Here is a 72,089-nt window from a genome sequence, read left to right on the forward strand (position 1 = left end):
CTCATCTCATTGATGATACTAAGTATTGTCATCTTAAAGTTAACTTCTGCTCCCTGCATTTTTTCTAATTCTTTTTTCTCCCAGTTTGCTGTTTTGCATATAGAAAATTTTCCCTAAAAGCCTACTGATCCTTGACCATCTGTTCTGATTTAAGGACAAGACATTGAAAAACAGATTGGAAGTTCTGTGAGCATGGATGAAGCTTTTCAACAGATTGACTTTACTATTGAGTGGCCAGCTGATACTTTTGTTGGAAAAGTCCCCAACCCCCATCTTGGTATTTGTATATCTTTTCTCTAAGGAAATTCAATTTCTCTGGTGAAAGAGCCTCTCTTCTGCTATTTAGGGGTTACATGCCTGACTGCTAGCATCCTGCAGATTGTTGAGAGATAATGATTGGATTTATTTAGAGAGGTTTACTTAATTCTCCAGATGTCCTCCTCTGTAACAGATGCTTCCAATCCTGCAGCGTCTATAGTTCAGTTTCTCCAAACAATATGGTTCTCCTGTCCTGTGGGTGTGGGTGGCATGATTCAGCACACTGGATGGGGCTCATCAGGGACCTGTGACTTCAAATGCCAAGTCTCTGTGGGGTTCATCAGGAAGAACTGGCTTTCTTTCTTTTTTTTGTTTTTTGGACACACTGCGCGGCATGCGGGATCTTAGTTCCCTGACCAGGAATCAAACCTGCATCCCCTGCACTGAGAGAGCAGAGTCTGAACCACTGGACCACCAGGAAAGTCCCTGGCTTGCTTTCATAGGTCTCGCATCTCCATCCTCACAGTTGTTCCCTTCTTCGAGAACATGCTGCTCATCACCCTTCCACCCTCTGCTTTTACATCTTTATATATTGTGATCAGAGAACCATGTATCTTTATGCCCTCTCTAGCATGTTTCCCATCCATACACACAACTAATTGTGTAGAGACAAACTATTTAAGTATTTGGCTAAGAGATTAGTTAAATTGATTAACCAAGACTATGAGATTTGAGATGAGAAAAGGACTTTGAGTTTGGAGATGTTTTGCAAAGATGCATGCCCATACACTTTAACAGGTTTGGGAACACTAATCATTAATCATTAAACCCTATCTGAAATACTGAGAAAATAAATCTAAGTTTGGAATTTCTCCCAATATTTGTGCCATTTTTTTTCTATTAGAGCAAAATTAAAAGGAGAGGTGGCTTGCTATTAAACCTATAAGTATTGTGAAGACAAAAGACATCCACTGAATGTATGAAAAGGTTAGATGGTTTATGCAGTCCACTGGGTCTGGGTTTTTTTTGCCTTTAAGACAATGCCTGGACCATCTTTAAGGGTGTATTCATCAGTGGACTATGTCTGCAGAACCAGATAGAAAAGGGCTATGGTCAGTTGATGGATCAACAGAATGGAAACCTCTCAATCAACAAGCTAATAATCAATTTGTCTGAATTCAGTCAGTGGTTTTGCAGATAGCAGGCAGGTTGACAGTTAAATTACCTCGCCCTCAGCTCTCTCTCCAAAGACTCAGGCAGGAAATGGCACGTCTGTGTTTTATAGGGAAAAAAATTAAGAAGAAAGAGTTAACGGAAGCCTCAATGTTTAAACACTCATTTTAGCTAAAATGTCTAATTAAGATTGTGGTGTCTTGATGATTTAACAGATCCAAAAGCAATGTTTTCTTACTGCAACTGATCATAGGTCAAGGCCTGCTAGCCAAGCATGAAGTTTTGTTAATGAGAAATATAAGCGTAGAGTCAGGCCTCTGGATCCTGCTATTAAAATGTACCTAATCATGTTCTTTAAGCAGAAATGGATAATCACAACAAACTGACTTTTTCATTCAGATGATGAACTTTTCCATTTGGTAGATTGGTTCGTAAGTAATTTAACTCAGAGTTAATTGATACAAAACATCATTGTCACCAAACTTTTTACAACAACAACAAAAAAATAAATTCTAAGCATTAAATATTTTTCTTTGGAATTGACTCTGCATGAATCGAAGGGTTTTCCCATTTTGTAGCAGACTTTTATGGCCTCTGAAGCATTACGTGTATAATCTTCCTGTGAAATGCGGCTGAGGCTGCTCTAGCTTACGGAGTTGACCTGGTTGTTGGGTACCTTATTCCTCCTTCCAGTCTGCCCTGGTTTCGATGGGAGAGGTCATCAGCTCCTACTTTATAGCCATGGACTCCCAACCCTTCAGCAGGATAAGAGCCTACAGGAATCTGAAGGATTGAACCTACCTACAATATAAAGGTCAGGATATGGAGCTGCAGGAGAGTGGGGAGGGCAGTCATTTTGGTTTTGCTTTCAGAATCACTAGCTGGGGTTCCATTTATTTATTTATTTATTTATTTTTAAAATTTTTATTGGAGTATAGTTACTTTACAATGTTGTGTTAGTTTCTGCTGTACAGCAAAGTGAATCAGTTATATGTATACATATATCCACTCTTTTTTAGATTTCCTTCCAATTTAGGTTAAATGTTCTGTAATTTACAGGGTGTTTATTGATGCCTAGTAGGCAAAGTGGGATTATATGTAAAACAAGATAGATGCTAGAAATATAGGTATGAGCAATATTGATTATCGATCAGAATTGTATCATGATTAGGGGGTCGCAGATAAATATATAAGATTTTCTTAGAGAGTGTATTTTACTTTTGGGAAAAAAGTGAACTTTTGTTTAAGGCCCTTTTTCTAAACAATCTGTGGTTTCATTGACCCATTTCACAAATATTTATTGAAAAATCTATCCTATGCCAGTCACTCTGCACAGACTGGAAATGCAAAGATACAGAAGATATAGTCTCTGCCTTAAAGAAATGATAGTCTGGGCTGATCAGAGAGGCATCTGAGCAAATCAGGGCCTATAGGACATCGTGTCAAGCATGATAATATTAGCAAATATTTGCTATAGTGCTTACTTTTATCAGGTACATGTTCTAAACACTTTAAATACACACCTCACTGAATCCTCACCATAGTTCTAGAAGGAAGGCATTTTTATTTTTATTTTTTATTTTTTTGAGGGTCAATCTGTCCTGTTTTATTGAACTATCAGTTTAAGATTTACAGCTTTATAATATAGAGGCCCAAGCCATATGTCTCCAGAGGTAACATTTTCTTTCATTAGAATGCCTCTTGGGGACTTTCCTGGTGGTGCAGTGGTTAAGAATCCACTTGCCAATGCAGGGGACACTGGTTCGAGCCCTGGTCCAGGAAGATCCTACATGCCACAAAGCGACTAAGCCTGTGCACCACAACTACTGAAGCCTGCCTGCACTCTAGAGCCCACAGGCCACAACTACTGAGCGTTTGAGCCACAACTACTGAAGCCCATGTGCCTAGAGCCCATGTTCCGCAACAAAGAGAAGCCACTGCAATGAGAAGGCCATGCACCGCAACAGAGAGTAGCCCCCGCTCACCACAGCTAGAGAAAGCCCGCACGCAGCAACAAAGACACAATGCAGCCAAACATAATTAATTAATTAATTAATTAATTAATTAATTAATTAAAAAGAAAAGTGGATTAGTCCACAGCATGGCATATTTAAAAAAAGAAAAAAAGAATGCCTCTTGGACTGTACTACACAAACATCATTGAACATACTTATTTTGGGTACAATATTCTTTTCACCACTGATTACATAGGAAAATTTGATGTTTTTCCATAAACTCAATACCACATTTTAAGCAAAACTATGGATAGAATAAGTCTTGAGTTAATAAGTAATAATAAAAATACATAATAAATCTTGAGTGAAATAAAATTAGTAGAATAGAGTCATATTGATATAATAATGTGTAGAACATTTTGAAAAGCACACTAAGTGACAGCAACAGGGATTACATCTGGGATATTGCATACAAAGCAAAAGTTTGTTAATAACCATACAGTTTGGTGAGAAAGTGATGTTTTAAACATATTCTATACTAACCTAATGTATCTGATATACAGGTATTTTACTTTGTTTTGGTTTTACGTTAGGGAAATTAGTTGGGTATTTTATGCTAATGTACTAACCATATAATTTTTCCCATTAAAATAGCAGGAAATAGGCTCTCAGTCAGCACTTTCTGGGCAGTAAGTCTGATTATCAAGAACAAATTATTGACTTAACTGGGAGGTCCCTGTTCTTTATTATCTTGCAGGACCAGAACTTCCCTACCATTATTTCTCTTTTCTATATTTTTTTTTTCTTTTCTTTCTTAACTTTTTTTTTTTTTTTTTTTTGCAGTACACGGGCCTCTCACTGTTGTGGCCTCTCCCGTTGTGGAGCACAGGCTTCGGATGCGCAGGCTCGGAGGCCATGGCTCACGAGCCTAGCCGCTCCGCGGCATGTGGGATCTTCCCAGACCGGGGCGCGAACCCGTGTCCCCTGCATTGGCAGGCGGACTCTCAACCACTGCGCCACCAGGGAAGCCCCCTCTTTCTTAACTTTTTAAAAACTGAACCATTGAGAGTAAGTTGTCTACATGGTGCCCCCAAACCTCCAAATACTTTAGTACAGAATTCCTATAAACAAAGACATTTCCCACTTAAACCCCCCCCAAAAAGATCAAAATTGGTAAATTAACACTGATGCTCTGCTACCATCTAAGCCATAAGACTCCACCCAAATTTTGTCCCTTGTCCCCAAATTGCTATTTATAGTAAAAGGATCCAGTCCAGCATCATGTTGTATTTTTTTTTGTCAAAGGCATTTTTATTATCTCCATTTTACAGATGAAAGTACTGAGGCCAAAAAAAAGGGAGGTGGAGTACCTTGCTCAAAGTTGCACAGCTTGGGCAGAATTTGAACCCAAACCAACTGGCTCCAGACGTCATTCTCTTAATCACCACACGCAGCTGTTAGGAACATGGTATGCTGAGGAGCTGCAGGAGCTCAGAAGTGGGGCATCTAAACTAGAGATGGGATGTCAAAATGAGTGTGACAGGGGAAAACCAGCAAGCGTTAACTGGAGTGAAGAACTATGTCTAATTATAACTCAATACTTCTCTGTAGAGTCTAGAAGACAGAGTAAAGACGCACATTGAGGGGAAAAAAAAAAAATATATATATATATGTATATATGTATGCCTCATCAGGAGAGGGCTAAGGATCAATAAGCCTACAGGATAGAATGGGGCAGTGAGTGGAGACTAACCCCTGGGCACCTTTGGGAAGCCTCCATAAGTGACCCACACTCAAATTAAGGTGTAAATGTTGAAGCTGGATTCCCACCTATGGTGTCTACATCATATAGCTTCTCAGAGGCCATTGTTACCCGTTCTCAGGACCCACAGACCCTGAGAATTACTGCAATGCCCAGAGCTGTGGTTTACCAGGGGTTAAATATGCACAATCCTGGAGGGAACTGTGAGTTTTCCAGGGGGCAGGCTGCCCTGGGGTGTTCCTGATGGACATGGAGAAGGAGGAAAGGATTAAGGCAGAGCAGTGGATTACCAAGGGGTGCCGCCTAGTTCTGCAGTTTGAATGTGTATGAGCACGTAAGGTTATGTGGGGGAGCATCTGCTTTATTCACTTACACTGTGAACCCCTTGCCTGGGAGCCAGAAAAGGACTGGGGTCCGCACACCCTAGCCTCACATCCTTAACAGCTGAATCAAATGTTCCTGCTTCCGCTCTTGGCTTGGACCTTGTCCTGGACCTTGTCCTGGAGAGGCTTTTCTATTCATCCAGCAAGGACATAAGTCTCTTAAAGTCTTAAAATACTTAACTTCAGTAACAAAATAAAATGAAAGAAGGGGATCTCTTTCTACCTATGAAAGACGATTAAACTCCGGTTTCAAATTATCTTGTTGCTAAATAAAGTGTTTTAATTTTCAGCCAGAGTGCACGGGGTATGAGTCTTGAATTATCTTCTTGGGCCCCTGGGGCCTGACTTCTCTCCACTTTTAGTGTCACTATCTAGTCACCAGTCCTCAGAGGAGAAGGCACTTTGCTATCTAGCCTCAGAGGTTTCTGGCGTTGGGTTTTAGGTCACTCTGTATAATTTTTGACTCTTTCAGGTAAATCTAAAGGCTCAGGAGCTGGAAATCCTATACTCACCTGGACCTATTTCTTCTCTCCCTATTTATTTCTTCTGATTCATATTCACTCGAGTGCCATTAAAATGAATTCTACCCCTTTGTAAATTTACTACATTTATTTGCTGTTCTAGCCCAGGGGCCTCTAAGGTGGGTGCATATTCCTCACAACAGGGCATACAAGATGTTCCATTGGGGTCTGCTAATAAAATATTAAATTTTGTATTTATTTTATTTTGGGACCACTCTTTCTTAATCTATATGTTTGTTTTAAAATGTAGGTAAGGGACTTCCCTTGTGGAGCAGTGGTTAAGAATCCACTTGCCAGAACTTCCCTGGTGGTACAGTGGTTAAGAATCTGCCTGCCAATGCAGGGGACACAGGTTTGAGCCCTGGTCCGGGAAGATCCCACATGTCATGGAGCAACGAAGCCCATGTGCCACAACTACTGAAGCCCACGCGCCTAGAGCCCATGCTCCGCAACAAGAGAAGCCACCGCAATGAGAAGCCCACTCACTGCAACAAAGAGTAGCCCCCGCTCACCACAACTAGAGGAAGCCCACGTGCAGCAACAAAGACCCAACGCAGCCAAAAATAAAAATAAATAAATAAATTTATTAAAAAAAAAAAAAAAAAAGAATCCACCTGCCAGTGCAGGGGACACAGGTTCAAGCCCTGGTCCAGGAAGATCCCACATGCCACGGAGCAGCTAAGCCCGTGCGCCACAACTACTGAGCCTGTGCTCTAGAGCCCGTGAGCCACAACTACTGAGCCCGTGCACCACAACTACTGAAGCCCGTGGGCCTAGAGCTTGTGCTCCGCAACAAGAGAAGCCACTGTAATGAGAAGCCCGTGCACTGCAAGGAAGAGTAGCTCCCGATTGCTACAACTAGAGAAAGCCTGCATAAAGCAACAAAGACCCAACACAGCCATAAATAAATAAATAAAATGTATGTAAGATATTAATATAACATGTGTATATGTGTGTACATATATCATATATATGTATATACTTGCTCAACTGTTTAAGAAGGTGTATATAATCCAAAGCATTTATAGATTACCATCACAGCCCAAAAGCTGTGGCCTCACATTTTTGCTTATTCTTTCACTCATATATCCAATCATTCTTTCCCTTATTCATTTGCTTTACAAATATTTAGTAAGTACCTTGTATGTGACAAGCCCTTGCTGAGTGCTAAGTATATGTAGATAGACAGAGCACCATATCCACCCTTGGATAGCTTATCATCTGGTGTAAGAGGTAGAAATTCAAACACATAAGTACAGTGCAAAATGATAAGTGCTAAAAACAAGAGTCTGTACATGGTGCTCTCTGAGCAAAGAGGAAGGAACAACTAATGCTGAATTGAACAAGATCAGGAAAGTAAGTTATCGCAGTGACATCTTGAGGATGAGGTTCTTTCAAGCAGAAGGAGCCAGGATGAAGGCACAGATGCATGAGAGCACGTGACATGACGGGATAACAGCACACGAGCACAAGCCATTTGAAGTGTGGATGAATTACAATACACCGGGGCCGGTGGGTGGCTTGGAATGAGGGCAGGAATGGCAGGCAGGAAGTGGTAGGAGCTGGAAGGTGACTGGGATCACCTGGATCCATGTGTACAAATATGATCTGGTTTGGATTTCATCTTCCAGGTTCCTTCTACAAGTAATTGTGATCCACAGGCCAGCACTGTCAACATCATGCAGAAGTTTGTTAGAAATTCAGAATCTCAGCAAGCACACACACACACACACACACACACACACACAGGTCTACATTTTAACAAACAACAAAATCAAAATCGTGACTTTAACAAGATCCCCAGGTAATTCTCCATCATACTAAGTTTGAGAAGCAAAGTACAGTTATAGTGAATGACAGGCATAGGCTCAAGAGTCTAAGTATCTGGGTTCACACCTGGCACCACCAGCTGTGTGATCACAAGCAAGTTTCTAACCTCTTTGTTAATAAAATCATTCACTTATAAAATCACTTTCTTTCATTTATAAAATCACTCTAATAGAATTTTCTACTTCCTAGCATTGGAGTAAAGATTAAATGAGTAATCCATTTAAAAACAAACAAAAGACCCTGGTACAGTAAATGATCAGTGAGTATTAAATACATATTATTATTATTTTCATCGCTCAAATATTCAGAGCTCTTCTCTCTGCTTTGTGCTTGAGGGATTCCTACAGTGCTATTTGCCTATTCAAAGAGCAAAGATGAATGAAAGATTCTGAGCTTAATAAATAATCAGGCTGATGCTGATTTCTGCCCAGTCCACTTTCAGAGAATGTATTACTTATTGCTAAAAGCAATTTGCAAATTTTGAGCACCTGTGATGAGAAGCGGTGTTAGGGAATTTACAAACATTTTGATCTTCACAATGGAAAGAATACTATCCCCATTTTCCTGATGAGGAAATTGAGTCTCTAGAGATTAAACTGCCTGTGGTCATGCAGTTAGTAAATAGCAGACCTAGGATTCTACCAGATGTGTCTCACCCCAAAGCCCATAATCTTTTCAACAAGCTGATCTGTCTTAGAACAGAAAATACTCCCCCTTAATAAATCTAGTGGCAAATGACTTATAGTATCATCACAGGACATATGTTTTGAATTAAAAAAAATAATTTCAAGCTTGCAGAAAAGTTGTAAGAGTAGTAGAATGAATACCTGCAATACCTTTTACCTGGATTCACCAACTGTTAACACTTTGCCACATTTGCTTTACTTCTCTCTCTCCCTCTCTCTCTCTCTCATTTGAAATAAACTGTACGACATCATGTGTTTTTACTCCTAAAAACAACAGTGTGTGTATTTCCTAAGAACAGGGACATTTGCTTACATAACCACAGTGCAGTAATCGAAATCAGGAAGTTTAACATTGATGAAATACTATTACACAATCTACAGATACTATTCAGATGTTGCCTATTGTCCCATTAATATCTTTTATAACAATTATTTTCAGCATTCACAACTGCATTGACTGTCATAGACGATACTTACCTCACTGTAGAAATTATACACACCTTTTGTAGAATTCTTGGAAATCACAAAAAATAATTAAAAAATAAAATAGCAATTGCAATCATGTAATTTCTTCTAGAATTGTATATGTGTATGCACGGGCGTATGCATTTGCAAACCTGAAATCATACTGTGTACAATTTTATCTTTCTCAATTAACATTATATCCCAAATATTGGGGTCCCAAGTATTCCAAATATTTTCCTAAGGCTAAAATCTCTTTGTAAATAAATGTTTAATATATGCATAGTATTCCATCATATTTACCCCATCTTTCCTCTGTTGTTTGACATTGAGTTTCTATTCAATTTTTTTCTTATACGTAGCACTGTAATGAACACTTGTACACATTATATACTAACAATTAGCATAAATTTAATGTCTCAGTGACTTTTATAAGAAAGCCACTCTTTTATTTTAGATCCTTTAAGTCAAAATTTTTTTCATGTCTTAAAGCTTAGGCTTTACACAAAACCAAAAATAAATTAAATATACAAACAACCACTTAAGATTTAAATTAAAATGTATATGAGAGCTACATAGCTAATTTGACTATTTTCCCTCTCCTCCAACCATCTGATCCAGGAGTTCAGGAATAAAACCACTAAAGAGTGACTGGGGTTCCAAATCTAACCCAATGTGTAATCTTCCATTACCTAACTTACCTGTCACAACCAATGAGAAGAAGCCACCTGACTCATATCAATAAAACTAGTTCTATTTCCTCCTGACTTTATGCCTGGTGGAGCCTTAATGACACAGACTTGGAACTGCCTAATTCTTTACCAGGTTCTTGGTTATAAACAGCAGAAACCAACTGGATAACTTCAGCAGGAAAGGATATGATGGGATATCAAGCTCAGAAAACAGGAGGTGAGAACATGTATTGTCAAGGTCACAGCACAACCCAGCAGTTCAATTAGAGTGATGCTGGTGTCTCCACTGCTGGACACTTAAACCTACAGCTTTACTCTGGCCTGCCACTGGCACCAGGAAAATCCTCTTTTATTCCTAGGTATGTATTCACAGCAGTCCTTCAAAATTTAAAGAACTGGGCTACATCACCTGATTTGTTCTAGCATAGGGCATATACTATGCCCTAGTTTCTGGTAAGTGGGGAGAGGAAATATCTACCTCCTTTAATTTTCAGAGTGAGGCAATAGAACCTCAAAAGAAGAAAATTTGGAACTGAATAGCCAGAAATACTACTGGAGGCCACTGCCTTGATTATATAACACTTATATAGCATTTATCATTATTCTGATTATCATAAATTTAAAAATTGTTCTATTTAATAATTGTAAGTATCTGTCATGCATTCAGAATACATCTATATTTGCTCTGTAACCTCACAAATGAAGAGGAACCAGAGTCTCATCAGTTTATATCATCCAGCTTTGTTATGGAAGATCTGAAGTCAAATTTCCCTTTATAGGCAAAAGCATCACTGTCAGTCACTGTGACACTCAGAATTAATCACTTCTGGAAAACAAATGAAATTTGGAAAATTATAATTTTCTTTTCTTTGGGTGGATCTAAAACCTTGCTCCTTGGTGTGATCTCACCCAGATGGAGATGCAGTAGACATAAAGGTGTGAGAAGCCTGCAAGGTTTAATCCGTATTCTTCCCTGTCCCCAGCAACAATCCTATTTCTCCTGGATAATTAGGTTCAATCACCTTACTATTGCAAGGAGTTGTCTCCCAGAGAGTGTGATAAGTGAATCTTTGGAAGGCCATTCCACTGTTCCACATGGCTTGCTACTTCAGAGTATAAGACCGATGAATACCATGGGTATCAGACCATTACCTTGCTTGTTTCACTGTAAAGGGAGTTACTTGTTCAGGAGTGAACATTGACAGAGCAGCTGTGTCAGCATATAAGACATTGAGGAAGCCCACAGATGCTATTAGTGGCAACAGCATAATGGACAAGGAGGAAAATTCTAAATCTAAAATAAGTGTCTATTTAGTGAAGAGAGATTGTACTCCACTCCAGGATGAAAAGAAGTAATAAAATCAGCGAACCAGCATGTTATCAGCTGCTGTCCATCACTAGGTATGTTGCTGTACTGGACTCAGTGCTGGTCACTGATTAACTTGGCAGTGGCAGAAGCCAAATCAAACTTGAGGAGGAGAAGTCCAAGTTCTTAAGTAATGCATACACTATATTGCTGCCTCTGTAAACATTTTGCTCTTGAGCTTATTAAGCAAGAACTGAGGAAGGAGATGACTGACATATTCCTAATTATTGAGAGCTTTGCAGTAAAGGCCTTTTGTGGGCTTTGACATGGAACACAATTATTCTCTACATTCTGGGTCCTTTCTGGGAAACCCATTCATATGACTTCCCCTAAACTCCTTGACATCAATATTCTAAACTTGTTTTCATCCAGTCCTAAATCACCTTCACAAATCATTTTCCAAATTGGATAGTAAGAAATGCTGCTTGATGTTGTACCCTTTAGGGGAGATCTCCCTTCTCCACCAAAAGTGGAGGGAGGACCCATAGACTCAGGCATTGTTTCAGGTCATGGGATCTTGTGAGCCCTACTGAAGTTGGTCACTGCGGTGGCAAAGAAAATAGCTAAAGCCATATAATATTTAGAGACTTAAGAAAAAAAATATATATATATACACACACACACACAACTTTTAAAGGCTGCTTTCCATTTCCAGTTATTACAAATACTGGCTGTATTCCCCGTGTTGTACAATACATCCTTGAGCCTACCTTACAACCAATAGTTTGTATCTGCCACTCCCCCACCCCTATATCGCCCCTCTCCCCCATCTCAAGAGGTAGCTCAGATGAAGGTGGTTCCCTGCTCTGAAAGTCATGGTTTTCTTCTAGAATTCTAAGGGTCTGAGCTGACACTTTTGGGTCTTTCCAAAGGCTCCTTCCAGGATCCTTAATCATCCCAGGTATCTCCAACACCACTGGATCCATTGGATCAAAATATCCAAGTAGTATGTCAGTTTGGACGGCAATCCTGAACTTCTCCTGTGTCCCACTCAAAACAGATGGTGTTTTAGGTCACATGATATGTGGGTTAGAACATTATTCACAAGTATATGAATAATGGTATATGCTGCCTCCGAAATCCCGAGGCCCAGCATGCACCGTGCCTCTTTCTTAATGATAGGATGGAGAAGCTACAGCAGCTTGCCTTTTATCTTAGAAATAATCTCTGCTCTAAATTACTGAACATCTACAGCTGCATCAATGTTACAGACACCTTCATCTTTATGGAGATTATTTCTGCACTCTGGCATGCATATGTCTTGTCAGAATATCCTAGTACTTGACACTAACTGCTAACTGGGTTAACAGTATGATGTCAAAAATATCTCAGGCCAGTGTAATATCTTATGGAATATCAAGATAATCCAAATTTCTACAGGTTGTAGTATGACAGAAAACAGAAAGGCTTTTATAGGCCTGAGATACACAGGAGAAAGTGTACTGCTGTCCTTGCTATGTAAATGCAGATTACATTTAATCTTCTTAATAATGCATATCAAGAAGAAAGCATCCACTAAATTGACAGCCACATACCAAGTCCAGAGGCTGTGTTGATCTGTTCAGTAAACATACCACATCTGGCACAGCTGCTGTATTGGGGGTTATCTTCTTGTTAACTTTAAAGAGTCTGTTATCATCTGTCAACATCTTCCTTGTTTTCAGAGGCAAGAAAGGCTTGTTGAAATGGGATATAATAAGGACTACCACCCCTGCACCATTCACATATGTGATGTTGGCACTGATTTCTGAAATTCCCCCAGGAATTATTTGTTCTGAACATGTCACTGGGGCTCCATCTGGCCCTTCGTAACATAAGGACCCTTAATGTACACATAAGAAAATAAAATTGAGACTTCTACCAGTTGCTAAATGTATCAATCGCATTACACGTTAAAGAACTAGTGAAATAACAATGTGTAGATCTGAGGGCCTAATGAACCAAATTTGATTTGTGCCAAAACTCCATTTATCACTTGACCTCCATAAGCTCCCACTCTACCTCTGGGACTCGGATGGCTTATCAGATCCCCTCATATCAATTTTACTTTTTGTTTAACAGAACCCCACCCCCCAAATCTAGGCATTATTCATTTTTTAGTGTACAGTTACCTTGGCAAAGATATAAAGATTCATTGCAGGAAGGATTTGAGGACATATCCACATATATATTTATATGTATATGTATGTATATCTATCTATCTATCTATCTATATTTTTTTTAATTTAGTTATTTAGGGCTGTGTTGGTCTTCATTTCTGTGCGAGGGCTTTCTCTAGTTGTGGCAAGTGGGGGCCACTCTTCATCGTGGTGCGCGGGCCTCTCACTATCGCGGCCTCTCCTGTTGCGGAGCACAGGCTCCAGACGCGCAGGCTCAGTAGTTGTGGCTCACGGGCCTAATTGCTCCGCGGCATGTGAGATCTTCCCAGACCAGGGCTCGAACCCGTGTCCCCTGCATTAGCAGGCAGATTCTCAACCACTGCGCCACCAGGGAAGCCCTATGTATCTATATTTATCTATTAATTATCTATCTATCTATCTATCTATCTAGTGATGTTGTAGGTCCTTTTTTTGTTTCTTTGTTTTTGTTTTCTTAAAGGCACCCAGATTTCCCTTCAGTCAATGGGCTCTGGTTCTATAAATTGACTTAGATCTGGAAATTATTTTGAGTCTTCTATTCACCAAATATAGTTTTCCCTGATTATACAAATCATGCAACAGCTTAGCCAGCTGCCCATCTGTTTCAACCTTAGCAACTCCATGACTAACCATCATAATAGAAGTCTGCAGATCAAGGGACCTTAATTTCTAGTTTAGCCTTCCTGCCCAAACAGCAATCATATAAACCTTGCCTCTGATGGTTAAGTGCAGCCATTCTTTCTGCTTTCCCATAATCCCATCATCCCCTTTCATGTTGGGGAGTCAAGTTCCCCTACCATCAACCCTGGTCTACAGCAGACAGTCCCTATCAAGCCTCTCACGGACACTAGAACCCCCTACCAATGAACTTTGTGCTGCTTTCATGAATAAAATGTTCTTGTCCTCAGTTTTTATCAACCTTAACTCATCAAAGTCATGAAACAATGGGTAAGATAATTAATATCTCTGAAGAATAAATTGTGTAGCACAGACTCAGATAGATGACCTAAACTTGGGGGAAGATTATGAAGATGTACTGATAACCCTAGCAGAAGGAAGAACAATACTTCTGATGTTCTTAATGAGATCGAGATAAAACATTTGCCAGACACATAACGAGTCCATTAAGAAAACTACATCAGGACCAGCAACTGCAATTGGAATGCCCATCTGGTGCAGTTTACAATAATCTATTGCCATTCTTTGAAACCCATCCATCTCTGGCATGTGCCAAACCTCTGCTGTTTTATGTATTGATAGTGGCACTATTCTTTTTGATTTTTCAGAAATGGTTTGCTTTTTGGTTTAAATAAAAGGAACTTCAGGGCTTCCCTGGTGGCGCAGTGGTTGGGGATCCGCCTGCTGATGCGGGGGACGCGGGTTCGTGCCCCGGTCCAGGAGGATCCCACATGCCGTGGGGTGGCTGGGCCCGTGGGCCATGGCCGCTGGGCCTGCGCGTCGGGAGCCTGTGCTCCGCAACGGGAGAGGCCACAGCAGTGAGAGGCCCGCATACCGCAAAAAAAACAAAAGGAACTTCAGGGACATCTGTCCAGCCCATTCTTCTAATTGCCAAATATAATTATTTCAACACATATGGACAATTATTTTAACACAAAATAACTTCAGTAAGGTTTTAAGAGCCCAGGGAGCATTTGTGAGATGGACTTGCATTAAAACTCTACTCTAACTGCTGGAAGGCAATGACATTCTATGTCCCCAGGATTAGTACTAACTCAGAGCCCCTGTTTAATAATACCCAGACAGCCAGAACATTTATCCTGGTAAATGGTTACAGGTTCCTTTGTGGAAGGCGAGGGGTAAGATTTCTCTTGTGTGTGATATCGTTAGGGAATTAGTTGGAAGCTATATGATAAATTCACTGCAAAATTCCTATGCCTTGAAGTCCTCTACATTATATCAAGCAGTTTCCCACATCTAAACCTCACCCAGAGTGGGCAAATATTGAGTCGATATTTCAATCAACCCACAACAACAAGAACAAAAAATTAGAACTAGGACTAGTTTCTGAAGTAACAAATTGAATCCAGGATCTCTGATAAGTTTACTCATGTCAGTGAATTCAAATTGATCTAATCTTGTGGGATTCCTTCCTAGGTCAAGCTCACTTAGAATCCATTTGCACATATTTTCCTCAATTTTATTTATTTTTTATAAAGCAACAAATTTCTGTCATTCTTTTGTTATATCACCGTTCTCCTCACAGTTCTGACATTGTAATTGGTACCTTGGGGCATGGTGGGATCTGACTCCACAGCTCTGGAAACTCTGATAGTTGAAGGAATTACAGGGTCATCAATAAAAGGATAAACAGCCTCTTCAAACAGAGGGGAAGGGACCTCTCTGGCTGGCAGAGGATAGGAAGCATGGGTTTGGAGTTTGCATATTCTCAGAATACTCTGAATCCTCTCCTAAATCCACATTCTTGTTTTTGGCGGGTCCATTTGAGCCATGCCTCCACTTTCATGTAAGAAGCCTAATGAGACTATTAATTCAAATGTCACCAACATTCAGCAACCAAAGAATTAATTTCTTTATCTAGTTTTTGACTATCTCAGATCTGCAGCTGCAGGAGTTAAGAGGTTTTGTTTTGTTTTTTAGTTAACCCAGCCATCATGGAATCTTTGTTTAGTCTGTCCTTGAACCAAGAATTTAGGGACTTGGGCTTGTCATCCTCTTTTAGGAACAAGTTTTTGTTACAAGCAGCCATCCTCCTCAAAGACATTGAATTTCTAAGGTTCTTCATACTGATCCATTGTAGCAGTCTCTTAGTCATCCAAAGATCCTAGGTTAGATGACCAGAAGTGATCATTGTGTCTTGCCACTGCATGCCACAAAGAGCCAAATTCTTATTCTTGAAAATCAGTATCATCTCAGTCAGGATTCTTGACTGCAGGGGACAGAAACCGACTCTGGATAACCCAAGAAGAAAGAGAAAAATTGTAAACAGGAGTTGGATAGCTTGGAAAATTATGAGAAGGCTGGAGAGCTAGGCTTGGGGAAATTAACAAAGATAAAGGAAGGCCAGCAGTCTTGAGTTTGATCAAGGTCTACCAAGATCCTGTTGGAAAGAATACAGCTGTCTACACTGTTATCTGTGTCAGTGGACACTCACTACCACCACTACTGGTATCACCACCTCCAGGTAAGCGCCACAACCAACAGAACGCTCTCAATTCTGCTCCCTCATCCTCTGTAAACAATAACCAGTCTCTGTGTCTTTGTGTGACTTTCCCAGGACTCACAGTTCCAGGCTGGGCAAAATCTCTATCTTCCTCCCTAATTGTTTGAGATACTCGTACAGGCAAGGATTTTGCCTTATATATACATAAACTCACAATCCCTGAATCAATTCAATCAACACACCTTAGGTGGCATTATGCTAGCAAGAACGTGAAACCATGTCTTGCTTTCCAGCCTTAAGAGTGATGATCCAACCACTGAAGTTGTCCAGCCAGGCTCAATCACTTTAAAATTTGCCCCCAGCTCAGCAAAGTGCCCTGAGCCAAGCATAAAAGGAACATGTGTAAGTATTTCTCCCAGTTCTACCTCTTTGAGTGGAGTTCTTCACTCCGTGAAGTGGAACTTCTTTCTGTGGTCCTAAGCTTTCCACACTGAAATTTCAAAGACATGTCCCTTGAGCCTGTATTATCTTTCTTTTCTTTTTTTAAAAAAATGTATCCATTTATTTATTTTGGGCTGCAGTGCATCTTCGTTGCTGCACGCGGGCTTTCTCTAGTTGCGGCAAGTGGGTGTTACTCATCGTTGTGGTGCATGGACTTTCCACTGCGGTGGCTTCTCTTGTTGTGGAGCATGGGCTCTAGGTGCGCGGGCTTCAGTAGTTGTGGCTCACAGGCTTCAGTGGTTGTGGCTCACAGGCTCTAGAGTGCAGGCTCAGCAGTTGTGGCGCACAGGCTTAGCTGCTCTGCGCCATGTGGGATCTTCCCGGACCAGGGCTCGAACGCGTGTCCCCTGCATTGGCAGGCGGATTCCTAACCACTGTGCCACCAGGGAAGCCCTCATCTGTATTTTCTGAGTCCTGTTTGTGGAGCTGTGCCAAGCTCACTGAAGATTGCAGTGTAGGACTGACCCAGAGGCCAGACTAAATGATGTGACATTCTTCAAAGGGCTGTGCAAGGGACTGGGACTTGGTAAAGCCCTTTTTCACCCAATCCTCTCCATGGGACATAGGTTGAAATTACATTTCTTCTCAACTTTTATTCTCTTCCCAACTTCTCTCTTTGTTCACCATAAATTACCAAAAAGTCACTAAGGAAATGGCCTATGGGCTGTCTAGTGCTAGTGAAAACTTTTTGTAAAAAGTCATCCTTGCTCCTCTCTTCCTGAAGGAACCCACTGAACTGGAAAGAAGAGTTTCCGTAGGAACTTCGAAACTCTAAAGGGCCACGTCATTCCCAAACAAAAATTGGAAAATTAGGGAACTCTGACATGTTTTTCCCTCACAAGAGATTGAGTCTTACTCAGCTGCAAAGAGGATATGGACCTGATTAGAAAATTAGCTGGAAAAGAGGTCCTTTACTAAAAATTGAGTCTTTATAGAAATCATTTCTACATTCAAAATTTAGTTGGCATACTGATTTGATATGAAACATTACACTTTGGCTATTTCAAATACAAATATAAAAGTGCCAATAAAACAAGAGAAGGAAAGGATTTTACTCTAAGTTATAGACTCAGGAAGTCAGGAATACCTTGGCCTCATTCATAATCTCTATATTGATTCACCTTCTACAAAAGAGAAACTGCTATTATCTGGGAATGCAGCATTTATTCCCTTCAACACCTTGAGCAAAAGAATTCCAAGCAGATGTTTCTCATATAAAGTGTTGGTTGGGGAAGATTTGTGTTAACATTTTAATCATTCAACATTTTCCACAATGTTTTACATTTCCACAATATTAAATGCATTGAGTTTCCCTCCATGGAAGAGAGGACATTGAGTCACATGTCTGGAATCACATCAAGGATAGAATGGGATGTGCTCCATTCCAAGAGCCAAGTCACCGACTTTGCTGGTGAACACCCTCCTCAGCTACCTTTCCAAGTCGGCATAGCAGGGTAGAGCAGACAGAAAAATATTAGGTATGCTTCATATGAGCTGAAGTGCAGCCAAATAGCATATTTCCAGGGTACACTCTCGCAGGCTGGCACTCTGAAAGACGCAATTTCCCCATTTCCAAAACTCAAAAAATGTTTCAGTGGCACAGCATCATTCCAATAAAACACTGGTATTTTATTCATCTCTTTCTGAAATACCATACTCTTATTTTGCAGGCATCTCTAAATCACATCAATTCACAAAAGATCAATTTCTTGCTGCTATAGTCAAATCAGATGTTACATGCACATACACACACACACCATGGGTTTTTTTCTTTCTTGTGCCAGTTAGTCATAGATTAGAAATTTGTAGTCTGAATCACAAAGCTCCCTAAGGCAGGGAACAGCACTAATAAATACAGGGTATGTATCCAGTAGCCCTTGTCCTATCCAGGCTTAGGTTGCTTCCCTCCACCCTACCTCCCAGCTCACAGCTCAAATTGTCTCTTCTCCAGGGAATTTTGCCTTTGTTACAGGAAACCTTGTGTATCTCATCTTTGGAATTATTATTTGTCATAGTTTACACAACTGTGAGGGTTCTGTTATCATCAAAACATATTTTAAAACATATTTTAAATATAACTATCTTATTTTTAGCAATTTTTATTTTTTAATTTTTATTTATTTTTTATTTCTTGGCCATGAGGCACGTGGGATCTTAGTTCCCTGACCAGGGATCAAACCCTTGTCCCCGGCATTGGAATCATGGAGTCTTAACCACTGGACTGCCAGGGAAGTCTTTTATATTTCCTGTAAAATCTTAGAACAGAAGGGAACTCAGGGATGTTGCAGTTCAACCAGCTCATTTTACATGTGGGGTAACTTAGACTACAATAAACATAAGTCAGTATACATAGATCCAAGGTCTCGTGCTATGGGTTGTGTGCTCTTTCCTCTGCTTCAGGGGTAAGCAACTTTCTTTAAAGGACCAGATGGCAAATGGTTTAGACTTTGTGAGCCATATACAATACCTGTCCACCTTTTAAAATAACATTTAAAATTATGAAAACTATTCTTAGTCTTAGGGTCTTACAAAACCAGACAGCAGACTGGATTTGGTTCAGGGGCTATAGTTTGCCAAGTCTTATTCTATTTCATAAGATACACATCAGTCATCAAAAATTAAGGGAGTGTTTTCATGCTCACAGGCCTGTGGAGTGGTTGGGGTCCTTTGATCCACATGACTCATTTTGGGGTCCCAAGCAGAGGGGCAGTGACTACTTGGGACAAGTTCTAATGGGTCATAAGATCCCAAAGGGGTGACAAAAAACATGCAATGCCTGTTAAACTGCCTTAACTGCAAGCTTAGACTCAGAATTGCCAAACTGTGGCCTTACTCACATTGCACATGGCCAAGCCCTACATCAACAGAGCAGGAAAGAATACTTATCCTTTGGAGTTGGTGAGACAGGGAGTGACTCTCTGTGGAATGTTAATGGATGGGATTCTCAGAAGATGGTGGTGGTGATGACATAGTTTTTAATCTCCCTGAATCCCCCCCATAAAAACAGACACATCAACTAAGATGGCAAATCAAAGACCCGCAGATAAGGTACCCCCTATATCCCCAAATGCAAGCATAATTTAAGCATCTTTGTGGAATGAAGCAGAAGTAGGGCAATAAAGCTTCTGATGGCTTCAAGAAAAGGAGAAACTCAAAATATCAAACAGCTACTCGTTGAAAGGTACTACAGACTAATGCCAGAGCTTCACCATAACTGGGAAGAGTTTTGTAAGATCCAATTCATGGATGCATGAAAGAAGCCTAAGATGAGGGCTTCCCTGGTGGCGCAGTGGTTGAGAGTACGCCTGCCGATGCAGGGGACACGGGTTCGTGCCCCGGTCCGGGAAGATCCCACATGCCGCGGAGTGGCTGGGCCCGTGAGCCATGGCTGCTGAGCCTGCATGTCTGGAGCCTGTGCTCCGCAACGGGAGAGGCCACAGCAGTGAGAGGCCCGCGTACCACCAAAAAAAAAGAAGCCTAAGATGAGGTCTACAGCTTCTGGAGCAACCTGGGCCCCATAAACTCTTAAAACTAGTCCCTTCCCTGGGAAAAACTCCTTACTAATGAAAATTTCTGGGAGTAGAACCCAATTTGGGGCAGGACAGGGATAACTGGGGCTAGGAAAAAGAAGGTCCAGATAAAATTGGGTAACAGAAGAGAGAGGGATCCCATAAAGAACAAGATCTCTTTTTTAAAAAAAAATTCATCTATAAATAATAGAAGCAGTTATAATTTCAACTCTAGTGCTGCTTTCTGGGAGGAAACACCTTGTATTCACTTCCTTGGGCTGCCATAATAAATTAGCACAAACTTAGTGGCTTAAACCATTAGAAATTTACCCTCTCATTGTTCTGGAAGCTAGAAGCCTGAAATCAAGGGTCAGCAGTGCTGGGCTCCCTCTGCAGGCTCGAGGGAAGCATCCTTCCTCACCCTTCCCTAGTTCCTGGTGGTTCCCAGTACTCCTTAGCAGTCCTTAGCTGTAGGAACATAACTTCAATAGCTGTAGCAGCATAACCTCAATCTCTCCTCATTCATCTTCACATGGCTTTCTTCTCTCTTACTGTCTCCTCTGTGTCTGTGTCTCTGTGTGTCCTGTCTTCTTATAAGGATACCAGTCACTGGATTTAGGGTCCAATCACCTCATCTTAACTCAGCTACATCTGCAAAGACCTATTTCCACATAAGGTCACATTCAGGTACCGGTGGTTATAACTTGGATGTATATTTTGGGGAGACATGAGTCAGCCCCCTATACACTTGATTGTGTTTCCCCTTGTTTTTCTCTCTGGATCTTCTTTATCTCTTACCTTCTGAGGCTTCAGTGGAACTGGGTACAGAGAGTATTTATTGTTGAATGAGGCCTTAGACAGTGAAGAAAATTCCCTTAGGAGACTACTCCCAAGGCAACTCCTTTTATAAAATGGTTTGTGCACACACTTCATGGACCAGAGCCTGGAATGCTGCTGCCCGCTTAGTAGGAGAAAATGTTTATGATTCTAGCTAGGCAAAACTTTCTTAGATTATAAAAAACACAACGATAGAAAAACTTGATAAATTACAGTTCATCAGAATAAAAAATTTAAGCTCATCAAAAGACAGTAAGAGGGCTTCCCTGGTGGCGCAGTGGTTGAGAGTCCGCCTGCCGATGCAGGGGACACGGGTTCGTGCCCCAGTCCGGGAAGATCCCACATGCCGCAGAGCGGCTGGACCCGTGAGCCGTGGCCGCTGAGCCTGCGCGTCCGGAGACTGTGCTCAGCAACAGGAGAGGCCATAGCAGTGAGAGGCCCGCGTACCACAAAAAAAAAAAAAAAAAAAAAAAAAGACAGTAAGAAAATGAAGAAAAAAGCCACAGGCTAGAAGAAAATATTTGTGGTACGTATATCTGACAAATTACTCCTATCCAGAATACAAATCAACAACACTGGAATACCATCCAATTAAAGATGGGCAAAAGACTTGAATAGGTACTTTAAAAAGGAAGATATATGAATGACCAAGTCTATCAGGAAAACTAAAAACACAAAGAGTTACCTCAAATGTGCTAGAGTGGCTAAAATTTAAAAAGGATGGACCATATCAGTGTTGGTGAGGAAATCAAGCAACTAGAAATGTTAATTGGAACTGTCATAAAATAGTAGAATCACTCTGAGAAACTGTATGCCTGTTTCTTATACAAAAGTTAGACATTCAGTTGCTATGACTCAGCAGTTCTACTCCTAGGTATCTACCCAAGAGAAATGAAACATATGAGCACGAAAAGGACTTATACCAGAATGTTCTTAGCAGATTTATTCATTATTCATAATAGCTCCAAACTGCAAAAAACAAAAACCAAGTCTCCACTTGGTTGCTAAGCTGCTTAGCAATAAGCAATGAACAACTGATACAAGCAATGACCAGGATGAACCTCAACATCACGTTGAGTATAAGATGGCACAGAAGAGCATATTGTATGATTCTGTTTCTGTGAAGTCCAGCAACAGGGAAACGAAATCTGCTGATGGGGGTCAGCAGATGGGGAAGGGTATAGTGGGTGGTAAGCAACAGACTAGAATGGGGTTCAAGGGAACTTTCTGCCATGATGAATATGTTAAGCATCTTGTTTTGGGTGGCATACAATCGTCAGAACTTATCACACTGAACTTTTAAGACCTGTGCATTGTATTTTCGGTACATTTTACCTTAATTTAAACAGAAAGCTCAAGTTTCTTCAAGTAGCTTGGACTGCTTGCTACCACCTAACTTTTATTTATCTCTCTGACTTCATCTTTTGTTTAAACTCTGGGCACAGATTCAGGTCTAATTCCAGACACTGAGATGTTTGTGCTACAAATGTTCATAGTTTGATCCTCAGAATAAATCCAAATTCTATTCTGCTCTCTCACTTCCTTCCTTCCTTTTTTCTTTCATTGATTCATTCAATCAGTGCTATTCTAGGCATTGGATATACAGTGATGACAAACAAGCTAGAAAAGATCCTTACTTTCCAGAAACACATAGTCTAGGTGGGGAAACAGATTAGAAACAAGTATAATACTTGGAGACTGATGAGGGATATGAAATAAGCAAAGCAGTCTTATAGGATAATGAGTAACTAGTTGTCAAGGAAGTATTAGTTAAGGCAGGGGTCCCCAAGCCCCAGGCTGCTAGTGGTTCACAGCCTGTTAGGAACCAGGCCGCACAGCAGGAGGTGGGCAGTGGGTGAGCTAACGAAGCTTTCTCTGCCGCTCCCCACCGCTCCCCACCACTCCCCATCACTCCCATTACTGCCTGAACCATCCCCCCAACCCTTCCGGTCTGTGGAAAAATTGTCTTCCACGAAACCGGTCCCTGGTGCCGAAAAGGTTGGGGACCACTGAGTTAAGGAGTTCAGGGAGTACATTCGGAGGAGGAGAATTTAGAGCCGACGTTGATCAGGGGTTGCCAATGCAGGAACCTAGGGGAAGAGTATTTCTAGAAGAGGAAATAGGAAGGGTGCAGGTCCCAGGAAAGGAATCATCTTTGAGTGTGTGAGGAAAGGACGTGGGAAGTAGGAAGCCAAAGGCCTGCAGCAGAGGGAACCAAGGGAGCCAACCAGGTAAGTGAACATTGGGAGAGGGAGGTGGAGGCCAAATTATGCGCGAGTTTGGATCTCATCCATTCATTATAGGTTTTAAGCAGAGAAGTACCATGATCTGCTTTCTGTTTTAAATGATTATTTTGGCAGTTGTGTGGCAAGCACATTTTGAGGAAGCAATTAGTTTCGTAAGAGGCTCTTGTGGAAATCCAGGGGAGAGATGATGAAGGTTTGAACCAGGAAATGGAATAGAGATGGGAGCTTGTGCACAGAGTAACCAGACTGAGAGAATCTTGGTCACATCTACACTAAGGCTATTCACAATCCTTGGACACTCTAATTCCAGACCTACTCTGACCACTTCCTTCCTCTGAAATTCCCCATTGTATCAGTTAACTAGGGTATGTCTTACTCCACTGGGGCTGCTATAACAAAATACCATAGAGTGGGTGGCTTATAAACAACAAACATTTATTTCTCACAGTTCTGGAGCCTGGGAAATCTAAGATCAAGGCCACAACAGATCTGGTGTCTGGTGAAAGTCTGCTTTCTAGTTCACAGATGGCTGTCTTCTCACTGTGTGCTCACGTGGTGGAAAAGTCAAGGGAACTCTCTGAGGTCTCTCTTATAACCTTTACCCCCTTTATAAGGATTCTACCCTCATGACCTAATCACCTCCCAAAGGCCCCCCTTCCAAATACCATCACAATGGGGACTAGGATTTAACATATGAATTTCGGGGAGACACAGCAGTCTATAGCAGGTCACCATGGTACTATGTAACCAACTATGCAAAAACACAGTGACTTAAAACAGCAGTCACCTATTCTCACTAATCTGTGAGGCATCTGGGGATTGGCTCATACAGGCTGAGCCTTCTGGGCATCTGTGGCTCGGGATGGGGAGGGCTGGCTAATCCAGCTGAGCTCAGATGGAGTGGCTTGCCTCTGCTCCCAGGACTCTCACTTTCCTCCTGGGGCCAGCAGGCTAGACCAGGAACGTCCTTCTCATGGCTATGGCAGAAGTGTCCTAGTCCAAGTACAATCATGCAGACACTTTAATCAAGCTTCGTCTTGTGTCATGTATGTTAACATCCTATCGGCCAAAGTAAGGCCTGAAAGCCTAAACCAGGAATCAAGGAGCCAAGAATATCTTCTGCCACTTTATGGGAGGAACTAGAGAGTCACATGGCAAAGGGCATGCATATCGGGCAGAGTGAAGGTGTCCCCCGAATGCAATCTGCCACACTTATTATCAGGTTCCTGCCTTTGGCCACAAGAGTGATTGGTCAAATACAGTGGCTCTTTCAGTATAGGTGGCCCCTCCTTGTTTCTATGGGGACAGCTCAAGGCATGAGTATTATTAAGGATGGGTTTGAAGCAACCATTGCTACTCAGTTAGGAAGTTGTTGCTGCTGCTGCTGCAGCTGCCTCTCTGTCCCCAAGGAAATGTTCTAAATGTTCTAAATGTGGTAGTTTATTAATAATAAAGAATATGGTCCCTGTGACAAGAAAAAAGAATGTAGCATTCAGTAGTGAAAATAAGTGGACTTCCTCGAGAATGTTGCACTGCACACAAATACAAACTAGGAATATGAATGGGGCTTCCTGAAACAACTCTATAAAGTTAATATTTTAAACAACGTTTCAACTTCAGATCTTGAACACTGATGAACCACCGTGTCTATGAGCTAAATGACAACTTCAGCTCATCTGTCCCCAAGTAGGCGAGACTAAAGCTTCAGACTGAGGTTCCATCAATTGCCCAATAGTGACAAAGAGCCTCAGCCTTTTCACCTGGCAGATAATCTCCATCAAGGGAAAGAGAAGCCAACTCCACGTGAGTCTGAGACTGACAAGGAGAGGATATTTTGGACCCTGCCTGGATAAGTAGGAAGAAGTGAAGAAAGTTGGTTCTCTGAGGAATGAGCTGTTCCAGCTCTTTGTTTTGATAGCAAAGTTATGCATAAAATAATGTGTAAAATGGGTGCAACATAAACAAATCTTCATAGTGACACTGAGCTCACCAAGCGTGAGCACTTGGCTGAAGCAGCCAAATAGCAGATGCATCTTCTGTAGGACTGAACAAATTGGAGGAAGAATCCTTGCAACTGTGGTCTTTGTGTGTGCGTGAGTATGTTTATGTGCATGTTTAACACGCATTCCACAGACATTTGTTATGTACTTGTTCTTTAGAGAACATTATGCACGAGCTGGAACAGGAAAGAAAGAACAAAAGGACTGATTCTGCTCTCATGGGCTCCTTTTCCTCCAAGTGAGGAAGAAAAATGTGTAAACAGATCATTTAGATGCTAGGTACTATCCTGTGCTATGTTTGTTCACCTGTGAGCACCTCTGTATTCACCTGAGCAGGATCCTGCCTTATAAACATGCCTGTGACTCCTCGTATTTCCAAAGCCACCCTGGAAACCCAATAAGTAAACTTTAATGGGTGTCCCAGGGGTCATCCGTGGAAAAGCCACGATTCTTGTTCTGGCTTGAAAGTTCATGAGAGGTTAAGGTGGGGAAGATTCTCCAGGCTCCCCCTACTTATCTTGCCTTCCTTCTGGAGGACGGACGGAACTCTAGATGATGAGGAGGGCAAAGGGAATGGAGAAAAGACCAAGAATTTAAAGGAATAAAGGAGCTTCATGCTCTCCCAGCAAATAGGCCCCTTAAATTCATCTGGCCATACAGAAGCATATTAGGTCAATGTTTGGAGTGGAGAACCTGTAAGGATCCAGATGTAGACTGTGACCTAACAGCTCTGGGCAAAGTTTCAACTTTCCTAGTCACTGCAACGTAGTGCTAAGAACAGCCTTCTTCTCAGTAAAGAGTGAAGACTCTACTTGTGCTAAGGTATTCATGCCTTTCTCCCAGGGACATTTTTTCATTTTTCTGTTCCCTGCCCCCAGCGACAATGGGTTGCCATCAGTGCTCTTTACCAGTGCCTTGAAGAAGTTTTTCTTGTTATACTCTGATGCAGGTTAAGACGTTTGTTCCTTAGAGAAGGTGAGGTAGACAGGTCTGGGTGGAGTTTCAACAGTGGCTGCTGTTCCCTCCCTCAGCCAAAACCATGCGGGAGGAATCCTCAGGATCCCACACCTCACATTTCCCCTATGAGTGCCTGGTGGAATTCTTGGAGAAAATCCTGCAACCTGGGGTAAACTTTCCTATATCTGCAGTTCCCAAGGATATCTCATTAGCAGTCTAGCCTACACTCACACATTTTAGTAATTTGTAAGCAATTTCTAACTGAATTTTCTTACCCATTTTATGTGACATCAAGTGACATCTGTGTAGGTAAGCAAATGCTCAGATCTTATTTCTTCCTACAGACACCCATCTCTCTCCAGATTTCGGTGAGTTCTTTTCCCTGCTACGTTGTTTTTTGTTTTGTTTTGTTTTGTTTGATGGGTTTAAGAAAAGCAATTAATTTTCAATGTGTCTGGACTTTTTTCTTTTGTAAGGGTGGGAGCAATGCTCTTTCCAGCTCTCTACATCTCCAAGCTTAGTTGGTGGTATATTTGATCAGAGTTTTCCTTCAATTTTTCCCTATCTGTCCCCAGGGATTTGGTTCAGTAACAAGTGATCCTCTGTCCACACTTCTCTTTGGCCAAAACTTCTCCTGGAATTTCCACCTGCCTCCCTCAAATAGCTCACCCCATGTGATGGCAGAGTTTTGCAGGATGCTATATGCTGTGACTATATCATAGACCTGGCTGGGTCAGAAAAGTAATGCATTACCAGATTTCTCTGAGTATCTAAAATCAGCTCTTAAAATGTCAAGCATCCCTGTGATGCCCTGCTGTTCCCATGTGGAACATTATAATTTTTCTCTGAGGGAAGTGGAGGGCATAGAATTGGTGCTATTCTTTAGCCATGTAAGTCAATGAGGTACTTATTAAACACCTACTATGTGCCTAGGGTGGTTTTAAGCTCTGTGGAGGGCTATGGAACATGACCCTTGTTCTTAAACTTTTGGACAAGAAGGAGCAATGATCCAGACCTCTAGTTACATGAGTTCAAGTGCTCATAATTTTCAGGTGCTGAGGGTCCCTAAAATTGTCAAGCTTATGATTAGGAAAACTCTCAGTCCCATAAATATAGTCCAAGCCAGAGCCTCAATATTCACCAGCAGTAGATAGGCTGCCCCTCATTTGCCTCTGATCTATCTCCTGATTTCCCAGTTACTGATCCTATTTTACAGCAATGACTATGTGGCTTTTAGACATAGCTTTGCCCCTTAATTCTGTCTCTTTCTTCCAAGACAGAAACTAATACCTGCACTTTTCCAATGATGATCTCTATAATCCAGTTTCATTTTTGCTCTAATCTCTGTGTCTCTTTTTCATGTTTTTTCTAGTCACATCATCCCAGTGTAGCTGGCTGTCACAATGTAGCCTTCTATCATCTCTCAGTGATACATGGTTGGTTGGCACCACTAAAGCCCAATCACTCCTTTTCTTGCATCCCTTTCTCCAAGGTCAGTCATAGAGTAGCATTTGAAGGCCTGGGAAGAAAAGCAAGTGGAAGTGGTGGGATGATCCACAGGCATTGGTGACACAGAAGTGAAATACTACTGTTGAGGGATAGGAAAGACAGTCTCGGGACATGGGCTCTTAGGCTGATACTCTAGTATATGAAAACAAAGCCAGAAAAGGAAGAGAAATAGGCAGTTAGAGGCATGAGATTTGGAGTCCTACCAATCCAGGCTCCATAGGTGAGTCTATTGAGTGACCTGGATGGAGCACAAGTCTCAACACCTCCGCATCTCAGCCTCATAGACTCACATGAGGATTACATACGTTTTATACAAAGCACCTGGCACATCATCTGGACCATGAAACATACTCAGTAAATTCAAACAGCTGTTGTAATTACAGCTGATACTGTAAGTGGAGCTTGGCCACAAAGGACCAGGAAGGAGCCCAGTTTCCCAACACAGTGAAGCTACAGTTGGAAAAATAAGGAAAACACGATTAGATTCCTGCCCAGCTGAGTGTTAAATTGAGACTCTGGCTGCAACTAGATGTAGCCAAGATGAGGCATTTCAATAACCTGGCTGTGTCTGTTTCTCATCCATTTCCCTCTGTCAAGGCAGAAGGAAGGGGAGATACTACCATTTCCTGAAACTTCCTATACACCAGCCACCATGCTAGTTACCTTTAATTTTCATTCCTCTTAGTTTATCAACTGCCTTTCACTCTACACGTCCCAACCTCCACAGTAGCCAATGGAGGGATAGGAGCACTGGTATCATAAACTCCCTTCAAATACTCAGTCATACAAGCAGTCAGCATTACTCCCTGAGCATATATTAATGTGGGAACCCTGCTGTGTGCATGTAGACATTTCCCCTCCAGGGGTTCCTGTAAGTCAGCTTCCAGAACATTCTGCCTTAGGGCATTGCTATTGTGGTCACACACCAGCATGATAAATAATCTGAACAAGCTTTCTCAGGTGCAATATTTATGGTTCAGTTTGAAGCAAAGAACAGTCAGAGGCAATGGGTAAAAACTAATTTACTGTAATGTCACCGTGGATATATAGCAAATAGCTATAAACAAGTATGTACAATATAATTAAAAACATGATAACATTATAAAATAAGATGATGGCTAGTTAGAGAGGAAGATCTATCAAGTAGGAATATGTGTATATCACTTGAAATATTGCCTCAATTACTTGAAGTCATCAGCTCAGGCTCCTCATCTCAAAAAACAATCCTTACTAATGCCGACTTCAAATGACAAACGCTGTTTATTTCTACACTTGGTTTCCTTTCATTCCATCTGTCCACAGAAATTTCCCTTCAGTGTCTGTTGAACAAATTGCTGCAAGACAAGGATAATACTCAAGTTCTTGAACTCTACCCTGTCTCATTCCTGACTCCTCAATGGATCTTAGCATGAGAGTTGAGTTAGAGAAAGCATCCTTAAATCTCTCAGTGTAAGACACCCAAGGATGCTCATGCACCAAAGCAAGGGGGAAAAAATAAAAGCAAATGGAATGGTTCATTAATAAACACAATTAACTTACCTATACCATTCCAAACAGGTGAACCAATTCTCTGGTTGCAAATGAGCTCAGACACCAGGTAGTGTGAAAACCTGTAGCTTCCTAGGGATCCCACAAGAGAGATAAAGTGGATCCCTGCTGGCTGTGCTGTGTATTTCCAGCCCTGTCACCCTTTTCAGTAAGGCTGTGTCAACCTTTACAAAACAGACCCTAAGTTATTTTAAAAAAAGAAACTGAAAATTTATCTCTAGTTCTGCATCATTCTCCTCAAGCTACTTCTCATGCTTGACTTCTGGTTCCATCCAGCTACAAAACTTTCTCTTTTCCCATTTCCATCCTGGCCTCAATACTTAGCACTTAGCTCACTTTTCCTTGCTATGATCAGGATTCTTATCACTCATTATCTGAAGCAGCTTGAGGAACAACTCCTACCTGATTCATTCAACATCTAGAACTTTCTATTATTCATTTCTTTCATGTGCAACTTCCCAAAAGGTTTGCCTTGTCCTGGTCCACAAGTAAAGACCAAGTTTCCACTGCCTACTTGGTTTGTGTAGTTTCTGAGGTTTTCTGTATTATGCCCTGGTCCACCTAGAGCCAACCCAATGTCCTGTTAGTGTCCTTACTATATGCAGATTCTGAATTAATACAATAAGTATTTTCACTCTCCTCACCATGACTTACCTGGAAATTTTTTTCTCTTTCCTTTTACTCAAATGTTACCCACACCACATGTTCTGATTCAAATTTACCACTTCTGTGAAGCTCCCCTCACTTTTCTCTCCTTAACTGAGCTCTTGTTTTAATTGTCTTAAGTAGCAACAAAATCTAAAATAATAATTGATAATTGCTTTATATCTTCACACAAGATTTGGAATTCCTTGAGCAGAGGGATTACACCTTATTAACATTTATCCCTCTTAGTGATGCTAAAAAACAAGACAACAGACCCCAAATGGAGTCACTTATGGTAAGCCCCACATCACCAAACTGAGACTTATAGTTTCAGATCTCCCAGACCAGTCAGTCAGGAATTGCCTAATCAGCATTAGTTAAGTCATCTGCCTGATGGACCCCTGCATCCCCTAAAGGAAAGTAACTTTGCAATAACCAACCTGCTTCTTTGCCCAGTATAACTTCCTTGTTTCTGCTCCCTTCTGGCTCTTAAAGTCTCTTTTTGTACAGCTCCTTGGAATTCCTTGCTACCTACTAGGCTGGATGCTGCCTGATTCAAGTCAATTTTTCCTCAAATAAATTCTTAAAGTTTTTAATATGCCTTAGTTTATCTTTTCACAGTTCTGGTGTCAGAAGAGGGAAATGAAGGAATGGCTCCCAGGAGCAACAAGTAATCAGGCAGAAACACCTGTCTGAACCCCTGAGCTTGCTGCTTTCTCGCTGCCTCTGGAGGTCATGAGTAAGTCCCTCTCAGATTCTACCTCCACAGCTTTTGTGTTATGAACTTTCAGACTTTATTTGAGCATTTCTTTTTCTGGACTGGGTCCAGAAATCAACCTGAGTTGGAATAAGTCTAACTTTGAAACTGGACAGGGACCAGGGTCAGACTGGGTCTGATTTAAGCTGGACTGGGTCTGAGTGAGGCCTCGGGTAAATAAAATTTTGTGTTAAGGCTGAACAAAGACTTTCCTGTGGCGCAGTAGTTAAGAATCCACCTGCCAATGCAGGGGACACAGGTTCGAGCCCTGGTCCTGGAAGATCCCACATGCCCTGGAGCAACTAAGCCCATGTGCCACAACTACTGAGCCTGCACTCTAGAGCCCATGAGCCACAACTACTGAGCCCGTGTGCCATAACTCCTGAAGCCCGCGTGCCTAGAGCCCGTGCTCCGCAACAAGAGAAGCCACCGCAATGAGAAGCCCACGCACCACAACGAAGAGTAGCCCCCGCTTGCCGCAACTATAGAAAGCCCGCGCGCAGCAACAAAGACCCAACGCAGCCAAAAATAAATAAATTTAAAAAAAGGCTGAACAAGCATGCTAACCTTACCAAAGGTAATTCTGAATTACAGTGGCCACAGTGGAGACTTTTTAAGCTTAATAAACTTATCCATTTATGAGATGTCCTAGAGAGAAAAGGGTCTCAGCTAAGCACTCATCATAAAGGGTAGAGGGAAATGTATTTTTCCTCCCGTACGGTTTCTGGTGACAAGGATGGGACACCCCACTCGCTCCAGAGCCTGTAGAGGGAATTCTGTGAAAACTCGCAGAAGCCAGCAAAGGGTGAGAATTCTTACCAAAGTCAGCTCTCTTAAATCTCTAGCTGTAGTGCCTGGTTGAGAGAGGAAGGTAAAATTTCACGTTGTCCCTTCCTTTCTAATTTCAGATTAGCAGGTCAAAAAAAGATCTTTTTTCTTAAGAATTAGATCTTTGAATTATGACTTATGAATCTGCTTTTGGGTAGTCATTGGTTACTGATCCTTTCCCTCCCAGGGACAGATATCGCCTTCTTGTTTGTCTTATTTTGTGTCTTAGAAACTTGGCTTGGCAAATGTCAAGTTGGGGGCCCTCCAAAATATGGCTGGACAGAAAAGTGGGTTGTACTCCATTTGTGGCTAGGGTCTTACCACTGTTACCGGCTGCCAGAGAATTGTCTAAGTCTTTCTTTCTTTTGGTTATCTTTTGTGGGGGCTCTGGACTTTGGGAGGGTAATATCTTTGGCACCCACTTTGGGGACGCCTCTTGCATCCAAGGGATTTGTTCAGTACTGCCAGGAACATTTACCATTTGCCCCAGCTGAAATCTCACAAGATATTTGACTTTTTTAATAGTTCTATGGTCAGAAGTTGGCCAGATTGGAAGCTGATATTGGAGCCTGATAGAAACTTTTTTTAAAGCCTTCTTCCCTAAGCTAAAATGAAACTATGTACCCAGAAAGAAAGAAAAATATTTTGAAAGAAAAGCATTCCAAGACACATAGCTCTAAATCTAGAACACAGGAATCTTTTGATTTTCATCTTAGATGAAGATATTCTCCCTATATAAAGAAGCAAGCTGAAGATAATATAGTCGGACGGGTATGCCACTCTGTATCATTCAGGTTACAATCCAATTCTTTGAGGAAGTAAAAACAACTATACTTGTCCTACAAATTTAGTCTTTACAAGAACAGAAATGAGGATCTAGGAACAATTTAAATCCCACTTACTCTTTTTGCTAATCCCAAAACCTCCCCTAGTCTTCTCAAAAGGCTTGTAGATATTGTAAAAGATCTGGACTTTGGGAACAAAATTTCTTCTTCATGGAACTTGCATTCTTTCTGAAAATTAGGCCTGCAAAAAATCTGAAAAGTCTCTTCCACAAATATTAGTGAAAAGCTTGAGCCATCTGCCATCTGAGCAGATAAACTTATTCCATCTGCCAGAAACACAATTTGGAACCCACTGTTCTTTTATAAACTAGTGAGTCTTACATTATCATACTTATCTCATGGCTAAAATTTGAAAATGAAAGCTATAATATCTCTGTTTGCATCTGTCTGTATGTTTATGTATATTTTTGTATGTATATTATAAATGTGTGACATTTTTCTATGTCCAGATGGTATTGCCAAAATTAATTTGTAAAAAAGCTCTATTTAATTGGCTTAAAGAAAAATAAGTGCTTATCGAAGTAATTGTTCTCTCAGAAAATAGAAATTAACCCAAATGTTTTTCAAATTTACATGATCAAGGATAATCTTCAGTAAATAAAAGCTAGTGTAAGTTTGTTGGTTTAATTAAAATAGGCATGTCTTCAAGGCTTTCAGCATTAAATTTAGTGCAGACATGCAACTTTTATTCTACTGGAATTTACTAGTCAAATAACTTATCTCTGTTACAAAATTTGTCAGCAAGAAAAATAACTTTGAAAACAATGGTTAGATGTTTAATGTCTTGTGAAATATTCGTGGGTAATCTAAACATGATTGCTTTTAACAAGTAAATTAAACAGATGTAAGAAGAATAAAAGTTTATAAATAAACTTTTGAACAGTGATGAGGTTTTATAAAATACAGTTTTTAGGATCCTTTGGTAACTTGAAACCTTAGAGTTTTGCTGACTTAAGTTAAATGGTGGAAATTAATTGACTATCTAGGTCATTTCCAATTAAAGTAAAATACTGAAACATTAACTAATCAACATATGGCTCCCTATACAGAATAAACTAAAGACTGGGTCTCTCAGTAAATATATTTTGTGCCACATTGAAAATTTTACTATAAGGAAGAATGTACTTCTAGAAATTATAAATAAATCTATAAATTTGTCAGTCCACAGATGCTAGTGTAATAGTTCTTAGTTTTCACTAGGAATTAAGCATTCTAAGGGTTAAGAATACTAATCATTATATGTAATTTAAAACTACTTAGAAATAATAAGGGTGAAAAGAAACAACTGTACGAAAAGTAGGCAAGAAAAGTAAGATGATTGATTATTCCAGAATGAGAAAGAGGAAAAAAAATAGAACAAAACCTGCATGAATGTTAAAACGTTGTAGAAGGTTTGTGAAAAAGGAATCGTGGGAAAGAAATTTTATGTGTGGTCAAACTGGCTAAGATTGGAATGGATTTATTTAAATTTTTTTTAAAGTGAGTTTTAATATCAAAGGTACACTGATGCAAAACTAGAATTTTTTTTTTCTGTTAAAAGGATGAAAGTTTTTTAAGGTATTGTTCTGTTCCTATTAAGAGATTTTGAAAGGTTTTTCTTTAACTTTTAAGTAATCTGTTTAGAAAGCAAAGATTTTGTGTTTTACTTTGCTTCATGTTGTCTTTATCAAGTCTTTGATTACTTAAGAAAACTGAATCTTCTCAATAATAAAAGAGCTAAGTTTTGCTCACAACTATGTAACCTTCTGTATTTGTCTTTAAAATCTTTTATTGTCACTTTGGTTAAACAGCTAATTAAGTATTGTTTCATGATGATCTGTGATCCTTTTTAATCAAGTGTCCAAAGCCTTTTGATATTTTTGACAAACGTCCCAAAATAAAATTCTAAATTAAGTCTTTTTGACCTCAAACTAATTTGGGGATTTTACAGAGGGCCCATGGAACATCTCAAAAAAATTGTTTTCTCTCCTTATAAAAAGAGAGATGTTAAACTAACTAGGCTTATTTGGTATGTTAAATTACATGGGAAGCATTTTCAAATAAGAAGTAATAATTATGCTATCTTTGTATGGATACATGGTATTAATATATGTTCCAGAAACTGTATAAAGTTCTGATTGTCCTGGTTTAGCATTTTCAGTTATAATTCTAGTTATTATCTTGAAATGCTGTATGTCACAGGAATAAGCAAATTTCCTTGTCAATTGCATTATAATGAATTATCGTCAGATCTTTAACCATGGCCATTTTTATGTGTTTTGTTTTAGAGATATTGTTTCACTCTGCTTTTGTATCCTCAAGGAGACTCATGAAAAGAACTCTGGGGCTTCCCTGGTGGTGCAGTGGTTGGGAGCCCGCCTGCCTATGCAGGGGACATGGGTTCGTGCCCCGGTCCGGGAGGATCCCACATGCCGTGGAGCGACTGGGCCCGTGAGCCATGGCCGCTGAGCCTGCACGTCTGGAGCCTGTGCCCCGCAATGGGAGAGGGCACAACAGTGAGAGGCCCGCGTACCGCAAAAAAAAAAAAAAAAAGAAAAAGAAAAGAACTCTGACAAGTACAGGTTTCTGATGGCTTTCAGATCATAAAACTGAACTGGGTAAGAATTCTCAGAACTGGTGGAAAAAGTAGATTCAAGCAGAACAAGAATTAATTACACAGGACTGAATGAACTGATGAGGATGGTTATCATTTGTATGACTTTTTGTTTGAAAAATTGCTGGTTCTTTAAGATTTAGTTTTCCCAGATTTAAGGAAACTTTTCCTCCTAATCTATCTATGACTTAAAAGCAATTTGGTAAAGTATATCTTTTGGAACTAAGATAAAACAATTACTTTTCCCCCCTACCTGGACCCTCCAGAATTTGGAAACTTGGTGAGTATACTTATTTCAAGCAGTACAGTTATTTGCATAAATTCAACAAGGAACTGTTCTCGTAAAGGATACAAATGGAGGCTGGTTATATTATGAAGGCTTTGACTGGAATGTCATGTTTGAGAGAGATGTGCATAGACTCAGATATGACCAGGCAGCTTTAAAGAGCTAAGTTTGACTTTATGGAGCCAGTAAATCCCCCTGGGAAAATCGTCTTGGTACAGTGTTCCTGGCAGCTTTGCCAGCTGAGCAAGGAAGGTCACTTCCTGTCAGGCTCAATAACCTCAGGATATTTGGGGGAGCTTGAGAAGAGAGGAATTCACCCAAACTACAGGTATGGCTGGCAAAATCTGATGGCAAGTCTTTGGCTTAGCTTCCTATCCTTGAGAGGCTTTTAAGAGTTCAATCTGAGAATCATTATGAAATATTCCAGCAAAGCAGACTCAGAAAGAGCCTATATGGTCAGTCAGTATTCTTGCAGCACTTATGAAAATTGTCAGTCCACTTTTAATGAAAACAAATTAGTGGTACTGTGATTATATTTGGTAAGAATAGGGGTGACTATAGGGAGAAAAATTATGTTTACACCTTTGTAAGTTGTAGATTCCAGTCCTGTTATTTGTCCTTAAGGTTTTGTTATATACCTGAAAATTGGACTGAATTCCAAATTCTTCTATTTTCTTCAAATATCTGGCTACCACTCTCCAAGCTAACATTTCCAATTTTCTCATGCCCTTTTGATTGGAATCACTAAGAACAAAGTCTGTCTTTGAACCTCCTTAGTAGGCACTATACCAGGTCCTCCTCACTACCTAGACAGCAGCCGAACTTCAGGGATTTGAACCTTGGGTCCCCAACTCTCAATTAAAAAGGACTCCTTCTTCAGACTTTTGGAACTGTACACCAGCTGGAGATCTAAAATGAAAATTGACTAGGGAGGTTTCTCCCAAGAAGCAGAGGACAGCTTGGGTAGGCAGCTCTCCCAAGATCATAGATCAAGATCTTCATCTCCAATATGAAACCTTTGTTCTATTGCCTTTTTGCTGCTGATTGCTTTTCTCTCTGTTAATGTAGGGGAAGGGAGTGTTCCTTAACTCTGGCAACTATCCCTGAATCTGCTGCTAAAGCAACAACTGCCCAACAAAAATCCTTAGACTCTCTGACCAAAGTTTATATATGGTCAGTTGGCTTAAGATAGTGACTCGTTCGGGCTTCCCTGGTGGCGCGGTGGTTGAGAGTCCGCCTGCCGATGCAGGGGACACGGGTTCGTGCCCTGGTCTGGGAGGATCCCACATGCCGCGGAGCAGCTGGGCCCGTGAGCCATGGCCGCTGAGCCTGCGCGTCCGGAGCCAGTGCTCCGCAACGGGAGAGGCCACAACAGTGAGAGCCCCGCGTACCTCAAAAAAAAAAAAAAAAAAGTGACTCGTTCAATGGGGTCTTTCTTTGACTTATTTGATTTTGATTGGTTTGGTTCTTGGGGACCATAGCTACAAACTGCACTCCAGACGTTAGGAATTATCCTTCTAAGAATAATCATAATAGTCTCCCTGGTGCTCTGTATTCTCCCAAAAGTTTTAAATGCATGTTTGCAGGCACTAATCACCAAGCAAATGATCTGTGTAAGGACAGAACATTGGAGCAAAGAGAATGACCAACTTAACATGACCACCACACAAAGATTCAGCAGTAACAGTGAGAACTCTAGAGTGGTAGCTGGGAGTGGCACTAAAACCTTAACTTTTGGGGCTTCCCTGGTGGCGCAGTTGGTTGAGGGTCTGCCTGCCGATGCAGGGGACATGGGTTCGTGCCCCGGTCCAGGAAGATCCCACATGCCGCGGAGCAGCTGGGCCTGTGAGCCACGGCCGCTGAGCCTGCACGTCCGGAGCCTGTGCTCCGCAGTGGGAGAGGCCACAGCAGTGAGAGGCCTGCGTACCGCAAAAAAAAAATAATAAAAAATAAAAAATGTATCAACTCTCTCAGACAAGCTGAGAGTCTGATCAAAAGGAGGAAACTGTTAAAAACAAAAACAAGACAATAAGCCCATAATGGAGTCACTTATGCTAAGCCCTGTGTCACCAAACCGAGGCTTAACTTAATTACAGTTTTGGCTCTCCAAGAAATGGAATCTTAAGCTAGTCAAGCAGGAATCCCCTGGTCAGCACTACTTTGGTAATCTGCCTGATAAACCCTGGCCATCACCTAAAGGAAATTAACTTTCAGCAATCCACCTGTTTTTTTGCCCAGCATAACTTTCTTATTCCTGCTCCCTTCTGGCTATAAATTCTGTATAGCCCCTCAGAGCTCCTTTCTATCTGCTAGATTGGATGCTGCCCAATTCAAATCAATTTTTGCTCAGAGAAACTCTTAAAATTTTTAATATCCCTCAGGTTATCTTTTAAGAGTGCGTAGTATAATTGTTGGCCCATAGTAGACACTCAGTAAATTATTTTGACTAATTGAACCAGGAGGAATATTTGGCAATTGTAGGATGGATATTTGGGGCCATATAAAAAGAAATTTCTAGCAATAAATATTGGGCAAAAAAAAAAAGAGTTAATCTGTCTGAATTAGGGTCTAGCCCTGGGCCCACCAAAAAAGGACATTCTATTAACTAACCCCCAGCTTCGGACAGAGCTCTGAAGTGTTTACCACTGGATAAGAGAGGAAATGAGAGGTATGGAAGTCAGGCAGAATAGATTAAAAAGAATAAGAGCTAACAGTGCATAATACATGCCAGGCACAGTCCAGGACACTTTACATATATTAGCTTATTTAATCTTCACAACAACCTTCTGAGGGTCATTACTCCAATTTTTAGAAAAGGAAACAAACTCTGAGAGGTGAGGCAACTTGCCTAAGTTCATGTAGCCATTAAGTAGCTACATTGTTTCTCAGCATAAATATAATTAGTGCCCTGGAGAAGAGAACTAAACAAAATAACATCAAATATATTTAAAGGAATAATTCAAGAAAAACATTGAGAAACAAAAGATTTGAGCTTATGCATTGAAAGTACACACTGTGTCCCTGGAAATGCTTGATAGAGAATCAATATTACTAAGACAATAAAGTTACTAGGCTTTAAATATAAAGAAAGGAGGTAAAAGCAAAGCCGAGTTTTTAAAAAATACCAAATTTCTCTTATAAAAAGAGAGAAATCAACTGGCTGCCCATTACTCTATAGCAAGGTTCATCACTACAAAATACTTGAGCAATATCAATAGAGTCTAATTTAAGAATTTCATATCAAACCTAACTGTCACTCAAGTATAAAAACACAAACACTTTTGGTCCTACAAGAGCTTAGGTAATACATTCCCCATGAGCCTTTCTTGAATAAGCTACCAAAGAATAAACTTCAGCCAAGAAGTGAATAATGATGAGATGTTGGCAAAAATACTGGAAGCGAATCCAATTTTCCACAGAATTAAGTACAAAACAACTGAAAATGTTATAAATGACAACTTAGAAATTATATAATTAGCCAAAATAAAAGCAAAAAGGAGAAATAAGTTGAAAGGTAATATTGGTACCCTGATTTCCTCATGTTTTATGGTGGGGAATCAAAAGATGTTCTCTAAAACTGATCAATTAAGAATGCTTTAATTTAAAACAAACAATAACAAAGTCAGAAAAGAAAACAAATTACATAGCTGCCCTTTCAGGTTAGGCTAAGAAAGTTTTTTCAGTCTTTTCCTATTGGGATAAAGAAAGATGTATTTAGACAAAGTCCAAACGAAAAGAGGCTGTATCTGCATATGTGATGCAGGAGATAAATGAAGGGACAAGCCTGTACCATCTATTCCAGTGGAGTCCTGGGGATATTCTTACTGATTCTGATTGAAGGTAGAAATTCCTTCATATTTAAAGCTATGGATGGGCTAGGTGAGGTGTAGGAGACAAGGCACAGGTCTCATATAAGGGATAAAAAAGAGATCGCAGATGACAAAGATGGAGGGGTAGCAAAATAATGTATGGATGAGCGCTTTAGAGAAATTTAAATAGAATATGCGCTATTGAAATAGTTTTATACACAATTTAAAGTTTAAAAAAATTTGCACCACTGCTCAAAACTCCTCCAGTGCAAAGAGCTACCTAATCACCTTCCAGCAACATCCTACCTATACTTCATGATTCAAGTGAATCCTGTCCCCCTAAGAAGCCTTGATCAGCTTGACTGCAACTGAAATCTGCACTGCCTCTGTATGCTATGGCTGTAATGCTGTCTCTATCCTGCCCAAATGCAAGGGGCCATTGATTTAAACCCTCTCTTGACAACATCTTCTAATCCCCTCATCCTATATTCACTCACTCCGAAAGCCAGCAAATGTTTTTGAACAAAGAAGTACAGGTGTTGAGTGTCTGCTGTGGGGGATGAGAGAGGTAGCTGAACAGACATTGAGAAAGACGTGGAATGGCATTCACACCTCGGCTGAGGTTGAAAGCAATACATTTTTAGACATGACCAGGTGTGGTTGTGGGTAAAGAGGTCCACACTTGGATCTAATAGGCTTTAATCTCCTACCTTCGTGGTTTTGAATTCTAGCTCTATCGCTTCCTACAAGCTGCAGGTCACAAACTCAGCTGTGCACAAGATACAACGTTCCTTATTACTGTGTCTTTCCTGCCTCCCCAGAGCTGTGTCTATGCTGTGAGGGGCTTACTTGGTACCAAGGCATCAGCAGACGGCCAGGGCTGGGGGTGGGGCCTCTGCTCCTGGGTGATTCTACCTGTCCTCACCGGCATCCCGGTAAAGAGTTTTTGTTTCTACATGGTTTTCTGTCTAATCCACATGCAAGGCTGTGTCAGGCCAGTTTGCCTAAGCCCCCTTCTCCCAAGTCTACCCTGAGACATGGAACCTCAGAGTCCAGCAAAGGTGGTCCAGGTCCCTCTGCTTTCAGATCCCCTTGAACTGTACGTATTTTCTTCTTGCTGCCAAGGGCTCAGCTCGAGGGAGAGGAGGACAGAGATCGATGTCAAGGTCTCCACTTCCAGTGTCCACTCTTCCCTCCTCCCTCTTCTCTTCCCTCTTCCTGGGAAGATGTTTGAGTCTCGGTTTGGAGGGGAGGGAGGGACTGATCATGAGGTGCTCATCATTCAATGCATCTGGCCCTCTCAGCCTAGGCTTTTGAGACTCAAAAGCCAGTAACTGATTGATATTCATTGTGCCATCCCTTCTCAGAGCCAATAAGAATATTTTAGCTGACTGTGTGGTGGGGGAGGGGTCCCCAAGACCACTCCCAGGCTCAATTATTTGCAAGGAGCGCTGATAGGAATCTTCATAAAGTTGTACTCGTGGCTATGATGCGTTAGAATGAAAAATACATACAGAGCAAAAGGTGCGTGGGAAATCAAGTGCAAGCATCCAAGACTCCTTTCCCAGTGGAGTCACACAGGTTGTGCTTAATTCCCCCAACAATGGGTCGTGAATACCCATGTGAAGTGTCGTCTACCAGGGAAGCTCATTAGAGAGTCAGTGCCCAAGGATTTTGTTGGGGGCTGGTCACGCAGGCACCCTCTACCTCGCAGGCACCAAAATCCAAGACTTCCAGAAGGAAAGCAGGTGTTCAGCATAAACCACATTGTTCATGCAAATAGTTTAGACACGGTGAGGCCACTCTTTTCAGTGAAAGTGGTGGGAACCTCCCAAAATGCGAGTTACCAGACAACGGCCAAGGGCCAACCTTGTAAGCAGGCTGAGAGGAAGACCAGGGGATAAGCCTGAGTTAATATTTCAAAATATTATTTTGCCACAGATTTGTTACTCCCAGTTTATGGAAAAGCCAATAGAAGCTAGGAGAAGTAGAGGAACTGTTAAAAACAACCAACCAATAAAGCAGTAAAGCTTATATTTAAAATTCCTAACTGCTCACCATTCCTGCCTCTATTTCCTGTCCCTCACCTTGTTTTTACCCTTATATCCCATCCTGCATCAACTTCATTACTTGTTCTTTTTTTTTTTTTTTTTTTAAGGGCTTCAAATGCTTGGCTTATTTATTTATTTATTTATTTATTTATTTATTTATTTATTTATGGCTGTGTTGGGTCTTCATTTCTGTGCGAAGGCTTTCTCTAGTTGTGGCAAGTGGGGGCCACTCTTCATCGCGGTGCGCGGGCCTCTCACTATCGCGGCCTCTCTTGTTGTGGAGCACAGGTTCCAGATGCGCAGGCTCAGTAGTTGTGGCTCATGGGCCTAGTTGCTCCGTGGCATGTGGGATCTTCCCAGACCAGGGCTTGAACCCATGTTCCCTGCATTAGCAGGCAGATTCTCAACCACTGCGCCACCAGGGAAGCCCCATTACTTGTTCTTTAATCATTGTTTCAAATCTCCTTCAACCTTTTTCTATAGAAAACGCACTGAATTACTTGAGTGTTCTTTCCGGCCCCCTTCACCACCACCCATGAGCTCCTGGAAGGGAGTTATGTCCCCTTGCTCATCCTCATAACCTAAGTAAATGAGTAATAGCATCTGTGAAAGGAAGAGCATTTCAAGATCAGAAACACAATACCTCTGAGAGCACTCAGAGCATACCTGAGTCGTCAACACAGAAGAGCATACCTGAACATCGTCAAGGCCGGGTGACAGCTGGTGATGCCACTTTCTCCACCTGACCTGGCGTTCAATTTAGTCCCTTCAAGCCCAGTCCATCTTCTCATATGTGGGGCTCAGCAAGACTGTCCATTAAGTCATCCATTTATTTGAGAGGTCTGTTCTTAAATGAGAGAAGTGCCCCAGATGTACGTGCATTGATCAGCAGGTGGCTGCATCCAGGACAGGGGCTAAGGAGAGGAGAGCCAGAAGAAAAAAAAGCAAGAGTTGTAGTTTTTAAATTTTCTTTCTTTCTTTTTCTATTCTATTTCAAATCCTTTTCCCATTTAGGTTATTACAGAATATTGAGCAGAGTTCCCTGTTCTATACAGTAGGTCCTTGTAGGTTATCTATTTTAAATATAGCAGTGTCCATCCCAACTCCCTAACTATCCCACTCCCCAACCCTTCCCCCCGCCCCCCGGTAACCATAAGTTCATTCTCTATGTCTGTGAGTCTGTTCCTGTTTTGTAGATAAGTTCATTTGTATCCTATTTTTTTTAGATTCTGCATATAAGTGATATCATATGATATTTGTCTTTCTTTGTCTGACTTACTTCACTTAGTATGATAATCTCCAGGTCCATCCATGTTGCTGCAAATGGCATTATTTCATTCTTTTAAAAAAAGCAAGAGTTATCAAAAGACTCCTTTAAATCATGAGCTGCAAGTGATTGTTCCCCTGGCTTGACCTGGCAGCCAATGCCCTCTGGCATCCTATGTTCACACCCTGCACTTCCAAGGGACCATCACCTGTCTGGACACCTGAACCGGTGTCAGCACGTGAGTAACACACAGGGGCCCTGATTTCTCAGTGAAGAGAAACCAGGAGCAGGGGTTTACCTTCACAAACAGTAGGCAGTCACACACAATGACAAGTGACCAGAGGAATAGGTAACCAGTGGATTTAAAGGAAACATCAGTAATATATGTAGTGTGCATCCAGGAGAGGGAGCAAATTGTTGGCTGGAGAATTTTCTCTCTAATTAAACAAGTAATGTATGCCTGCATTTAGTCCTATAAATGAAAATGTATTCACCACAGAGGCATGAGTCCTATTAGGCCCTCCTGTACATAAACTGTATGGGTGATTACCACTGATTACTGTACTATTAGAGACTTGTGTGTGGAGTGGCTTGATTGGAGCAGGCCTGGCTCCTGAAAGGGCTCCCATGTGCTTTGCCTGAATTGTGGGGAATCAGCCGGGCTTCACATTGCCTGGCAATTCAATTGTAGGTTTGAGTAGTTGCAGGTTGGGGGATGTAGATGCACACCATCAAATGGAATGCTTTCTTTACTTGGGTCAGAGAAAGGGAAAAGATATCCGTGGTGTCAAGGAGGCCTCAAGTGCAGAGGAGGCCTTGAGGGCAGAGCCTGTGTGCAGACCCAGCTGGCAGGTACCTCCCCAGATCACTGAATGATGCCTTTCCAGTGGACTCAGAGACTATGGTCCCTTTTACTCTGTATTATTCAGAAAAATCACACCTGCAGCCTAAGCTGTTCCCTCTAGACATTTGTATCTCTTCAGAAATTACAAATGGAGGTAGACTAGGGAAGTAAGCTAAGGTCACCCAGGCTTTCACCACCATGCCTCTCCTTCCTGACCTGCAGACGGGCTCTGCAAGCTGCCTCTGACCACATCTTCTCCTTCCAGCTCATTCACTCCCTCTTTGCTCTTCCTCTGACATGGACTCTTGCTCTCCAACACTTACATTTCCTTCCATCCAAAACACGTGTGCTACCCCTATGTTCACAGCAGCACTATTCACAATAGCCAAGACATGGAAGCAACCTAAGTGTCCATTGACAGATGAACGAATAAAGATGTGGTACATATATACAATGGAATACTACTCAGCCATAAAAAATGAAAGAATGCCATTTTTAGCAACATGGATGGATCTAGAGCTTATCATAGTAAGTGATGTAAGTCAGAAAGACAAAACCATATGATATCACTTATATGTGGAATCTAAAATATGACACAAATGAGCTTCTCTATGGAACAGAAACAGACTCACAGACATAGAGAACAGACTTGTGGTTGTCAAGGGGGAGGGGAGGGATGCAGTGGGAGTTTGGGGTTAGCAGATGCAAACTATTATATATAGGATGGATAAACAACAAGGTCCTACTGTATAGCACAGGGAACTATGTTCAATATCCTGTGATAAACCATAGTGGAATAGAATATTTTAAAAAAAGAATGTATATGTGTGTATATATATATATATACATATATATATGTATATATATATATATAACTGAATCACATTTCTGTATAGCAGAAATTAACACAACATTGTAAATCAGCTACACTTCAATAAAAAAATAAATTAAAAACAAAAACAAAAACGTGAGGTATGCAAAGGGCCACACATGTGAAATAATCAGAATACACAAATGCATAGTGTCTCAGTCAGCTCAGCCTACTATAACAGAATACCATAGACTTGGTGGCTTTAACAACAAACACATTTCTCCCAGTTCTGGAGGCTGGGAATTTCAAAATAGAGTGCCAACAGGTTCCATGTCCAGTGAGAACTCACTTCCTAGCTTGCAGATAACTAGCTGCCTTCTCACTGTGTCCTCACATGGCCAACACATCAGAGAGCCCTCATCTCTTCCTCTTCTTATAAGGACACCAATTCCATCATGGGGGCCCCACCCTCACGACCACATCTAAACTGAATTACGTCCTACACAGACATGGAGAACAAACTTAAGAACAAGAGGGGAAAGCTGGGGGTGGTGGTGGGATGAACTGGGAGATTGGGATTGACATATATACACTAATATGTATAAAATAGATAACTAATAAGAACCTGCTGTATAAAAGTAAAATAAAATAAAATCAAAAAACAAAGCAAAAAAAATAAAATAAATCAAAATGAATTATGTCCTAAAGGTCCCACCTCCTAATATCATCCCATTGAGGGTTAGGGTTTCAGCACATGAGTTTTAGGAGGACGCAAAAAAACAATCCACAACACACAGAGACAGAGAGCAATTTTGTTGTCACTAGGGATTGGGGGAAGGATTAGGACCTCTTTAAAAGGTACAGTTTCCTTCTGGGATAGTGAAAATGTTCTGGAACTAATCAGAGGCAAAGGTTGTATAACATGGTGATTGCACTTAATGCTACAGAATCATATACTTTAAAATGGTTAATATAGTAAATATTGCTATGCATGCTTTACCATCACCACCACAACGAAACGCTTGTCCTAACATGGGATTAGTTTACATAATTAAAACAATTAGGGTTTAGCTGTGAGTGGCTGATAATCCTATGCTTTTAATCAGTTTTGTCAAAGCCTGAAGCCAAAGGATCAACTAGCAGTAGGAATTTCACAGGTATTAGAATCGATAGTTCAGAGTATCTCTCGTTTTTGACCTTCAATTACACCATCACGCCACAGTCACTATACCACTGCAGAGGCTCACTATTTGGTTTATACAGAAATTATGTGAGAATGTATTTTCTCTCTCTCAGGTTTCTGGGTTGGTAGGAAGGGCACTTTTCTGGGCAATTGTTGTTGGTTAATTCAACAAACTCAGTCTTAACAGGCCTTGTCTTTCCCTCCGAACTACTAAATCAAGGATCTGCCTCCATCCAGCCAGTGACACCTGCTCTGCTCCTCTTGGACTGAAACTTACCCCTTTATACACAGACACCCACTCCCTTCCCTCTCTTCCCATAGTCTCATTCCTCCCCTACCAGCCCCATCCCTACCTACACCCTCCTTTGAACCCGTCAGAGCACAATTCTCAAATCATTGCAAACAACATTTTCATACAAATAGATAATGAATACATGTCAGAATTTTATTTAACTCTTTACTGAGGAAACCAGCAGAATGACAGGACTGATTTGATGGAATGTGAGAAATCAGGATTTATACAATCCATGGGGAAGAGAGGGCTGAAGTAAGACTGCCAAGGTAGGTACAAAACTAGTTAATGTCCTACAGGGTAATAAAACCTTTGGGCTTTTCTTCTTTTCCAAGCAGAAAAAAAGGAAAATCATCATGCCTCACCGGTTTTCCGCAAATTGGCCTGTAACTGTATAGGACTGTGAAATGTCTGAGCCTAAATCAGTTTTCGGTCAAAGCCAGTTACAAACCCAACAGAGTCAGATGACCCTCCTGTGGACATATTAGAAAAAGCTCTAGGGCTTCCCTGGTGGCACAGTGGTTGAGAATCTGCCTGCTAATGCAGGGGACACGGGTTCGAGCCCTGGTCTGGGAGGATCCCACATGCCACGGAGCAACTAGGCCCGTGAGCCACAACTACTGAGCCTGCGCGTCTGGAGCCTGTGCTCTGCAACAAGAGAGGCCGCGAGAGTGAGAGGTCCGCACACTACGATGAAGAGTGGCCCCCGCTCGCCACAACTAGAGAAAGCCCTCGCACAGAAATGAAGACAAAACACAGCAAAAATAAATTAATTAATTAATAAACTCCTACCCCCAACATCTTAAAAAAATTAAAAAAAAAAAAAGCTCTAATATGGCACTAAAAGGTCATGTTACTATCTTTTTGGCCTTATTTCCAAGTTTTACATTTTTTTTTTTGAACAAAGCTTTGCCATATGTGTGTGTGTGTGTTTTTTTTTTTTTTTTTGATGTAACAACCTGACTCAGCCACGGTCCCCAGCTACAATCAAACACTAATCTAGGTGTTGCTAATCAGCTGACTTTAAGTAAGGGAGGTTATTTTGGATAATTTGGGTGAGCCTGATTCAATCCATTGGAAAGCCATAAAAGCAGCACTGGGGCTTCCCAGGGAGAGAAACGGTTCCTCCTGTGAACTACAGCTTCAGACTGTCCATGACCCTCCCTCCCTGATAGCATGCATGCCCAGTGGATTTTGGACTTAGCCAGCCGCCACAATCACATAAGCCAATTTCTTGTAATAAATTAATAAAAATATATCCTCCCTGCTGGTTATGTTTTTCTGGTTGAATCCTGACTGATACACTTCTTTTGTGTGATGTAAATCCATTGTTCTTCTAAGAGCAAACTCCCATCTTCACAAAGTAGAACCAAGTATCTTCCAAAAAGTAGGTATTCTTTAAATGTCTGCTGGCTCACACCAATCAGGAAATATCCTCTACTACCAAGTCGCAAGAGATGGGTCAGTTGGTACTTAATGAACAAAAGCTGACCAAACAGAAATTGACTTATACTGTCCAGAGGAGAGCATAACGACTCTTTTTTCCTTGAATGAGAAGAGGGATTAACAAAGTCTCCCTCCTTGACCAAACTCTAGTCAGGGCCCCTTAAGTTTGCTTCTTGACTAGACCTAGTCCTTGCCAGCCAAGCCCACTTTTAGCAAAGAAACCTGCTAAGACAGCTTTTTGAGAATCCCCTACCCTTGATACTCAACCAAGTTCCTCTTCCAAAACCCTTCATACCTAACCAAGTTCCTCTTAATAATTTTCCACGCACTCCCTCACCGAGCCCAGGGGCTATGCATCCCCACTGTCCCTGTTGTATTTGGAATTGAGTTCAATCTCTCTCCCCCATTGTGATAGTTTTGAATAAAGTCTTCCTTGGCATTTTAAACAAGTGTCAGAATGATTTTTCTGTAACGGTACTAAAAAATGTCTGCCCTTACCTCGTGAGGTTCCCTTTATGTCTCCATCAGAACAAGAGGTGTGATTTTCTCTAGCATCACTACCATGCTGAGAGAAGAGGGCACATTCCTTAATAATGACAACACAGCATGTATTGAATATTCACTTTTGCCAGGCTCTGTCTTGAGTATTTTACAAGGATTATCTCCTTGCCCCATACTTCTGCCCAGACTTTTAGTAGTCCCTGCCTGCAACTGACACCATGAGCTCAATATCCTCATTTGGTTTGTCTATTGATCTTGATACTCTGGGAATTCACCACATTTTCTTGCTGGCATCATGAATATCCAGCAACGTGAAGATCCATGCCCATGGTGTTTCAGTACTTGGACTTTCTCATCTTGAAGTGGATCAAGTTTGCCTTTGGTTCCTTCAGCCATACCAGCAGGCCCCGGTGCCCTATTCTAGGTATCATTCTCCACAGGAATCCCAAGCCTTCAGGAACTCACTACCGTTAAATTCTGACTAAAGGATCTATTCTATATCTGCGTTTACCTACGTGTGACTCTCAACTCCAGAGGTTGGCATCTGAAACACCTCTCTCACTGAGGGTGTTAAGGCTTGGTTTTCTTCTTTAGGCATTCCAGGTACCAGATGAGAGGTTTAGGGGCAGTATTGTTTCAAAGGTAGGAGAGGAAGACTTTGCCAGGGCACAGGAAAGCTTGCTCTGGACAGTTAATCCCATCTCCATATGCTGACATCTGAACAGCATAGAAGTCATAGACAGACAAATCAATATGTGAACTTCTTTGGAAAAGGGATAATCACTGAGTACTGTGCAGAAGTGTTTAGGTATGAATGAAAGTTGATTTATGTTAAACTTTTACCCCTATAACTATTTTGATGCCATGACCTTGGTCCATGACACATCAGCCTGGGCCCAGCTGACTTGAAAAAAGAAATGGACCCAGAGATGCAAGAGCCTTTCTGTCACTTTGCTGTACTCTGAAGGTCTCTGGGAAAGTGGCCGTGGAGACACTCAGGGTCCTGACAATAACTCCATCCAGGTGCTAAGACGGGATCCCAAGCCCCACACACCAACACCTGGCAGAGGCCATCTGTAAATCAAGCAGCAGGTCAACAGGAAATATCATTTAAACCCATACTCATAAATAACATCAACAGCAGCAGTGCCTCTCACTCACCAGACAGAGCCCCCCACCCTGGATTGAAGAGCTCAGTAAAGAGTCCAAGATGATCAAGCACTTGCCAGCAGGTCCTCCTGGAAAGCTTTTCTTCCTGGCGCTGGAATGGCTCCCAGCAGCACAACTACAGCTGCACAGCCTGCTTTTTAACAAAGTCTTCCGAGGAAGAGAGCGAGCCAGGTGGGCCTGTCCGACCCACTTAGCCCAGGTGGGACAGGCACCGGGCATGTCAAGGTTCTGTAATTAACCATTCATGCTGCCTTCCACCAACTAAAGCTGTAATTTCCCAAGACTATCCAAGGTGACACAGGCTCCCCTTCTAAAGGCAGTAATTAGGAACATCTCATTCCCTGCGGCAGGGGTGGAGCAGATCTTTCCAAGTGGAGTGTGTATTTATTTAGAGCTATTGCCACATAATATTTACAAGATACTTAACATGCATTAATTACCCTGTAATGAACTCTATGGCTACAATATCCATGTTCTGTCAGGACTGTAAAATGCACCCCTCCCCCCTCACCAAACACACACTTTTTAAAAATCACCTTGGGGGGAAGAAAAAGAAAAATTAAATTTAATTGCATGCCCGTTAAATGCTTATTTTTAATAGAAAACTTGCAAATGATGTGAAAATGCAAAACAGGGTACACAGTAAATCAAAAGCAGATAACACTTCTAGATGCACTCTACTGTTTTTATGAGCGTGTTTTACAATCCATTCATTATGCTGTCTGTCCTTTTGAAAGCTGGTTATTATACAGCTCATACAAAGAAACATGTGAATGGCTGTGCAACAAGCCATGAAAATCAGGACAAAACTGAACATTTCTGCTGTTATTTGAATCCGCCTCCCTCAAATCTCTGCCTGGAGAATTCTTACAGGAGGCTCATCCTTGTAACACCCACTCAAAGCCTTGTATCAAGGAGAGAGAGGGGAAGACTTGCCATGCAGTTCATGATTCAAGATGGCGGTTATCCAAAGAATGCACAGCTGCTATCCTAAGTCTTTAGGTGGTGGCGTTTTCTCTGGAGGCTAAGAGATGAAGTAAGGAGATCAGGCTTGCACAGAATGATCTGCCTCTTAGAATCCCAGGTCACCCCCTGTATATTCCTCCCCCAAGGTAAGTCATCTTTATGTTACCCAGGGCATATCACCATCCAGGCTATCTTTCAATCATGGGAGCATCCTAACTCATTGAGCAGAGTTGAACTGATTTAGTTTTCAGGAAAACCTTCCTAATTTAAGACAAAATCTTGTTTCTCTATGAATTCCACTCCTTTGTTCTAATGTTTGACCTCTGGGCATAAAAGACTTTACTCCCTCTTTTACTTGCTCACCTTTTCAGTATTTTGTAACAGGCATCTAATGCCTGAGGGAGTTCAACTTTTTGGTGGTGTGAAAAATGTCTTTATCTTGTTAGAGGTCATGGGCAAAATAGGTTGGGTTACTTGGAAATTTACCTACGGATAAATAGAGAAACCTGAGCTTCCAGACCCGTGGCTGTTCACAGTGGGCCTCCTTTGCTAGGATTCCCCACTGCCCACCCATAAGATGGAGGTGTCTGCCTCCCTTTCATATTCTTGATTTGTCTCTTTGGTGGTAGTCACCTGCCGGGAGTCTGTCCCCGTACATTTATGCATTTCCTAATTACAGCTTCCAGTTTATGATAAATGCAGGGAGCTTCTTTTATAGAGCTTACAACTCCTGACAAGCATGCAATAGAAGTATGAAATGAACATCTTATTCCAAGAGAAGGATTATAGACAAGAGGACTAGTTGACACGAATACATGTTGTAAATGATCCAAACAAGAGGAAAATTGAATACATTTCCTAGGTAATGCCCAAACAATGCTTATTTTATGCTGCTGAAAAAATGTGAAAATTATATATTGAATTGTCTCTTACTCACAAAAAGAAATACCATGGCATAATATTGACATCCCTTTGGGTTGTATTTCTTGGAGCATGAAATTGAGAGCATTCATTCAACAAACATATATTGACATCCATTTTGTGCCAGACACTATGCTAGATGCTGGGGCAGGACAGCTGTGGATACTGCCCTAGAGGTATTCATGAAGGACACAGATATGGAATGATTATAATGTATTGTGTGCTATCATCAAGCCACTTCTGATTTGCCAAGGAACCACAGAGGGGAGAGTAACCAACTCAACCTGGCACAGCTGAGGAAACCTTGCAGAGGCAATGATAAGCCAGCTGGGTATGAAAGGGCAAATACGATTTACAGAGCAGATAAGGGTAGGAAAGACATTCCATGCAGAAAAAGCAACTAGTCAAGGCCTGTAGAGTGAAAGAACATGGCAAATTCAGCAACAATGCTAGTCCGTTTATGATGGAAATTTAGGGGCACGTGAGCAAGAAGAGGAGGAGGAGGCTGATAAAGTAGTTTGGGTTTATGTCATGCAAGGCCTTAGATGGCTTGCTGAGGCATTTGAGGTAAATAATGGAGGAGATATGGAACAATTTGAAATTTTTGAACTGCAAAAATTAGAATTATGTTTTTATGGTAGGAATAGAAGCTGTTTGGCAGAAGAAAGAGTGGCGGATTGACTCAGGTAGATGAGAGGTTATTTCAGTAGTCTAGGAAGACACCGATAAGGGCCTGGATGTCAGGTGTGGCTGTGGAAATGGAGAAGAGGAGACAGAGGCAAGAGATGGTCAGGTCATAGAGTTATCAGCGTCTGGAGAATTGGTGGACGGGGCAGAATGAGGGAGAAGGGGGAATTCAGAGGATTTCTAGGGTTTTTGCGTGGGCAATTTGGTGGATGGAATCATTAACTGAGATGCATTGTGGGTTCAGTGTGGGCTCAACATTTTTAATATTGGATATGCGGAATATTTGGAGCCTACAGGATATATGTTTGAAGAATTTAGAAAAGGCATTTCCGAAGTTTAAGAGAGAGGTTACTGGTAGGTGTTAACTGAAAGCATGAAAGAACAAGATGACCCAGAGAGACTACTGATTTAAACCATGGAAATACCTATTTAGTGGATGGATAGAAAAGAATGAACCCAAAAACAAGATGGAGAAGGTATCATCCCAGGTGTATAGAAGGAGAAACCAGAATATATTGATTACAAGGAAGGTGGTGGTATCCAACAAGGAGGGCCAAATGCCCACAGCTCCGCTGAGTTCCACACATAACCATTTTCTACCACTCACCCCCGAAAGCAGTTTAGATCTCCAGATTTTCATTTACTGAAATCCAACTTCACTTACCTTGGGCCAGAATTGGCCTGATGTGTTTTAGGTCTGTTACTTCTCCTTTGAGCTTGGGTCCTCTGCTCAACCCTTAGTAAAGAAGTCTTCAGATTCTTCCACAATAAAGACATTACCTCCCAAGGTGTACTGATCTTCCTATTTCTCATCCAGGCACTTGCCCAGCAGTCACATTACCATAAGTCCATGGTTCTCAAAGTGTGATCCCAGGACCAACGGTGTCTGCATCTCTACTTGGAAATACAAATTCTTGGGCCCCATCCCAGATCCACTGAATCAGAAACTCTGGGTGTGGAGAGAAGCAATCTGTGTTCTAATAAGTCCTCCAGGTGATTTTGATGCCCATTCAAATTTGAGATTCATTAAAAAAGAAAAAAATGCTGATGGCTATAGCTTTCTAAACATCACAGATTCCCTGAAGAAAATGTGCTAAGACTTCTGCCTTTGATAATGGATAGATGGAGTCTGAAATGAAAAGAGTTTGATATTTTCTTCCTAAATTACATTATATTTCAATCATAGAAGATATCTGGAGCCTAATCTACACAATGAATACTTCCGAGTCTTTGGATCCTTATTATTAGTTAAATGGAGAAAAATGGACAGAAGGTAGGGTGATTGGCTATTCCATTATTAATCACTGTTAAAGGAAGAGTAACTAAATGCCAAACTTATGTAACGGGAATCTTTTTCTTCATCTTTTGGCAAGATGATGGCTATCCTAGGCTTTAATATTTCTATAGTTTACATTAAGGCATCTAATGTATATTTCTTTGAAGTAACTGAAAAAACAATATGTTTTGTATTTCATTATTAGCACACAACCCCATTCTGCAAGGAACTTGGAGAAGCGTAACTAGAATACACATTAAAATAGTGAACTAAAATATAAGATTCAGATAAGACGCTAGTCTTAGCACAGAAGGGGGTTCTGGAAGTCTCCCCCTGTCCCAGATATTAACCTTTTTAGCTGTTAGAGGTAGGGCAGCTGGTAGGTGATGCAGGGGAGGATCATAGTAACAGAAAGGCACTTGGTAAGGGCAGCGACTATCAATCACGTGGGCTGATTGTCATCTTACCGACAGAAGCATTAAAATTATCATAATGCCCTGACACTAAAGTTTTCATAATTCATTAATGATGAGATTATTCATGTTGTGCCATTTGGGTGTACATGATCGACCCCACAGTGCCATTCCCTTCCTGTCCTCTGTCCAGAAGACCCCACGCCTAAATACAACCAGCTTGACCAGAGAACCTGAAAATCTCCATCCTGTTTAGACTCAGTTCTTTACTCAAATATGGATTATTTCATTATATGTGGCTACATACAGTGTTCAAGTCTGGTTTTTCCATTCTGAAAAATCACTTTCCACATCCTTGGACCTGGTATATAATATGCAACAATAAATATTTTACTAAGAGAATGGAAGCATGGCAAGGAGGAAAGACACTGGAATAGAAAATTGAGCGATCTGAGTTGTGGTCCACACCGCTGCACAAGCAGATTATTTGTTAAGTTACTTCCTTTCCCTAAACCTCAGCTTCCTGACCTCTGAGATGAAAATATATAAAAGCTTCATTATTCTCAGTCTTTACTAGGACGGATTAAATAAGAAAAGAGAGGCAGAAAGCCAACAATCCGTCTGGCGATTTCACAGTCTTATCCAAAACGTCTGCTACCTTGTTCAGAAGTTTCTGGAAAATCCAGGTGGGGGCTCCACTTCAAGTGAATGGGAGTTGATTTATGATTTAGTCCAAGGGCCATGAGAAACTCAAGGGTCTAAATTGCTGTTTCCTTGAAATTATTCCATTATTTCACATTTCACTCGAACTCACATGAAATGAGGCAAAAGCAGGCTCTCATGGAAACCCCAGTGAAGCAAAACTGCTGATTCTCACGAGCCTCCAACACGCGCCTGATAAATCTGCTGACACCACATAAACCGGAGCCTCTCACAAGGTTAACAGGAGCCCATCAACAGGGAGGAAGATGGAAAAGTGTCTCCTGACCTACATTCTGGGAGCTAACCCAGGTCATTTTTCTATCAGTCTTTGAAAACAGACTCAGCCTGATGTCGCACCCTGGTGCCAACCTCCCCAAAGTGAAAGCTGAAACTTCAATGCTTAGTATATAAGTTTTAGTCTTTTAGAACGTTTCAGATGATGCCAAACAGTCAAGGGTATTTTAAGGCCTCCAGAGAAGGGGTAGGGGTGTCGTTAGGGGAGCAATGAAAAATAAGCAGCATTTCTTGAGAAATGCCATGCAATGGGTGTACTTTACATGTGACGTCTTGTTTAAATCTACCCTCAGAGTCACTAGTTTACAGCTGAGGAAACAGAGCCTTAGAGAGAGATTAAAATGTATATATGCTCAGATTCTTAACTGACTTAATCAAGAGCAGCTGATATCATCCAGAAAGGAACGTGCAGATCATTTTGGAACCTGATTTAAAATGCCAGTGAAGTTTTTCTCTTTTCTTTCTTTCCTGCTAGGTAAGATCACATTTTGCAAACACTTCTGTAGAGGTTAGCAACATTTCACGGGTATTTGCTAAAGATCTATCACGTTATTCAGAGGGAATAAAGAAAGGAGACCGGGGCTTCCCTGGTGGCGCAGTGGTTGAGAGTCCGCCTGCCGATGCAGGGGACGTGGGTTCGTGCCCCGGTTCGGGAAAATCCCACATGCCGCGGAGCGGCTGGGCCCGTGAGCCATGGCTGCTGAGCCTGCGCGTCCAGAGCCTGTGCTCCGCAACGAGAGAGGCCACAACAGTGAGAGGCCCGCGTACCGCAAAAAAAAAAAAAAAAAAAAAAAGGAAAGGAAACCGAAGGTTTCTGATGCAGTGTGAACTCTCATGAGACTTTCAGGAAACAGGATTTTCAGGAAGTGGACTTTCAGGAAAGAGGAAATGCAGCTGGGAAATTTTCGCAAGTAGGGTGTCACAGTAAAAATTGTAAAATTGTTAAGAAATAGGTATAAAATGGACACAACTTTGGAAATCTTAGCTTTTACAAAAATCCTGAGTCTTTTGCCAACAAAACCATGTGGGGTAAAGAATTGGAGGAAAATAATACAGTGCTGCAATATTAAGATTAGGACCTTTTCACCTACAAAATGGGTGTTAGAAAAGTTGTCCTTCACCTGCTGAGGATGACTTATAAGAGGGGTGCCATGACTCTGTGGTGGGCTACATCATCCTCCCTGAGAGGCTGCACATTCCTGGTCCATGAGTCGGGAGAGGGGCTTCCAGAAAGTGTGGGAGAAGAGATGTGCTTGGTGGTAGGGAGTGGAGACTCTCTTCCCTTCTTTCAAGATTTGAGTCAACCTGGAAGGGAGGATTCTGAGCTGCTCAGGAGATGCCCTTGGGCAGTGCTACTGTAGATAAACACACGTCCCTGATTGCCTGAGTTTTCTCAAAGGGACGGTAACTGTGACAAGGAGGCCGATTTGAGAAAGTTCAGTGACAGCTTTGTGAGCTGCCTGTACTACTCTTTGACCAAAACCCAAAAGATGGAGACGGAGGTGGGGAGAAGGGAGAGGGGGAGGAGGAGAGAGCAGTTAGGTTAGCTTTGCCAAATCAGCACGATGAGACTACTACAGAAAGCTGAAACCACAGGGTGAGCAGAAGATATAACAAAATCAGGTTTCTGTAGGAAGAGAAGTGGCAGCGTATAGCCAGGTTTATGAATGAAGCTGGCCAGATGGGAGGTGCCAAATCAGAGCACAATGCTTTATGTAAGCCCAGTCCTGGTGACCAAATCCAAAGTCAAAGAGAAACTGACACTTTGCCTTCAACTCTTCTTTTTTTTTTTTTTTTTTTTTTAGTTAGTTGCAGCATGCAAACTCTTTAGTTGTGGCATGCATGCAGGATCTAGTTCCCCGACCAGGGATACAACCCAGGCCCCCTGCACTGGGAGCGTGGAGTCTTACCCACTGGACCACCAGGGAAGTCCCTTTACCTTCAACCGTTTAAATGGAAACATTTTTTTCCCAGGAAAGCGTATTATTAGATCCAGTAAAATATCCAGGCTTTTGTCTCTTGTACTGATCCACACAATTGCCCATTCACCTATAATCACTATTCCCCTACTCTCGTGTTTCTGGTTATCTGTTGCTGCATCATGACCCATGCCAAAATAGAGTGATGTAAAATGACCATTTTATTTTGCTCAGCCTGTGGGTCAGGAAGACAGCAGGGTGCAGTGGGAATGGTTTGCGTCTACTCCATGATGCCTAGGGCCTCAGCTGGGATGACTCAGATGGCGGTGGTGGGGGGAGGGGGATGACCTCTGAAGGCTGGAATCATCTGGAAGCTCTTCACTCACATATCTGGTACCTGGTCTGGAATGACTCTGGCTGGCATCAGTGGCAAATGTTGTTCCAAATGTGGCCTCTCATGTCTTGGGCTTCCTCGTAGCATGGTGACCTCAGGTTGGTCAGTGGTGGCTCAGAGATCCAAGAATGAGTGTATCAGCAAACAAGATGAGAGCTACCTGACATAGCACTGAAATGACACAGTGTCACTTCCATTGTACTCTATAGGTCAAAGCAGTCACAGTCCTGCACAGATTCCATAGGAGAGTATATGGAAGAACTTGTGGCCATGTTTTTAAATTGCAACTCTTCTCTTCTTGGGCATCTCTCTCTTGCCCTGTCTCTTCATGCCAAGATTTTTTTTTTTTTTTTTTTTTTTTGCGGTATGTGGGCCTCTCACTGTTGTGGTCTCTCCCGTTGCGGAGCACAGGCTCCGGACGCGCAGGCTCAACGGCCACGCATGCCAAGATTTTGACTCTTCTCTGAACCCTTTCTTCTTGACATATGTGTATATGAATCTCCTGCATTCTTCCTCAGACATAATTCTGTTTTTTTTATTTCCAAAAGCTATGGGTAAATGGTCCCCAGGTTTGTACGACTTGGGTTGGCCTCAAGTTGATCTATGCTAAGTTTATTTATACTAAGTCCTGTGCATGCATTATCTTATTGGATCCTTATTAAAACTCCCTGATGAAGGTATAATTATTTCCTCATTTAAAAAGTGAGGAAACAGAAGCTTGGTGAGATTAAGTGATTTGTCCAAGGTTCCGCAACTAAGTAAGTGGTAGAACCTCAATTTAAACCCTCAGTCTTAATCGCCAGGCTATAGACTTCTCTCACCAGCGCTGTTCAGTGAATACTTCCAGCTCTCCATACCTAGGTGTGCAGAATAGGATTATATTTTCTGCCACCCCTGCAACATAGTTGGTTGGGGCCATGTAACCAGTACTGGTCAGTGAATGGCAAGCAGAGGTAACTAATGTCATTTCTGGGGCAAGCATTTCACAGCTGGTGCAAGACCCTCCTCTGGAGCTTTCTTGTTCCTCAAGCACTGAGACTGGCATTATTTGAGATGGTGGTCGCTCAAATAATGAGTCCCCGGGTGACTACAATGAGTAGAGCCCCCTTCTATTCCACTGGGGACATGTAGCATGAGTGAGAAAACTTTGTGGTTTTAAGCCACCGAGTATTGAGCTATTACGCAGTATTATCTGGATTATATTATCTAACTGACTATATCATCTCTTTGAACTTCAGTGTCCCTGACTATGAAATGGGGTAATAATTACTACCCAAAGGGACTATGAGAGCTTTTGGAAATAGTATATGTGTGTAAAATATCTTGTTCAGGTTTTAAGCCAAAATAGGGCATCATAACGTAGGATGTTCTCACTATTACAGATAAGGAGAGTATAGGGCACTGAGCGGATGGGGACTAGGTGAGCTCAGCCCTACCCATGTGGACAGCCCAAAGGCTCACCCCACCCACTGGAGACCCCCCCCCCATTAGCACCCTCTCTGGCACTTGTCGGATGCCAGCAGGGTGGCTCCTGGCTGAAGGACATAAGAGAGAAGGCAGAGAATGGGGAGAAGCAGAATTATTATGACTTATTATGAGTGTGATGTTTGCCAGGATCAAAAATGGCGATAGTGGGGGTTTCCCTGGTGGCGCAGTGGTTGGGAGTCTGCCTGCCGATGCAGGGGACATGGGTTCGTGCCCCGGTCCGGGAAGATCCCACATGCCGCGGAGCGGCTGGGCCCGTGAGCCACGGCTGCTGAGCCTGCGCGTCCGGAGCCTGTGCTCCGCAATGGGAGAGGCCACAGCAGTGAGAGGCCCGCGTACTGAAAAAAAAAAAAAATGGTGATAGTGGATAAGATTTAAGCCAGTAGGTAAAATAGAACCAACAGAGAATAGAACCAACCGCTTCTCTGCTATTCTCCCCGAATTTTGGTCGCAAGAATAACTTTATGGAACTGAGGTTCCCAAAATAGATTTCTTTCATAACCAAGTAACAACCAGGTAGGAAATCATGTTTTAAATGCTGAGCTTCACTTCCTTCTAGATGAGGAATTTCAAAAACATCCCCTAGTAGGAACCAAGGAAGTGCCTCTTATTCAAATGGATGCCAGTCTATGATTGTCCAATTATTCACTGCATTCTGCCTTTGATGGCCCAGATGTTCTCAATTTCTTGTAATAAATTCTTTCGTCTGAAAAGTCGTTCTACTCAGAAATGCAAAATCCTCTCCAGTTCGCCAGCTTTTTTTTTTTTGAGCTGGTATAATTGGCTTTCAATTTGCTTATTGTTTTGCAATAGAAAGCCCAAGTTTAATTTCGTTTCTGTAAACCTGTAGACAAGAGCTGAACGTCCCACCATTTAAGTCATTCTCATTACAATCCACTTTGGCTCTGCCCACCCCCATCTCCATCATCAGGACGAGATTACAGGAAAAACTTTTTTTTTCCTCCTTATTTTTCTGCTTAGAAAATGAAATAATTATTTCCCATTGCAAAATATTTAAATTTGAGTCAATCACAATATCTCTTCTGTCCCCTTCTATTCTTGAAGAAAGCAAATGTACTTATTAGCATATGTAATGATTAATCAGTTGATTAACATCTTTAGTCACCAATCTAATCATACCAGCCAATATTTATTGAGCTCCTTACATGATCCCATAAACCATGTAAAGCCCTGTGGGAGGTACAGACATGTATTGGGTAAGTTGCTAATCCACGGGTCTATTTGTGGAGGTTGGGCATATTCATCATAAAAATATAACAAACTACCCATAATAGATCAACTCGCTCACTCAAAAGAATTGCTTTAACAAACATTGAGTAAATACTTTACCATGGTTAAATACTAGAAGATCAATGTTTTTACCTGTCTTACATTTCCATTTTTTGTGGCATTAATAAAGCCCCCTTTCTTTTTTCTCTAAATGGTTTTGTATTCAAGTCCATGTCCTGCATTAAACAAATTTCACTTCACAGGGCTGAGGAAACTGAATTGTCTGATATGTCTCTGACATGTGTTCTAGACTACAGCACAGAGAAACAATGTCCCTTAGTGCTTGTAGCACCGGGCCTGGAATCAGACAAGCTGGGTTTGTATCTGTAGTTATGTGCTTTGGGTGTGGCCTTAGTCAAGTCAATTATTCCTAATACCCCAGTTTCCCTATCTCTGATGATTAATCTTATGTGTCAACTCGACTGTGCCACAGGGTCCCCAGATTAAAAATTATTCTGGGTGTGTTGATGAGGATGTTTCTGAATGAAATTAACATTTGAACCAGCAGACTGAGTAAAGCAGATTGCCCTCTCCAATGTGTGTGGGCCTCATCCAGCCAGTTGAAGGCCTGCCTGAATAGAACAAAAGGCAGAGGAAGAAAGAATTCACTCTTCTCTGACTGTCTTCAAGCTGAGACACTAGTCTTCTGCCTTCAGACTCAGACTGAAACTATACAATCAGCTCTCCTGGGTATCCAGCTTGCCAAATGTAGATCTTGGGACTTCTCAGCCTTTTCTGAGCCAACTCCTTATAATATGTAAGGTTCGGTTTCTCTGGAGAACCCCAACAGATACACTGTCTATAAATTTAGCATAATAAGTCATAAATCATTAAATGGTATAATATAGAGAGGATACTTAGAACAGTGTCTAGCACAAGCTAATGCCTCTGTAAATATTCACTGCTATTCACCTCTAAGCTATGGTGCATAGAGCTTTCTGACCATTTATATCCAAAGATTGTCTCTCCACTGACAATGCCCTCATCTTGGACTGCACCCTCCAAAGACAGAACTGATGCTTCTTTGAAGCACTTAGATGATGTATTCATTTTCCCCTTTTGTTATCTCACTTGAAATCATATTGTCTCCACTCAGCGGAAAATGATTCTGTTGGGTCACACACAGATTAAGAGAAACTAGAAATAATCAGAAATTACTTATACCAGTGAAATGTCGGGTGAGTCTGCATGGGCCATTCTTCAAGAACATCTTTGGTAATTCTGTAGATGAAAGAGGATTGTGAAGGTTTTGTGAGCCTTTCTTTTTTCTTCCTCTTCTTCTTCCAGATGAGAAGAGCTCTCAACAGACCTTTGTCGAAGAATAAATTTCCAAGGCTACCAATTTGGATCTCAAAAGCCCAGATTCAAAGAAACTCTCAGTTCATCACAGGCACTGCTACCTACAGTAAATGTCTGAATAGCTATCAGTTAAGGTACACACAGAGTGGACGGGAAATGGATAGTTACATTATAGATTGCTCTGTGAATTGAAGAGGTCTTTGTCTGAGGACAATAGTAATATGAGCAAATATTCAGGTTTTCAGTTATGAGCCAGCCAGAGGATCAAGCAAGAAATCAAATTAAATCTAATTGACTCAGCTATACCAGTACCGTTAGTACAGAAAGCAAGCACCACCAGACAACCTTCCCCAGGTCTCCTGGCTCAGCTCTAGGAAGGGGGCTGGATTATACCCAATCTAACACTTCCAGGTATCTTTCTGGTTAAGTACACTGAGGTTTTATTCTTTCTAATTGAATTGGGTCGATTCACAGCCATGAAACGGTTCCCCTGTGCCTTTCACCAAATGAGAATCTTCTTAAAACTCTAGATATGTTTCGATAGGAAATCTTCTGTATTAGTTATTTGAATGTTACTAAATTTAAGCTCTGTTAGCAGGATGGCCGGGAAAATAATCACCTCTCATCCAGAATTGTGCTGTCAATCTATTTCAACAATTTAACAGTCAGGGTTGGTTTTACCCACAGCGGCTGTTGGCTGCATTTCACTCAATAAGAAAAAATCTCTCTGTACCTATGTATCTTTTTGCTCCGAGCTGCTCTATCCTCAGATGTCTTATTTCAGTGGAAAGCATCAACATTCACCTAATCCATCATCTTTGCACCTCCCTCTTGAAACCTCAGCCAATCAATCACAAATCCTGATAATTCCATCACCCACATAGCTTTTCTATTCACCCTTTCCTCTGCTTCACTTGGCCATTTCTCCTATTTAAGTAAGGACTGTCATGGGTGGGTAGCTCCAGCCAAAAGGCATTCTGGAGTTCCAAGTGAAGAGGAGAGAATGAGTAGAGGGTGATGGGGTGGTAGCTTTGGAAACTGATTTAAGTGAGAAGAATGAAACTTGCCAGAGATGGGCTAGCAGGTTAAGTCACGAAATGTCACAGATGTAAGATAAATAAATCCTAACCACAGTGTTTATCTGAATGGTCTGATCCAAGGGGACCGGGTCAGAAAAAGAAGGCATGATCCTGGACAGCAGTCATACCAACATTAAGTATAAGTCAAAAGAATACCTTTGAAGCCCCCGTTTTGGTTCAAGTAAGGTTAAATCTGCAAAGCAGTGTCAATCAGTTTTAAAGCAAACAAAAGAGCTAGAGGTCAACTCAGATCTAACAGCCTCCTCCCCATGACCACACCATTTAAAATAGTTTATACACATATAAGCCCCTGGTAAAGCACTCAGCAGCCACTGTTCCCCAAGGGAGAAACAATCAACAAATGTATGAATGATCTTTCTGCTTTCATTTCTAAATGGATTCCATCAAGGCCTCTGTTTGGACAATTATTGATTATGTGTAACTGGAATTGTATTTAAATTTCTCATCTCACTTTTATTCTCAGAAATGCATTCTACTATCCCTCTCAAGTGCTGATAACTATAATCAAGCTATCAAAATAAAATAATTATAATAACGATAATAACAATAGACTTGTATCACACTTTATAGCTTATAAAATGCATTCAAGATGCTTTCACATATATTATCTCACATATCAAGGGGCATTTTCCTACATTAACAGAGATCTGTCTTAAAAGTAAAAAGGATAAAAAAAGTGAATGCTCATTTGTGAATTAGCACTTTATGGTCTTTGTGTCAAGCCCAACCATTATGTTCAACCCTCCTCTCAGAAACTGCTTCTTGATTGAACCCTATTTAGACAGTGTCAAAATAACCATAAATTTTCTGAATCACTGGACAGCATGTGACATACAAAAGATAAAAACTCATGTTAAACTGAACAATCTAAATATCCATCTGGACATCCATATTATTCCTTTTTTCTTTTTAGTTTTTTAAATCTATTTTTAAAAAATTTTATTGGAGTATAGTTGATTTACAATGTTGTGTTAGTTTCAGGTGTCCAGCAAAGTGAATCAGTTATTCATATACATATATCCACTCTTTTTTAGATTCTTTTCCCATATAGGTCATTAAAGAGTATTGAGAAGAGTTCCCTGTGCTATACAGTAGGTCTTTATTAGTTATCTATTTTATATATAGTAGTGTGTACATGTCAATCCCAATCTCCCAACTTATCCTTCCCCCTCCTTTCCCCCATGGTAACCATAAGTTTGTTTTCTACATCTGTAACTCTATTTCTGTTTTGTAAATAAGTTCATTTGTACCATTTTTTCAGATTCCACATATAAGCAATATCATATGATATTTGTCTTTCTCTGACTTACTTCACTCAGTATGACAATCTCTAGGGCCATCCATGTTGCTGCAAATGACATTATTTCCTTCTTTTTTATGGCTGACTAATATTCCATTACATATATGTACCACATCTTCTTTATCCACTCCTCTGTTGATGGACATTAAGTTTGCTTCCATGGACATCCATCTTATTCTTTAAAAAAAAAATCTCTCACCTGATAAGGTTGTGGCTGCTATTATCACAGATTTGTCAACATAGCTTAAGAACAGAGCCTTGAAAGGACAATATGCTGGACTCTAAGAATAAAAATGAAGCCATTGACCTTGACCTCCCAGAGTTCACAGTCTGGAGATTAGAGACAGACACCAAAACAAAGCGTCGACACACAGTGGACCAGTGACCATGAGCTGAGGGTATGCAGAAGAAGAAGAGAGACTGACAACTCACCAATGGTCTCTTTAAGGTATAACCAGACTCTAAAACACAGGAAAACAGCAGAGGCAAGGAAATAGCCACCTCTGACTGCATCACAACTGAATCAGGTGGCTTACTCTTTGTAGACTGAATTCACCAGCGGAGGAGTGGGTGTCGGTAAGATATCATCTCACAGTCTAAAAGAAAAGGACAAAACTAGAAGTACTGATCTTAGCAAATCCTCAGCAATCTCAGCATTTGTCACAAAGCTTGTTTGTCCTATCAGAAAAATTGATGTCTTGCAACCAGTTCTTGTACAAACTGTCTCTGAAGACAGAGTAGAAATAGATCAAGTTCCAATCATGTTCTGGTTGAAGAAAACAAACACTTTCCACAATGATGCATCAGAGAACAAAGAGCAGGGTGTTTCCTCCAATCTCTATATCTCTGCTTCACAGAATGAGAGCTGAAGTATTCACTTACGTGTAAAATCAGCTATTCCCGCCCTTTCTTTCCATTTTCAAACATGAGCAAGATAATTTTAGGACAAAAAAAACATACAGCATTTCTTTATACAGTTGATAAGAAACAGATGCAAACTTGTTTCTCTAAGAAACTATACGGAACAAATATATTAAAAGTTTCCAAAAGGATTATGATACATTTGATGGTAGACTCAACACTGATTACTAATAGGTTTGTCCAAGATCAGTCATCCACATAGAATGAGGGCAGAAATTTAAATAGCAGGCTTCTATTTACTTAGACAGCTATCTTCTTGCTTTCCAGACAGCCATATTTTGCAAGCCTCCTGTTATGCAGTATGATTTCTTTTAGTCCTCAGAGAGTTCTTATTACAGACAGATAGACAGCAAGACCTCAAAGAAGGAACAGCTGCAAGATCTTTCCAGGCAGCCAGAGCCTTAGTGAGCTACAGAGAATTTCCTTGGACCTGACAGAATGATGCCCACGTACCCAGGTGTGACACAGGACAGGCAGAGAGAGAAGTAGGCCCCCAAGGGTTCTGAACACAGCTGTGCATCTCTCTCCCCAAATCAGCCCCTAAGAAGTTTCACACACTCCATGTCTCCAATTCCTCTCCTCCAGTTCTCTCTCTATACATACTCCAATCAGGCTTTCCCCTCTCTTATTCTGCAGAAACTGCTCTTTTCAAAAGCACTGACAACTTCCATTGCTAAATCCAATGGTCTATCCTAGTTCTACATGGTACCTCATGAGTCAACAGCATTTATCACAGTTATTCACCTCCTCCTCATCAATTCACCTTCTTCACTTGGCTTCCAAGACCCCAGACTCTCAAGGTTTCCTCACACGTTGCCTTTCAGTTTCCCCTGTTGGTTCTTCTTCTTCCCAAACTCTTCAGATTAGACTGTCCCAGATCTTAATCCTCCGTCTCTTCTCTCTACACTTTTTCTCAACCTCAGATCATCAAACACCATTTATATACCAACAATTCCCAAATCCATGCCTCTAGCCTAACCTTCCCTCCAGAACTCCATATTTGTACATACAGCTGTTAAACATTTCTAGTGGGACATATTCATACCTTTATTCTGGACATCTGATTCTCCTGCCTCAACCATCCTACCTATAACCTTCTCCATTTTCGTTGATAAAAACCTTGAAGACACATCTGAGTTTTCCCCCATCCCCCTGCAAATCCACCTGAAAATAGATTTCTCCCAACCCACCTGCAAATCCCACTGGACCTACCCCTTCATCATACCCAGAATCTGACCCTTTCTCACCACCCGGTCTGAGCCATCATCATCTCTGCACTGTAACTACTCTTCCTGTTTCCACCCTTGCTCCTTCATTTTATTTCCCAAACAGATCTAGGATTGTCCTTTTAATTTTTATTTTTTAAAATTTTTATTGGAGTATAGTTAATTTACAATGTTGTGTTAGTTTCAGGTGCACAGCAAAGTGAATCAGTTATGCATATACATATATCCCCTCTTTTGTAGATCCTTTTCCCATGTAGGTCATTACAGAGTATTGAGTAGAGTTCCCTGTGCTATACAGTAGGTCCTTATTAGTTATCTATTTTATATATAGTGGTGTGCATACATCAATCCCAATAGGATTGTCCTTTTTTTTTTTTTTTTTTGTGGTACGCGGGCCTCTCACTGTTGTGGCCTCTCGCGTTGCGGAGCACAGGCTCCGGATGCGTAGGCTCAGTGGCCATGGCTCACGGGCCCAGCCGCTCCGCGGCATGTGGGATCTTCCCAGACAGGGGCACGAACCCGTGTCCCCTGCATCGGCAGGCGGACTCTCAACCACTGCACCACCAGGGAAGCCCAGGATTGTCCTTTTTAAATGTATGTCATAGCATGTGCAGACTTGGGTTCAAACTCTCCAATGGCTTCCATTTCATCAGAAGAGAAGCCAAAGTCCCTCCAGTGTCTGCTTGATCTGAGGCACCACCACCTCTCTGCTCTTTCTCCCATTGCTCTACCATCCCTAACTCCAATCTGCATACACAGGCCTCCTTTCTCTTTCTTGAACATACCTGACATGTTCCTGCCTGAAAGCCATTCAACTTGCCTTTGTCTGGCCTTTGTCTATCTAGAATTCTCTTCCCCTTGATGTCTGTTTGGCTCATTACCTCCCCCCACCCCACCTCCTTCAAGCCTTTGCTCAAGTGTTACCTTTTCAATGAGGCCTATGTTGACCACCCTAATTACAAATGCAACGCAATAGCCAACTCCCTCAAATAGCTCTCTCCCTGTACCTTATTTTCTCATATCCCCTCTGGTATGTTGTACAGTGTAGTTATTTATGATGTTTATTGCTATTGTCTTTCTCCCCCTGATAAAATACAAGTTCCACAAGACAGGTATATTGTTTTTTCCATTCACAGATCTATCTAATGCCATTGTCTACAAGAGTGGCCAGTACATGCCAGGAACTCAACAGATATTAGCTGATTTAATTACACGAGTAAATGAGAAAAGTGGGAAACAAAGAAACCAAGGGAATGAGGTGGAGGTGAAGGGCAGACAGTGGTCGAGAGTGGCCTCCATTCCTGCCCTTCCCTGAATCCTTATCCTGCAAATAAACCTCTTTTTCTTATGAGAATTGGAGAGAACCTCATTTCCTACCAGCAAAACATCCACAACGAGAAGAATCATCTAATTTCTCCCCTGCCTGGGGGTCCATAGACACTGCTTATGACTAATTAGATCAAGTTCAAAGACAGCATCCAGATTCAAGGTTCTGTCCGTGTGGATGAATCTCTCAGCTATCTAAATCCTATTCAACCTTCAAGGGCTGTATCTTTTAAGAAAATTTTCCTAGAGACCAATAGAACATTCACTTGCTCCACCAGACATGTTGAAATTTGATTATATTAAATTTATCACATGGTGTATTTGTGTTCCTCCTTAATTGTGAAATTGTATCTCTACAATAAACACGTAAGCAACTTGAGAGGATGCACACTAACAATAGCTGATATTTATTGAAACCTTAGTAGGTGTTGTGTACTGTTCTAAACACTTACGTGTATTACATCATTAATCATCACAACAACATCTTAAGGAGAGATGTACTATTATCTTTATTTACTGATGAAGATACTGAGGCACAGAGACTTTTACTACCTCGTCCACTATTATAAAGCTAGTTAACAGATGAGCTAGGATTTATACTTAATGCAGTCAAGCCCCATATCTCACATTCATAACCATTAGCCTACTTCAGAACTTTCCCATTGATGTCTTATAGTACATTCAGAGGTGGTATTCAAAATATGTCCCTCTTCCTAGAAGTGTGGTCCACCGACCAGCAGCTTCAGCATCACAAGAAACTTGATAAAAATGCAGAATCTGCTCTCCACCCACCCCCACCTACCCCCAGTCAGAACTTGCAGGTTAACAAGATTCTAAATGATTAGTATGCACATCAAAGTTCAGAGACACTGAAAGATTTAACTTAAATTGTATTAGTAATAATCATGCAGAAGGAGGGAGATAAGGAGATGTCTCAGGGAAGAGCTGGAAAGTCAGAGTGGGGGTGGAATAGCTTAACCTAGGGTTCCTAAGAAGGTGGGCTGAACAGAGGTGGGTCTGATAATGGATCCTCATATCTCAGCAGGCATTGGGTTTGATGAGTGACACACAACACCTGTTGCTTGCCACAATTCTGAGCTGCCAAGGAGTTTCTCTATATCTTGGACAACTATGTTGCAGCCAGCACTATGGTATACCCCAACCCACCATAAACAAGGGGCCCATAGACATGCTAGTGTAGTTTGGAATCCAAATATCTAAGCACTCAGGTGCACAGGCAAAGGAACAGGAGTTAGAGTTGAAGAGGCTGAGGGATCAGCAGGTGTTCCTGCCAGAGTAGCTCCAGGGGGCCCTGAGTCTCTGCCTTCACACATATTGGATGCTTTTGCAGCTAACATGCCCTTTTAGTGCCATCCAGGCTAGCTGCAGGGTGAGTGCTCTAACAATGCATGTGTTTTCTTCTAATTAGAGCATCATCATAATTTTGAAATACTTGATATGAAAACATCCTGTTGGATTTGAAACCCATTTGCATTATCACAAGAAATTTCGACATTACATTTGTCAGTGTAAAAAAAAGAGAAGCTGTTAGCTCCTTTAAATACACTTTTAACTATTGCAAATTTTGAATAGTTGTAAAAATGGTTTTAAATTTTTTATCACCTACCAGTATGAATAAATTTTCTTGCCAATGGTAACTATCAAAAATTTGAAAATATCATCATTAAAAGGTCATTATCAGGAATTGAGTATAGCCTTGTCAAGCACAAACCTGATGTAAAAAAATATGTTAATTGAAGATAATGGCTGATTAACATAATTAATCAGATCGAACCAGACCACCTCACCTGCAGATAATAACTATGAACTGTGGATATCATACAAAACAAATAGTCACCTGAAGGCACTGAAGAGTATACAGAAACAAGTGTACTCCATTGGAGAGTCCATGACCACAGGAGAGTTGTATGGAGTTATTTGTTATTTTCAAAACTTTTAGCCTGAGATCAAACATGGTTAGCATGGAACATGAGGGAGTGGGCGTACCAATGGAAAAACCACAGCTTTCTGTCCAGGGAAACCACTGAATCTGGGTCAACAGTAGCCACCAGAGAGAGAGGCAAAATACCAGAGAGAAATCCCACAATTCCGTCTTCCCATAACTGTGGCTAACTCATAAACCATGCATGCAGGGAAAAGAATCAAAGCAACTCAACTAAATACTACAGATCTGAACTGAGATCAGAATTAACAACCAAGACACAGAGATTACAATTCAAGTCCAACCAAGATAATTGCACAACAAAACACTCACTAGAGAAAAAGAATCCAAAATCTCCAAACTGAATATTCAGAATTTCTAGGATATAATTAAAAATTATCTGAAATACAAAGAAACAAGAAAATGGAAAACACAAGGGAAAAAAATGACCTATAGTCAACCCCAACATAACTCAGGTATAAGAATTAGCAAAATGAATTTTAAAACAGCTATTATAACTATCCTCAATGAAGTAAAAGAAAACATGCTGGTGATGAACAAAAAGACAGGAAGTGACCATAGGCAAATAAAAATAATAAAAAAGAACCAGATGGAAAGTCTATAAATTAAAAGTACAAAGTCTGAAATTTTAAAGTCACTAGATAGATTTAACAGCATGCCAATGACATAAGAAAGAGTATGTGAACTTGAAGAAAGTTTAATCAAAATTATCCAATGTTAAGAGCAAAGAGAAAAAAGACTGAAAAAAAAAATGAGCAGAGCTTCAGGAACCTATTAAGTAATGTAAACCAGTCTAACATATGTGTAATTGGAGTCCCCAAAGGAGAGCAGACAACAAGTGGGGTAGAAAAAAATTTTGAAGAAATGGTCAATATTCCAAATTTGATGAAGGACATACAGCTTCTTATGGAGAGCTGCAGATTAAATTGCAACTCCAGTTTACCAAAAAAATATATATATATCTTCCAGCATAATGACGTATATAAAAGAAGGCACACTGCTCTCCAAATCCCTATACTCTATTTTTCTTCTCAGAGGCACAGCATAAAATTGCCATTTCAATGACAGTGTCACTAATTATTTAATGCAAGTAGAACACATTGCTTTTACTGGGAAGCCAGCAGTGAGCAGTCCCTGGACACCACAGAAAACACAAGCCTCATGGGTGCAGTAACACAACTGATTGCACTGTGGATACAGAACACACACCACTTGCCAGTGGCAGACAAGTAGAAGACAGTGGAATTTAATGTCTGTCACTTGCACAGTGTGTTTGTAAATAGAGGCTTGATGAGGATCAAGGAGGCAAACTCAGAAGGAAGAGAGGGAGAGGGTGCTGTAGGAAGGAAGAGAAAAGGGGAGCATTTGTGGAGAAGTGTTTTGCTTTTTAACTGAGAAAGACCAGAAATTCTCTTTGGCAGATGGATATATCTCAGATGAATAAAAATGAGAAAATAAATTACCTAATATATTACTTAAATGTACTGTGCTTACTAGATAAAAATTTTCAAGATGTGATTTACAGAGCAAAAGTAACAAAAGAGTACTCTTGATGGCATACAAGATAGGGGACCACTGGTGCAGATTCTCTGTGCTCACTTTTAATGCTGGGACAATACATCAGAAAACTCACATTTTCAGAAAGGTTTCTGGTAGTCTTGTCTTGCCTCTTTATGGTCCCATTCTTCTTGTTCATCTCTGACTTACTTCCAAGTGCCCAATATGTCCAGGTCATCTCCAGTGGTCAAGGGAACCCCTTGCAGTACGCCCACCTGATTGTTCCCCATTCTATATACATTTTTCTCTTCAATACTTATCATTCCAGGGTGCCATATCCTTAGAGCTCTGCCAGCTATTCTCATAAGCACAATGAAGATATCAGGAGAATGCAATAAAATTCAACCAATCTCTCAGATCACATGTCTTTACTAAACAGTTCTTATTCAAAATATGCCATGAACTATGGGAAACCTGAAAATAAAATAAAGGCATCATCTCATGAGGAAGGGTAAATGCTGAAGAGATGAGAACTATTGTTAAAACTGAGCAGTGACTCTACTGCAGAATAATGAGGGGTCCTACAGCACCATGAAAGAAGATGCCCATTTGGCTGAGGCTGAAACTGAGACTCTTACAGATTAAGCAACTGGGGCAAGATTAGACAGAATAAATAAGGAGGATTAGGATTGAGTTTCAAATTACTAATTTTAAAGCGTGTGTTTTTCCACTACACGTCCTCTCTTACAAAAGGTGAATTTTAGCTGCTGGAAACTCAAATACCTGAACAAATGGCTTGTTTGTGAACTGATAGGCATGGGCATGGATTCAAATTGTTGATGGAAGCCATGATCTTTCTTGATGGATATTTTCTCCAAAATGTGTTTGTTTACATTTGGATCCAGGAGCATGACTGCCATCATTTTAGCATTTAACCCTTCCTAATTAATAATAATAGCACAACAATGCCTTACATGTGAATATATTTTCCATACTTTCAAAGTATATTGTGAACATCACTTTAAACACCTAATATTCTTTTAAGTCAGGAAGGGAAAATATGATCATGCCCATGTTGCTGATAAATCAGCTAGTGCCCCTGGCACACAGTGAACTCAAGAGACAGAATTTAAAGCAGGTTTCCCATCTGGTAGTGCAGAGCTTTTAAAGCTAAACCACATGTTCCTTGAGGAAAAGAAATGTTTAAAGAAAACATACTGTTAAATAAAATAGTAGAATGACTCTGTGAGAACTGAAATAGAACACTGAAATGGTGTCATTTATTCCAACTCAGCTTTCACATAATTCCTCTGCATCTTCAAAATAATAGTTCACACACATATTAAACAAACAAAAAGATTATCAAACTTGGGTAAAAACAATATATGTGAAATCTAAAAAGGAGGTGTTTTTTTCTTAAAATGATTAAAGATAAGAAATTGAAAATGTATTTTATTTATTTATTTTTAAAATGTCAGTGACTGAGATTAGCTCAGAGGCCATATACTGTGTGGGGAATAGATTGCACTGAAATAGTCCAGCCAAGACCAAAACCAAAAATAAAACAAACCAAAAAAACCCCCACAAATGAACATACAAAGAACAAAACTGACAAGCCCTAGAGAGGGACTGGGGTTATCAGTATCTAAAGTTGCTACAATGTATTATCTAAAATGTCCAGCTTTCAACAACAACAAAAAATGAGACATGCAAAGAAAGAGGAAAGTGTGACCCATACACAGAAAAAGAAACAATTAACAGAATCAGCCTTTGAGAGGTCCCAGATATTGGATTAGCAGAAAAAGATTCAAAGCAACTGTCATAAATATGTTCAAAGAACCAAAGAAAACCATGCTTAAAGAAGTGAGGAAGACATGATGATAATATCTCATCAAGTAAAAAATATCAATACAGAAATAGAAAAATATTTAAAGAAATAATGAATGAAAACTTCCAAAATCTGAAGAAAAACATTAAACTACACATTCTAGAAACTTAATGAATTCCAAGTAAGATAACTGCAGAGTGATCCTCACCCAGAAACATCATAGTAAAAAGGTGGAAAGACTTAAAAACAAAGAGAAAATTTTGAGAGTAGCAAGAGAAAAATGATTCATCACACACAAAGGAACCCCCCCAAAATTCACAGCTGGCTTCTCATCAGAATGATGGAGGTCAGAAGGCATTTAGATGACATATTCCAAGTACAGAAAAGAAAAAGAAAAGTGCAAAACAAGAATCTTATATCAACTAAACTATCTTTCTAAAAGGAAGACTAAATAAAGTCATTACCAGGCAAACAAGAAA

Source organism: Mesoplodon bidens, assembly GCF_964165515.1.
Source record: "Mesoplodon bidens genome assembly, chromosome: 15".
In the NCBI taxonomy this organism is placed as follows: Eukaryota; Metazoa; Chordata; class Mammalia; order Artiodactyla; family Ziphiidae; genus Mesoplodon; species Mesoplodon bidens.